Source organism: Argentina silus, assembly GCF_951799395.1.
Source record: "Argentina silus genome assembly, chromosome: 18".
In the NCBI taxonomy this organism is placed as follows: Eukaryota; Metazoa; Chordata; class Actinopteri; order Argentiniformes; family Argentinidae; genus Argentina; species Argentina silus.
The window spans coordinates 4,053,419-4,125,349 of record NC_139672.1 but is presented as its reverse complement, the minus strand read 5'-3'; the positions used below and the strand labels follow the sequence as shown (position 1 = coordinate 4,125,349).

Here is a 71,931-nt window from a genome sequence, read left to right as displayed (position 1 = left end):
AGACAATCAGACGATTTATCAGTAATAGTGTCACTCAATGCAGAGAAAGCATTTGACTGGGTAAAGTGGGAATATCTTTTCAAGGTTTTTGGAGTATATTTTTTTAGGCCCTAAATGTCATCGACTCCTTCAGCACCTTATCTGCTTGTAAAATGAACTGGTCAAAGACAAAGACTCCCCATTCCAAAGTCAAAATACCCTGCCCCAGGCACATTTTTTACCATTTCAGATCACATTGAGAATTAAATACCTGGGTATTGTGACAGATGGAAATCCAAATAATTTATATTAAACTAAATTACATACCCTTTTTGGAGAACATCAAAGCTGATTTATCAAAGTGCATTAGCTGCCTATTTCTCTCATAAGGAGAATTAATGTCGATGAATGTGCTACCAATTCCAATCCATACCAATGGGAGTCCTTTTTTGGTAATTACAATACACTGATTAGGAAATTCTTGTGGAATAATAAGCTTCAGAGAATTAAGAGGACCATTCTGAAGACTAAGTCTGCAGTATTTTCACACAAAAAAACAAAGCCCTTTTCATGTGAGTCACTGAACATTTTGTTTTTGAAGGCCGCTTTTTACTGGCTTTGCATTTTTAAAATGCAATCTGGAATCCCATTACAAATGTATGTGCATGTTTGTATCTGTGTGTGTGTGTGTGTGTGTGTGTGTGTGTGTGTGTGTGTTGTGCTCTGTATGAGTCAGCCAGTGTGTATGCAATTATGCACCATACTCTACATCACCATGTCCCTTGCAAGATCGGATAAGCAAAATCACTTCAGGAGGAAAAAATGCCACTGAATCTCACCGAGGACGTCTTTTATCACACGCTGATATGTAATAAAATTCTAAATACATTTCAGAGTGTGTTTCCTTGAATCAATAGCTACAAAATACGCTATCATCTCTATATGCCTTATAGTGTGATTATGTAAAACTGTGGTTTGTCCTTCACTTAGGCCCATGTAACCTTTTGAAAGCATACTCCTAAGGTGCTGTGTTTAGGTTTGAATGTACTTTAGCTTTAAGCCTAGTTCTGAGTGGCTTCAGTAAGTTGTGGTTTTGTGTTTTGTTGTGTGTAAGCAGCTCTGCGTCTGTTTCATTTCATGTTTTTTTTATCTCCCCCAATCAGGATGTACCGCCGCACCTCCAACATGGTGGGGCTGAGTTACCCTCCATCTGTTATAGGCGTGCTTAAGGTATTAGAACACACACACACACACACACACACACACACACACACACACACACACTTACAACAAATACTTTTGTTTAAGTAAGTGAATCATCTATCCATCAGTCTTCATAAGATAAAGTAATTAATGCTCAGACTAGGGGCCATAGGCAGTCACAATGCTAGAACACACACACACACACACATACACATACACACACACACACACACACACATCACAGATTACTTTCACAGAATATAATAAATATATTGCTATTTTCTCTTTCCTCACAGCACGCGGACAAGTGGTCGTTTGACGTGTTTGCTCTAAATGAAGCCAGCGGGGACCACGCTCTCAAGTTCATATTCTATGAGCTGCTCACAAGATATGATCTCATTAGCCGCTTCAAGGTAAACCACCGGGGAAGTAGGAGTCTCTGCTTCTGGTTTGTTACTCATCTCTGTGTCTCTAACCCCACACATAGAAAGACCTGGGAGTGTTGACTACTCATTCTCATTGGACAGGCCTCAATGCAAATACGTTGAATCATTACATTGCATTATAATAGTGCCAGGAGCATGTGGTGCTGTATTCGTCCCGGTGCGGCTATGAAGTTGATAGAACAAATTGCCTGCGAAGTGGTGAGGATATTGTGCTTTGGACAAAATCTCACTCAATGGATACTGATTCAGCTTGTTAGTCCCTATTGTTTTTGGTGGTTGAGGGTACTTCAGTGAAAAAGCATATGGGTACTGTAGGAAACTATTGAACAGCAAATGATTGGCGTATTGAAAATCCAAATGAATGCACAATCAGTCTACAGTAGCTTAGAAACCTTAGTTTATTTAACAAAAGCGGAAAAATGAGAAATTATAAATACTAATGCAATGATACATAATAGAAGAAAGCCTTAGCTAATAGCTTATTGGTTATTATTGATTAGTGCTTGTGTGGTGTCCTGTTCAGATCCCCATCTCAGCGGTGGTGTCATTCGTGGAGGCTCTGGAGGTCGGCTACAGCAAGCATAAAAACCCTTACCACAACCTAATGCACGCCGCCGATGTCACTCAGACTGTCCACTATCTGCTGCTGAAAACAGGGATGGTGGTGAGTAACACTTACATAAAACGTAAAACAAAATGACCTTGTACATAACAGTAATAGACCACAGCAATAGACGGGAGCAAAACTGACACACCCCGTAGTAAGGCTCTTACACTCTCCAGTCCAGAATATACTAACTTGAAATCCATGTTCTAAAATAGCACAGAAAAAGGCTCTCTATCAAAGAGCACTCATATACACTCATACACTCAAACAAATCCACTCAAGCAAACTCACGTACACACACTGTTCGGCATAAAAATACGCAACACATCTCAAAACGCACGCTCAGCCACTGAATAAGGACACAGGACCAAAAAACACGCATGTATATATATCACAGAGCCTTACATAAAATCTATATTTTCCGAGAAGGAAAGCTTTAGCTGGCAGGTCGTTGGCTTCAGAGGTGCTGTGAGAGTATCACGGCTGGAGCAGGCACATATGGTGATTATGTCCTTTTGAAATTCAGAAAATCTCTGAGTCATTTCTGATATGTCTGCCTAATTGCAGCTTTGACTGATGTGTGTGGCCTCTAAATTTGGCATACTTTCTCGGTGAATCCGACAGCAATCCTTTCAGGGAACGGCAGACTCCCAGGGAAAGAATACGCTGCGAGAGAGCTAGAGAGTATTCAATCAAAATGTATTATGAATATCTTAGCATATTCATTTTCAATATTCATACAGTACATTAAAAAATAAAATATTCCCTTTCAACAACAAATTGAAGACTTCATATCAATACTCCCACACTGAGCACATCACTTCTGTACTCTACTACTACTCCATATTTTATTTAGGTTGATCTACTTGCTTCTCTCTGTTTCCATCTGTTGAACCATATCTCATCTTCTCATGTCACTTTAGGGTATTTCTGTAGCAGAACACAACACACGGCCATCGTCTCCTGTAGTGTGTTGATTTAATCACCCTAATAACATTGGCGGGACAGCTGCCGTCACAATAGGTTTTCGTGGGCAGTGGCCTCTGAATAACAGCATTAGGGAACTGGCCTGGGGCTCCTTGGAGAGAGCCAGCATCAATCACGCACTTCCCTCCAGCCTCCATTAAATCAACAATCAACAGGTCATTCATAAAAAGGCCTCGGTCGGAAATCTAGGAGGAATGAACCCCTAGCTAGTCATCTTTTACCCTGCTCTTAATGAGTTCCTCCTCAGCTGATTAGTCACTGCAATTGATTGGGCTACCTGCTACAGTATCCCCCTGTGCATATACAGTAGAAGCACCTGCATGCACACATGGACACGCGCACACACACACACACACACACACGCACACACAAACGCACACGCACACACACACACACGCACACACACACACACACACATACACACAGGCTAACCTGACACACACATATGCATTATGCACTTGAGTTAGGATTCTGCCTCTGGTATATAACATACTGTGGTGATAATATTTTCTTTGATCAATAATGGAAGTATTGCTTGGTCTCGCTCTGGGTTGTGTAGTCACGACTCAGAAATCTTAGAAGGCACTTAGAATACCATCAGTATCTCCATAATAGGAAGCTATGGTTTGTGGGTACATTTTATTGGCGTATTAACCTCCAATATAAAATCCAAGGAGGTATAACTTCTGTATTTATGTGTGTGTTACCCCAGTCACGACATCGCTTGAGGTGTGTGTCTGGGTTTGTGTCTAGAGCTTGTGTCAAATCTAAACTTTTTCATTTGTACCCTCATTTCTCTTTCTCTTCTCTTTGCATCCTTTTATCCTCTGCCCTGTCTCTATTTCACTTCTCTACTCTCTCTATTTCCATGTTTCTCTCAATTGTTCTGATACGCGACTATTTCCTCCTCTCCACTTCTCTCTGCCTCTCTTCACTATTTCCGACACTCCCCCTCTCTCCTTTCATTAATTTTCCATCCTTTCTTCACTGACTCTCTGCCCATTATATTTCTTGTTTTATTCTTCTCCTCCTTTTCCTCTCCCTCGCTTCTCCTCTTGTCTGTTGAACATCAGCACTGGTTGACTGAGCTTGAGATCTTCGCCATGATCTTTGCTGCGGCGGTTCACGATTACGAACACACCGGGACCACAAACAACTTCCACATTCAGACGAGGTAATGGATCATGGAATCAAAAATGCAGGGGACCGAGTCATGAATCAATGTGTTCATTTACAGAGCCACTGTACAATCACGTCAGGATTGCCTGCAGTCATAACACTGGGGCAGGCGGAAAAATAAATTAAACTCACAAAACTTCCAGACCTCAAAGCAAGAAAAAGTCATATTATCATTACTTAGCAATAGCTAGGCCTTGACCTCAAAAGGATACCTTAAAGGGCAATATTTTCTGGCCAATTTTCTCCTTCCCCAGAGTCGGATGAACTCAAGGGTACCATGTGTATGTGTCTGTGTGCAGTTTGAAGTTAGTTGCTGAGCCGATGCCAAACTGAACAGCTAGCCAGCTCTTCTCAAAGCCAGAGGAAATAGACCATGTTACTACTCCAAAGCTGAGTGGTTGACCATTTATAGTCTCACAAAGCTGTACATGGTCTGTATATCAATATGTTATACATTTGTTCATTTTACTGACAATCATAAGAAACAAGATTCTATCAACTTGGGACTTGAGTGGTCACACACAGCCTATCCTTTGTCAAAATATCGCACTATCCCTTTAAAAGAAAGAAAAAAGACGAAAAAGAAAAACTTCAAAACGATGTGTCATGACGTTGCCAGTTTTATAGTAAAATACCATGGATGTATGTGTTCCATTTACCTTTTCCATTGTACGTGATTCCTCAGGTCAGACACAGCCATTCTGTACAATGACCGGTCGGTGCTGGAGAGTCACCATGTAAGCGCTGCGTATCGCCTCCTACAGGACGATGACGAGATGAACATCCTCTATAACCTGTCCAAGGATGACTGGAGGTGAGAGAGAGAGAGAGAGACAGAGAGTCGCCGAGGCTTGAATTATCTGTGTCTTGTCTTTCCACTTCATTTTGCACCCCATGCCCCCGCGGTTTGGTCATCCATGATGATGATTCAATGGGCTTTGACAGAATGTCATGTCATGATATACCAGGGGGGAGGCTGGTGGAGGTAGAAATCGGAGGAGGGCTCATTGTAACTAAATGAGCAATGGTATCAAACACAATTTCTACCTCCACCGGCCTCCACTGTATGGTACTGTATATTATGCATTGAGTATATTTCACTCATGTGATCAAGTAATAAGCATGTAATAAGGGTGCAATAATCATGTGATAACAGATCCAACGCCTCTCTCCTCCCCTCCCCAGAGAGCTGCGGGCCCTGGTGGTGGAGATGGTGCTGGCCACAGACATGTCCTGCCACTTCCAACAGGTCAAGGCCATGAAGAACTTCCTCCAGCAGCCTGAAGGGTGATTACCCAGAACTTATCTAATCAGACCTCACCTAATCAGACCTCACCCAACCAGACCCACACCCAGCCAGACCACACCTAACCAGACCTCACTTAACCATATCTCACCCAACCAGACCCACACCCACACCCAACCAGACCCACACCCAACCAAACCTCACTTAACCATACCTCACCCAACCAGACCCACACCAAACCAGACCCTCACTTAACCAGATCTCACTTAACCAGATCTCACCCAACCAAACACCCACTGTCAGTTGTGTTCAGTAGCCACCAAAACTTGAGAAAACCTTTAGAAATGGAGGAGATGCTATCTGAAAGCACTCATTTCCGTTATCTGTTTGAAAAGGTTATCTGGTGTCACGCTTACTGAACAGCAGCAAATCTTGTTTCCTGCTCTCCTCTCACCCGCCCTCACACTGGCCCTGGGGATGTCTGCTCTTTCTACCCACAATACCATTCTCATGTGTATACAAGACACATTATCCAGACAGCCTGACACCCAGAACACTTGAGATAATAGTCTATTTCATAGAAACTCCAGACAGAGCAGCTAAATGTGGCTACGTGAGTTTCTTTAACCTTGGGCAAGAAGCTATCAATCAAAGTATCAAATGACTGAAGGAATGGTGAATCACGAGTGCTGAGGTGGCTGTCACGACAACTAGAGCAGGGTGAGGAAAACAGACCGAGCGTATTCACCTTGAAGGCACCACGTTGTCTGTAGCCAACGCACCGCTTTTGCCTCAAAAAGCAATTATAAGACATTGAACCATCTATTCCTAGCCAGAATAGATGTGTTGGGTTCAAGGGTATGGTTTCATCCCCCCTATCTATGAATGTGTCAAAGAGACACGGTGGCGGAGTGCCAGTGAACAGGCTGCCCCGGGCAGGAGGCTGCAATGACACAAATAAATGTAGGAGCAGGCAGGGTAAAGAGGCACATACACACACAATCTCATCATCGTTAACTGGCTGTACTGCGGAGCCGAACACATTCATCAAGCTATGCACTCAGACGGAGACACATACACACACGCGCACACACACACACACACAGAGAGAGAGAAAAATAAAGAAATAAAGAAAATGATGCATAGTCAGCTCAAATCCGCAGAACGCAATTTACTCCAATGCCAAAAAAAGGTACCGGGCTAGCCTTGTTTAAAGCATAGATACTTTTTTAACCTTGTGTGTGTGTGTGTGTTTGTGTGTGTGAGGGGGGGGGGGGGGGGGGGGGGGGTAGTACAGTGGGTAAATGTATTTTTGCCGGATGTTTATGTCTCTCTCTCTCTCTCTCTCTCTGTCTCTCTCTGTCTCTCTCTCTCTCTCTCCCCCCCAGGGTTGACAAGCCCAAAGCACTGTCTCTCTTGCTCCACACTGCCGACATCAGCCATCCTGCCAAGAACTGGGACCTGCACCATCGCTGGACCGCCTCTCTGCTGGAGGAGTTCTTCAGACAGGTCAGTCCACTTGGAGAGACTACCTCACAAGCTACTGTAGCCTGGCAACCTAGGCTGTTATAACCAGCAGAGGTCAACAATTGAGCTTTGTTGCAATACAATTGAGTATTGCCAATGTCAGTGTCATTAATCTAAACTTTAGTGCCCCAGTATTACTACCTTCACTAACTTTCTATTCAAACAACTGTTCTGTAGTCCTCCATACAGTATTATTCAACAACATGGTAGGCACTCTACACTATGGGATTAAAACTGAGAACATTCTTGCCCCGTGGAAGAACCACAAACAACATTACTGTTGGCCGCTCTCATATTGCTGCATATTAATCGTTCACATTATCATTGTTTTTCATGGCTCCTCTGGGAAATGAGGCAAACACCTTGGCAGGTGAATTGTCAATAAATAGCTACCTTAGAGAACATTTCATCTCTGGCATCATCTTTCATCCTAAGCTGTTTGTGGCAAATCAGCCTGGAGAAAATGAAACACATTTGTGACCCAAATGGGCTCTCAGTGGGGTTTCCCTGAGAGCCTGTTGATTGTGTGGGGGCTGCAGCTCAGCAAGCAACAGCAGGAATGAGCAAATAGAATAGAATATACAGGCGCTGACTGGGGAATCAACAATGACAGATGAAGGATAAAAAAGCCAAAGAGAGGATCTAGTTTGCTGTCACAGACTAACAGCCCTCGAATTTTAGTGTTATTGTGTGTGTGTGTGTGTGTGTGTGTGTGTGTGTGTGTGTGTGTGTGTGTTTGTTTGTCTGTCTGTCTGTCTGTCTGTCTGTCTGTCTGTCTGTCTGTCTGTCTGTCTGTCTGTCTGTCTGTCTGTCTGTCTGTCTGTCTGTCTGTCTGTCTGTCTGTCTGTCTGTCTGTGTCTGTGTCTGTTTGAAGTAGAATGAAAACCCATGAACCAAGAGTTCATATACAGCAACTGTAAACTGTGCTTGCAACACCAACATGTCATTAGTGTGTGTTCCAGATATATTGTGGTTTCAGTAAGGTTGTTGATGTTGTTGATTGACGGATGTGAACTGTGTCCAGGGGGACAAGGAGGCCGAACTGGGTTTACCATTCTCACCACTGTGTGACCGCAAGTCCACCATGGTGGCCCAGTCACAAATTGGTGAGTAGTACCTTGTACACACAGACACACACACACACACTTTGGAGGCTCTCTTTGGAATCTGTATTTATGTAACATCCCCTCTGTCTCCAGGGTTTATTGATTTCATTGTGGTGCCCACATTCACCGTGCTGACAGACATGACGGAGTGCATTGTCACTCCACTCATTGATGAGGCCTCCCATTCCGGCCTCACTGGATTCCGACGCTCCAGGTGAGCCACGTCCAGCTACTTCCTGTTCCACTTCCTGTTTACATTTACCTCAAGTCCTCACCGTGTCATATAGAGTCACTTCCCGCAAACTATTACTGCTATTAACAAAATAATGACATAACAAAGCGTGCCACAAGTCTCTCAAATACTGTATGTACTAGGACTACACTATGAACTCTATTACCATTCCTGAAACAACAAGAAATAAAACTTACATCAGAGCCATGCACCAAAGTGTCTCAATCCCCAACCAGACAGTCAGTCCCAACCCCTCCCCACACCTCGACATCGGCCCTTTAGGAGATAATAGGGTAATTTGCAACTCCGTCTCAGATTGATGAGTCCAAGATAGCATTCGGTATTGGACCGGCATGCGTGACATTCTGAGTGATGCACGACTCGGCTTGTGTGCATGGCGAAACCGATTTTTGTTTGTACTCCGAGCACATACGAAAACAGGCCTAAAAAAAAATCTGCTTTCAGGAAGGTTTGTCAACGACGTGCCTCCCAGCATGCATATATCAAAAAGCCCCACGCTGAGATACAACTACTTTTATGTCTGTATTAAAATGTCAGTGACATTTGTTATCACGGCGTCTCCCAGTGCGTCTCATTGAGAAGAGCAAGTGCTTTGAGAGGCATCCTATGCATCTCCCACCGCACCTGCACATCAATATAAACTCCTTCCTCTCTGACAGGAGTCATTAACATTACTCAGCAAGGCTTCAGTCTACGAGTCAACCGACTGGAAATACTGATTGTGCAGCTCCCGCTTCTCCCTGTCAGCAGCCTGCACCTGCTGCATCTTTATGGGTTTTATATTTGGGGGCTCGATTCATTTATTGTTGTACTCAATCACTTGTCTATCTCTCTACTCTCTCTCTCTCTCTCTCTCTCTCTCTCTCTCTCTCTCTCTCTCTCTCTCTCTCTCTCTCTCTCCCCATCTCTTGTTTCTCTGGTCTTCCTGTGTGTGTAGTCTGAATAGCATTAGCTCGGAGGATGCTAAGCGGGGCAGTGTGAAGAGCACGGGGTCAGAGGGCAGCCCGTCGGGACACTGCTCCCTGCTGGCCGTGGACCTGAAGAACTTCAAGGCCCTCTGGAATGAGGAGGTGTACCAGAACCGAGAGAGGTGGAAGACCCAGGCTACTAAAGGTGGGGGGGGGGGGGGGGGTGTTGCGCTAGGTACCACTGGGGCTTGGGGCGACCTGATATACACTGTAGGTACCTGGGGAGGCTGGTGGAGGTAGAAATGGGAGGACGGGCTCATTGTAATGCATGGAACGGAATGAGGAATGGTATCAATGTGTTTGATATCATTCCTCATTCCATTCCATGTATTACAATGAGCCCGTTCTCCGATTTCTACCTCCACCAGCCTCCCCTGGTAGGTTCTAACTATTGGGACTAGCCATCCTGAAAATGATGGCTATCAACTTTTTTGGTGCCAGGAGTTGCTATGGGAACAGGGTGCTTTTGGAACAGGATGCTTTTGGAACTCTATCTTGTGTGTTTATGTCAAAGCACACACTTGTAGAGAACACCTACCCGAGGGACACTGGATATGTAGGCCACAGAGAATACACCACAGCAGCAGTCTGTGAATGAACACCTGCTCTTAACACCTCTCTGTGTGCATCCCTACAGAGACAGAGGAGAAGGCCAAGAGGGAGGCCGAGGAGAGAGCCCTGCAGGAGGTGGCTATGGAACCCCAGGAGGCCCAAAAAGAACCAGAGCAGGCTGAATCAGCGTCAAAGGGAGCTGAGGAGGATAATGAAGCACCTGTGTCAGAGGAGATCAACGGACCTCCAGACTGTGACGCAGAGGAGACCGGAGAGAGAAAACAGCCTGGGAGCGCAGCAGACAACAACCAGTCAATACCCAATGGTACGTATTATTACCTGAGCACCATTACAGTGTGGTAGGCTACATCTTGTTTGGACTACGTGACAGCCATTTCAGGTCTTATTACTTTGACGATGAGAGACTGTCAGAAGGGTGTCCTGTAGAACAGCTCACTGAATATGTGACTTCAAACCATGGGTCAGTGTTGGGTCATACAGTTAAACCAAAAAAAATGTCTGCCTCATGTTCCTCTAACATTGTGAATTGTTTCCAATGAATCCCGTAGGTGAGGTGTCTCCAGAGGGCGCAGAGTCTCCGGAGAGTGACGACAACAAGACTAAAGCACTTGATGGTAAGAAGCTCCCCTCACAATCCTCTCACACTCATGTAAACAGCAGCATGCATCTCATATCAGAACTAAAAACAAAATGTTCAAGCCTCTTTTGGTTTTCACAGAGATAGAGATGGACTAAAAGCATCCGGGACTCTGGTGGCCTATGACTTGCGATGTTGCTCAGCTGTAAATTTGCATACACACACCCCCCGCCCCTCCCCCCCCACTCCTCTCCGTGGGAGGACTCGCTTGCCAGACGAAAGGCCATTTCTGAGACTCTGCCACCCCCTAGAGGACACACAGAATATTGCATTTGATTGTCTTATTATTTTCTTTTGTCAGCTGTTTTTGTCGTTTTTTTTCCTTTTTTGTCTTTGTGTGGTGGGATTTATGCAGAGTTTGGATTTGCAAACCGTACCCAGATAGTTTCCTCCTCACTTAATGGAAGACACAACTCAGAAGAAGGACGCCTACTCTGTCAGAATGATGAGGATGATGAGGATGATGATGATGATGATGATGATGATGAAGATAATGATTATTTATATGTGCAACTATGATAATCTATATTTGATGTGGACAGGTGTAATCAATTTCAGCCCACCCTCTATCAGTGTACAGAATGTAAGGTTGTGAGCTATGGGACGCTGGCTGAGGTTATGGACTTCCCTTCTGTTTCCGCTCCTGTCCCCCTGGTAAGGGCTGGAGTCTTCCTGATGTATGCTTACTGTTCCACAGGATACCTACTGACTTGTTAGCTCTCTAGTTACTGCTTGCTTGCTTGCTGCAATACTGGGGAAGGATTACATTGAAGTCAGCAACCTGTGTTTCCTATTTGTTGTTCGATATTGTTTTTGTGTATAGTACATTTTGTCTCCTGTCTGCATTGCCAACTTCATAATCCACCGACACCCATGATTGGATGTAATGCAACATATTTTAGTAGTACATCCACTTGTAAGAGAATTAGACATTCATTTTAAACATATCACAAATGTGTGTTTTCTCTCTGGTAGATATATGCGTTTTTGTACTATATATGATAATCATATCCATTATGATTTTTGTAAAGCTCCTTTTTTTGGGTTACAACGTAAGACATTAATAATCCATTTGTTGTTTTTGATATATTCCTGTATGCCATTCAGAGCTTAGCTGTACTATATCAAACCAGTAACAGTCTCACTTTACCATTCATTCAAGAAAAATAGTTGTGTTCTCTATTCAATGCCTTTTGTCTGTACAGTAACTAAAGCTGTAGTAAGGAGTCCGTTATTGTGGCTAACACCATGCAGCCAGGTCTCCCTACAGCATACACTGGCTTCATCATCTCATAGGTTTGGTGTGACGTTTATTAGATGTGTTGTTTGATGTACAGCTCGGCAATGAATTCATCCTTCGTCTTTTGAGGTGAAACTGAACTGCGACCAAGGCTATGCCCATAACTGTAGCAGCTTCTCGGTTGTGTTTAACAGACTCTGAAGACTGTACGACTCACGTACGTTGTGTATAGAAGATGCAAATATTACATATTATAAATGACTGTGTATATGTATAATAATACCTAGAAAAACATAGATTCTGCTATGCTGTTTAAGCTTTTACTGTACATGTGAAAACAAGAGAAAAGCTTTTTGGCAGTATTTGTATTTATTGATTATACTGTATGTCTGTTTTCCCTTTGATTGTCCCCTTTGTTAATTTTAGTTTAGAAAAATGATGCTTTCCGTTTGCAAGTCAGACTGGGTCATCCCTTCTTTTCCAGATATCGATGAACAGTCTCTATATAACGGAAGAGTTCAAACCCCTAATTGAACTGCTCTCAAGATTTCACAGAGAGCTTATTCAAGATGATCTCCTTTTTTAACCATGCAAGATATTATTTCCAACTCCCCTATTTATTATTATCATTATTATAATAATTACTATTATTATTATTGTTATTATAATAATAATAATTATTATTATTATTATTATCATTTTTATTATTATTATAAATAGAATACACTATTAAGTTGTCATGCATTTGTTTATTACGTATGAATCGCATAATAGTTTCAACTGATACAGTCCATGGTTACCTGACCAAGTGATTGGATGTGTGTCTGCCTTTATGTGTTCTTTACTTAACTAGCCTACATCAGAGGAGAGGAGAAAACCTTATCACTGTGCATACACTTCACTGCCAATAGTCAATTAGAAGGTGGGGACATTATAGCACGCTTCATCATATAGTCAAGAATCACACAAATAAAACTCTCGCTTTCCATCCATTTGTAACGTTTCTGTGATCACACCACATTGTAGTCCCTTTCTGAAACTGTCATGAGCTGCCTTTGCATATTGTCAGCTTGTTCATCTTTCACCATGTCATTTTTGTGTGTATTTCATCTTAGGTTGAGCAATATTTACATGCTGCGTACACAGAGATTTGATCCGCATAACTCTGTATCAAGTTCAAAACAATATATATATATCAGAAACACCATCGTATTGATCTCTTGTTGCTTGTATAACAATAGATAACATGTAAAGATTTGATGCTATCATGAATACATCTTCCTGTCCCAGTTCCCTCTGTGTCTTGACTTATACATCCTATCTTACTTCTTAAATCTTTAAATGTAAACCGACACAACTCTAAGCAGATGCATTCATTTGTAAATATGTTTGGGTTATAAAACACCCTGAGGTATCGTTAGAGGAATCAGACAGCGGATGATGAAAGAGAGCACATTTCCAGGGACCCATGTGTTTACTATAGTCTGCCCGCTTTTAACTTTAGCTCTATCAATACAGTTGCTGTTGTAACACACGCAGAACAGGCCACTAATGAGGGTCCTGTATGGAACATCAATCAGAATATCTTAGTTAGTTGTATTTATTACTTGTACAGCAATGTTGTTTTATAAAGGTTATTACTTTGTTTACTGTAATTTTTTTTGTTTTCTTGTTTAGTCAGAACCATAATCTCTTTGGCCAACATGTTACTGTTGTAGTGACTGGTAGTGGCTGAATGTTGCTGTTGTAGGGACTGGTAGTGGCTGAATGTTGCTGTTGTAGTGACTGATAGTGGCTGAATGTTACTGTTGCAGTGACTGGTTGTGGGTGAATGTTACGCATGTGAAATTGCAGAGAAATACGATGTGCATTTCTATTCTCCACACTGTGACTTCCTTCTTGTGTGTGTGTGTGTGTGTGTGTGTGTGTGGGTCGGTGTGTGAGTGAGTGAGTGAGTGAGTGTGTGTGTGTGTGTGTGTGTGTGTGTGTGTGTGATCTTTTCCATGCCGGCCGAGCGGCCGTGTATGCCACCATGCTATGTGACTGCTCAGCCGTATCAATAAACCTGAACTCAAAGGGCTCAGATCACGCGTGCCTGTCTTCATTTCAGCAACACTGATGTACTGTATGGATGTCAAATGGGGGACTGATGAATACACAATAATTGGGTATTAGTTAGTTAGTGAAAATGTGAATGTCTGAGTATTTTCAATATCTATGAAAGGATTTTTAACAACACTGTATAGATTTTTCTAAATCTACATAGAGGAAATGTATGGTTGGAATTATTAGTATATTAGATGTTTGACTATATACAAGCTGCATTCCACATACAATGGTTACTGTAAACCACAATTATTTCCAAAAGATATTTCAATGCTTTTCACCACTGGGTGTCTCTGTTACACTTGGAATCATTTCAACATCAATACAGACTTGTTCAGTAATAACAGGTTTATAACAGTGAAAAAGACACACCTACGGTACTTAATTCATATCTTAGCATGATTTAAGCCAAATACATTTACATCCAGCAGTCCTCATATAGCTCTGTATAGACGAACATACATGTATTCAACACACTAAACCATGTTTATCATGCACATCAGCCTTGCATATTCATAGACATGCAGGTCTGATGGAATTTGCGGTGGTTGTGTGTCTATCCTCTAAACAGCGTGTGCCTAAGCAGCAGGCGAGTGTTAATTCAATTACAAGGCAGCTGTTACTCTGTGCCTATAGCCTCAGAGTTCTCCCCTAACAGAAATCTGCTGTTAAGTCGCTCTCCATAAAGTCTCTATAGCCTAGGCTGGTAGGGTTTGTCCGCCGGCAACCAAATGCAGTAAAAGGTATCTCAGAGTGTTTAAAAATATTTATTCGATTTTCAGTGAAAGTGTGGGATAGGTGGATTGGAGTGGCTATAATTTTTTTGTCGTTTCTGTTTTAGGTACCAGATGCCGGTTCCATTTCATCAGCATCATTAGGACATTCCATTAAGATATCCAAGCTGCTATTAGCTAGGAGATAAACACATAAATGAGGCTTTTACTGACATTTATGGTTGCTGGTCAAGGTTGGTTGCGCTGACATGGGTGTGGCCTTGGGGTTGTCATTTCCATACTCTACATCTTCAGGTGCAACATCTGCTGGAACACGGAACTCTAGTATTGACAGGGGAAACGTTCATACTCACAACACACTGTGGATTTGGAGGATATTGTAGAATTCCTTTCGGAGTCAGATCACATAGAAAAAAGCCAAATACTGCTTTGTTTGTGATGTTAATCTTTTTCACCTGCCAGCAATTGGTTGGCTGGTTATGCGTTGGTCCGCTGGTCCGCTGGTCCGTTGGTCCCTGTGTGTGTGTGTGTGTGTGTGTGTGTGCATGCATTCATGTGTGTGGTTAAACCCCCTCATCTCTAGTAGTGGGTCCGGGCAGAGCTCCAGAGCTCAGATGAACGTGTGAAGCCGTCCCCCGACCTGTCCCTTCATTACCTGTCTCCTAGAGCCCACTTCCACATAATTAAATCACAGGGCCACTGTGTGGAACTGCTCCTCTGATGTTGGGCTCCTAATTAGTTTGCTTTTCCCTATCAGAAAGAAAACCGCTACACCTGTGAGTGAACACAGAGCTAATTCTATACACACACACACGCGCACGCACGCACGCACACACACACACACACACACACACACACTCATACTCACACACATGCACACATATACACACACGCACAGACACACACACATACACACACACACACACACACACACACGCATACACACACACACATTTTACTGTATACTCACCATCCTCACCATACACCACACACATACTTACCTTCAGTAAAAAGTGATTACATCTTCAAATTCCCAGTGAAAGGAGAAGGTCCTATTAAAGCCAAGAAGTGGCCTGCACTAGGCCAACAGCTAGTGTGTCTGGGACATGGCCCAACTCGTAATGAGGCAAGATTCCCTCATCTTGACTGGGGACCGACCCCAAACAGGGTGAGCCATTTTCTGTTGGCTGTCTGTCGCTCTTTCCTGGAGCCCTGTCAGAAGGGGGCAGGGGCGGGGGCGCCTGCCAAATGTAGCCCCCTCTGTGGGTGGGGTGTGTGTGTGGGCGGGGGGGGGGGGTTGGGTGTGAGAGCTCCCACAGACTGACAGGGAACAGATGATCAGGGGCGTACAATGGAACAGGGCACAGAACTCTCCCCTGCAGACCCCCAGCTCCTCGACCTATTGGTGACTACCTCTACAGTCAGTGTGTGTTGTTGCACAGCAATGCTGTTAGAGTGTTACAGTGGCTTATCCCCGATAGTGAAGTCACAAGGGAATTCTAACTGTACAGTCAATTACAGTCAGTTATGTGTTGGTTTAGTTCCCTGCATTCATACTATGAATGCCACCTATGGTGAACAATGAGCGATAAGTTGTGAATGATGAAAGTAGTACTTGCAAGGATGTCAAGGTTTGTTACGTGCTTGAAATGATATACCATTGTCAAAGCATCTTATTCAGTTGCTTTGTTGCACTCAATCAACTACTGTGTTTATCATACAGTGTATACGTATAGTATTTTATTCAAGCAAAATCTGTGACTTTCATTACAGAGGATTAAATATAATCAGACACATTTTTAATTTATCTCTACAGTTCAGATAAAGCTAAATGTTGTCTTTTGGTTTACCATAACAGATTGTCACAGCCATTTAGGTGTTTGTGAACAGATCGTCTTTTGAAAACGAAATCTTGCCTCGAGCAACACGTCCGTTATCGCACATTTCTCTCCCCCTCTCCCCCGCTGAAAAAAAAGAAGCCGCTAACATATTTACATTATACATCTTTTAAAACATATCCATTATTCATATCTCCATATTTTAATATTATTAACACCTTGCTACCACCCACCTGCTTACCTATTTATTCTATCTAAAGGAACTCGGCAACTGCAGGCTTGATCAGTCAGTGTGAGTTGGCTCAGATTTGGGTTAAAACAATACAAATTCAGATAATGTTGCATGGTTTTCGGTGTCAAGGCAGAAGGTGATACTGTCACACTGTCCGTTGAATTGTTAAGACCAATACTATGAAATCAAGGATTGCAATCTATCGAATCACCTACAAGTCCACTGTTAGCAGCCATCACAACAATACAGCTTGTCTTCCCCCCTTAGAAGATGTTTGTATAAGGATGTTGATTGGCTACAATTGTACGCTGCCCCACACTTTGCCCCCCATCCATGCCTCCATCTTGGTGCCCACCTGTGCATAGAGAGAGAGATAGAGAGAGAGAGAGAGAGAAAGAGAGAGAGAGAGAGAGAGAGAGAGAGAGAGAGAGAGAGAGGCAGAGAGAGAGGCAGCATATGGGGATTCTAATTGGCTAGAACAGCACAGCTGGAGGACACAACTCCAAGACCTGGCCTTCTTGTTGTAATCAATCCCACAAACCACCGGGCCTCCGCAGCCTCTTGGAAGGCCGACCATGCCGCTGCTGTCTCAAAGCCCAGCATGGGGTGAAGCTGCTTACAGATACAGCGGTGCTGGGGACTGATGGTTTCAGTGAGCGAGGGAGGGAAGTCATGGACGGTGGGGAAAAGAGGAGTTAAAAAAGAGAGAGTCTTGATAACGAGCGAAATGATGATGGTAAACTTAACCAAACCATTCACACAGCAGGCAAGAGCAGAACTCCCAAATAGGATGTGTGTGATGAGTCCTGGATACCTCAGAGGTCCGTGACTGCTGCCCCTTGTGCTCTCAATTCCCCTTCGGCCATTGTTGCCACATTTAGCTGTCTAAAAACAACCACTCTCCTTCTCTCTGTCTCTGTCTCTGTCTCTGTCTCTGTCCCCCTCTATCCCCCCCCCTCTCTCTCGCTCTCTCTATCTCCCCCTCTATCCCCCCCCCCCTCTCTCTCGCTCTCTCTCTCTCCCCCTCTATCCCCCCCCCCTCTCTCTCGCTCTCTCTCTCTCCCCCTCTATCCCCCCCCCTCTCTCTCGCTCTCTCTCTCTCCCCCTCTATCCCCCCCCCCCCCTCTCTCTCTCCTATCCACCACTAACTAGTGGTGACATCAATGAGAATAGTTGCAACTCAGCATGAGAACGCCGGCACCTCCATTTGCAGTTCTTCTCCTCGCACCATGTTTAAAAGCTGGTAATGTGATAATTAAAAACACAGGCATGAACTGTCAGCACAATTCGGAATAAAATGAGACATGGCGACAAACCAACCTGTGATACAGTTTAGTTTGACTCTAATGTGCAACGCTCTCGATCCTACAGCCATGGCACACAAAAGAACAATTGAAATAATCAGCTAAATGAGGAATTCGCTCACCTTTTTTGTTTCCCATGTTGAGATCATTTGCTAATGAAAAGCTAATGAAAAGAGTTCAATTACAGAACCTCTTAGCCTTTAAAAAAAAAAAAAACGTTAGCAGTGTTAATGGTGAATGGTGAATGGCAATGAAAAGCATAGACTGCATCACCATCTCTACCCAGCAGGGGAACTCTGTCAGGGTTCTTTTACAAAGTTCAATTTTGTCAAAGTTAAATCTTAGACTTGTACATACTTCATTTTTTCATGCCGGAAAATACAATAGATCACCAATTTTCTCTCTCTCTCTCTCCTCTCTCTCTCTCTCTCTCTCTCAACCACACAATGATTTATTACCTGAAAAGACAAGAGAACTAATTAGTGGAGTAATTAATTAATATAAATTTGCATATTTGCATTTGCAATTAGTGCAGTCAACTGATTAGTCTGAGATGGGGAGTTTGACTCATCAGATGCTGGTGTGTGTGCTGGACCAGAACGCTCAGAACGCCAGCTGAGGCATTTTGGGGGGCAGGCAGCGATGAAGGAGTAGGCCTTTATGTGTGTGTGTGTGTGTGTGTGTGTGTGTGTGTGTGTGTGTGTGTGTGTGTGTGTGTGTGTGTGTGTGTGTGAGAGAGAGAGAGAGAGAGAGAGAGAGAGAGAGAGAGAGAGAGAGAGAGAGAGAGAGAGAGAGAGAGAGACAGAGAGACAGAGAGACAGAGAGAGAGAGAGAGAGAGAGAGACAGAATGTGGTTCAATGTCCTCATTTCAAGTCACAACTCATGCTGTCACACACACACACATTAAGTTAAACGAGTTCAGCTTCACCATTACACATGCTGTCATTCTCATTGGAAAGCCTGTAACACAACGTTAATGTTGTCTTTCTTCCTCTGAACTCAAACAGGGGGTGCAATCAACAGCTATTGTAATTAAAGTACCACAACACAAGTGACAGAAACATATTTCTGACAGAGGTCTTAACGGTATCCAAGAAAGGAGGGGTTGATATGCCCGGTATCATTGACTCTCCTTGCGACAAGGTCATTCACATGCATAACTCTGTGTTATACAGGCTGCCTCCATACTCACGGAGGAGTGCATATACCCATATCCACAACCAGCTGTGTCCCAGTGTGGATCTGGCCATGTGCCATTGGGCCTTCTCCATGGGGTGTATTTAATGTGTGTAGCAGAGGTGCCTACCAGGCACTATCAGAGCCTCTGAAGGTCCATGTATCCACCCTGCATACTGATGCCTATAGCTATGCCTATTTACAGCAGCTTGATGGGGTCTGACAATTGACCAAAAATGTTGTCTTTCCTTCTGGACAGCCTTTGAGGCCACAAATTTGTAGGTGGCTCCAGGTGTGATGAAATCAAACAGAAAATGACTGGCACTTTGTCAGACCTGGGATGGATGGGTGAGGCGAACAATTTCTCTGCATTACTGAGTTGTTTCATTTATTATCTTGACTACACATTCCTAATGTAATCTGGTTACATATTTTCTCAATTTGCTTTGGGAGACACTTGTTGCAAGCGCAAAAAAGGCTATATCCCCCTTTACAGGCCCCAAACACCAATTCATTTTTCTTGTATATGGAGAGAGGCTGGTATATCAGTTGTTATCCTTCTTCAGTCTGTGTTTTTGACGGTAAACGTGGGCCTCCCGGTGCCCATTACCAGAGATGCCAGATGATCAGTGCGGAATGGAAGTCCCTCGGGACCGCAACCACGTGACCAACCCTGCCACAAGACGTCAGCGGCAGATGGCATGGGTACCCGCTCTGGCAGTTGGCATGAGTGTCATTTCTCAGAGAGAGAGAGAGAGGAGAGAGAGAGAGAGAGAGAGAGAGAGAGAGAGAGAGAGAGAAAGAGAGAGAGAGAGAGAGAGAGAGAGAAAGAGAGAGAAAGACACCACCAGTACAGGAATTGTTAGTCATTTTGTTTGGAAGGAAGGAAAGCGTGGCGCACATACTGAAGGGATATTTGGAATTGGGAACATGCATGCAGCACGCTGACACAACATTCAGGTGAGTACCGGTAGGCTAGTCTTCGGGTTGTTTCACCTGTAACAGGCTATGCGTGTGTTTTTAATTGAGTGGTCTAGTTGTTGTCAATAGAAAGAATATGCCTTCATAAATATGAATATTTATTGTAGCTTCTTTGAGGCAGGAGGCTATGATGACATCGGCCTTCATTTTACCAATTAGTGCCTCACAGCGCATAATCTTTCCTCTTGGGAGGACCCTTTCACGCAACAATATTTGACACATTTGTAGCCCAGTGTCAGCGTTTTGTTCTCAATGTGTGTTCTCGTTTTGTGTTTTGTAGGAATTATGTTGACTTTACCATTCGAAGAAACAGATATGATGTGTGAGCCCCGGTTTGGTGCAAATTTTCCTCGCGAAAGCTTACCTGAAAATCTCGACCAAGACCCCACTCGACATAACCTCGAGGTGACATCCAACTCAGAGATGAGAGAGGGAGAGGACGACATCTCGGATAGGGAAGAGGACGAAAGAGAGGACGAGCAGGATGAAGACGGGCTTCCAAAAAAGAGAGGGCCGCGAAAAAAGAATACCAAAGGCAGGAATGAGAGGGTCAAAATGCGACGCCATGAAGCGAACGCGCGCGAGCGCAGCCGAATGCATGGGTTGAACGACGCGCTGGAGAGCCTTCGCAAGGTCGTGCCCTGCTACTCTAAAACCCAGAAGCTGTCCAAAATCGAGACTCTGAGACTGGCGAAGAATTACATCTGGGCCCTGTCAGAGACACTGAGCGCGGGAAAGAAACCGGACCTGCTCAACTTCGTACAGACCTTATGCAAAGGATTATCGCAGCCGACTACTAACTTGGTGGCTGGTTGTTTGCAGCTCAACGCCCGAAATTTCCTCACGGATCAGAACGGAGAGGTTACGTTCCCTAGCAGGCCTCCCTACGACGCCATGTATCCGTACCCAGGCTCCGAGATTAACACGCCCCCTGGCCACAGCACCAGCAGCACCCTAGACAGCGCCAGCAAGCCCTTTCGACACTACAACTACTGCGGGGCGTATGATCCATATTATGAGAACGCGTCCCCCGAGAGCGGCAGTCCACACTTCGATGGGCAACTCAGCCCCCCGATGAACTTTAACGGGATATTTTCCCTCAAACACGACGACCCAGCAGCAGAGTATGGTAAGAATAGCCACTACGGTATGCGCTACTCTGCTGTACCGGGCCGGGGGTCTCTTGGCCAGAGTCCCATGTACAGAGTGTCCCCTGAGGGTCGTTTCCCATATGACTTGCATTTACGCAGCCATCCCTACCAAGCACAGGGCGAAATGAATGGCTCTTTCCATAATTAATAGGAAAAGTTAAAGGTTGGCATTTCCCCCTGTAACGACTAATTAGTAAACGAATTTGCATCCACAACACAGATTTAGGAAGAGCACCATAGTGAAAGAATGTATTTCGTTTCCAATGCAAGTTTTGAACATTGTATTTATTGGTTATTTATTTAACTTATTTTCTGTTCATCTGTTAATTTATTGACCTCAATACTGTATACAGGCACAATCTGTCACAGGAAAATGGGTAATGGTTTGTATTTAAATACAACAGTTGTTTTAAAGATTATCATTAGGGTTTTAAGAATCAGAAAAGTAATGCATCATCAATTATTAAACTAAACATGTATCGAATTGTTATGTTATGGCAAGAAGCAACTTGAGGAAATAGGCTCGTGTAGATAAATCTGTAAATATGTCACGAGTAAGATAAGGGAGTTCATCTCATCAGGGAAGTTATTTGAGTTCTATTTCTATAGCCTTTTTGATTGGAGCCAAGACATTCGATCGTTTAGCAATAAAGGTAAATTGAGCTATGCAACGCAGCCCAATGCAATCTCACTTGGAACCTTGTAATAGCTACAGCTTCTCCGTTTCCTTGCACAGGGCGTGTGGACTGCCAAGATCCCATACCATTATCAATCTGAAAACGAGAAACAATGCCGAAAAAACATTCCAAACATGCAAGAAGAGATTCAAAAGCTTATCTTGTCCCACATGAAAACGGTATGAGCTTCACCATTGTTGATCAATAGGCCTTGCAGGCATGACTTTGGGCGAATGTTGAGGTTACGAAGTTGCTATGATGTCACCTGAGCTAAAACAGGAAGTTGGCAGTGAAGTGTGTGTTCAAGTGTATAATATTCAACGAAAAAAAAGCATTGTATTAAATTAAGTGAAGTAAGAAAAAGTGAATGTAATGGATTAATGTATATGAATGAACCATCTTTTATCTATTCGTTTTCTACAAGTCCGTATTTTTTCCGTGTCTTCTTGATAATATATTTGAAAGGGATTATGATAACATAAGAATGTAAATTCGAAATTGTTACCTTTCTGTGAAATTTCAAGCATTGTTGCAACTTTGACTGTTTATCTTGCATTCTTGTATATTTCCATTAATACACTGTTTATCATCCAACCAGATATGACAACACGGGAGGAAATGCTACTGTTTTGACTGAAGACAGAGCATACTATTGTATATGATCCATTGTCCATATGAGTTAAAAAACTACATTATATGCCTTAATTTGAAAGAGTTGGCAAGTAAAAGTTATGCAACGTCATTGTTTTCGATGGTGGCTTTGGGCTATGTACAGTAACAGTTTGTTTGTTCTTTTATGGAAGCTTGAAGACTTGAGGAAGGAAACCTGTAATGCACTAAACGTATTTCTGCACATTATTATTAACTGTATTTATTATTTATGTTGATCTGTTTTGTGATAAATTATGAACAATTACTGAAATGTCTATCCACATTGTTGTTTATGCTGATATTCAAAATCATCACACACACACACACACACACACACACACACACACACACACACACACACACACACACACACACACACCAGTGCCATTATCAACACATGAAAACTATTGTAATTATTATAATAATTATTATTAATATGTTCTATATTTTTTTTATTAATTTATGTTCGATATCAGTCCCTGAAAAACTTTGATTCAGAACGAATGAACGATGCATGATGGTGTGATCTCAAATGGTCTTCTGAAAACAATAAAAATGTGTTATAATTTGCACTGAAATAATGCACATTGTAGACTATAAAAACACACTAAATAAATAGTGGTAAAAACTAAATATAACACTAGGCTAGCCTATTAATTGAACATAACATTCAACATGTTTCATTTCGTTCGAAACAAATACGATTTGACTATTTTATTTGAAGTGGAGTAGGCGTATCACTTGAAAGGACATCTACAGCCAATTTTAATGAATCTTTTCCCTGTAACTTTGAATTTTCTATTATGTTTTAGCACGTTATAAATATTATTCCTCAGAATACTTAAATGAATATAACTAACTTTTAAATATTTCATATTAACTTGAGGCTATTCACTGTCAAAATGCACATCGTTCAGATTGATGCCATGATGACTTGCGGCAAAGACTGCCAACAAATACGATGAAAAATGAAACAGGTTACACATTACAAATAAGAAATAAATTAGATATGACATATTATGAGACATACATATGTCGAATAGTTTCATTCGATCAGATGGCAGGCTGGTGACATCAGACACGTGTGAAGCGCTATAGGGGGAGAGTTTGGATGTCAGCCAGCAGCGACAGACTGTCGGTCCCTCTCCCCCAGTCCTCCGACAGGGCAGAAAGTCGCCCGTTAATCCCCTTTGAATGAGAGATTCTTGTCGTTTTCAAGAATTAGGCTGGGAGCCGGCAGATTTTTCCACCTGACTGTAGGCTATAGGCCTATTCAGTTTTTATATCGCGGGGCATCTGTCCGTTATGTGTAACCCGATGAAGTGCCGGGGACCTCCATTCAATATTACAGGCCCCAAACTTCCAATTGCCAACCTCTGAGCGACCAATATATTAGCTGAAATATACTGATACTTATACTTATACTGAAATATTACTCCTAAACAACATTATTTCCTGCCATGAAAAATCCAGAAAGTTAACAAATTATAAATGTAATCTAGACATTCTGCACTTTTAATAGTGGGCAGCAGGAGTTTCAATACCCATTCATTTGTCTACACTTGGTAACTGAAAATTGAATTAGATGTTGGACAATCTTTAAAGCAGGTGTACTGGATGATCCAACTCAGATATTTTATCCTCATCAATCCATTAATATGTCTTAACCTCCTATTAAACTGCATGCTGTCTACAGCCTCTGAAACCGTCACATAAGGCCTGTCTCCAGCCGTGACAGAGTTGAGAGGGGAGACTTGGTCCCTCATAACTGATACAAAACAATCACTCAATTTAACACGCAGGGTTTGAATTTCTGGAAAGCTCCGTAGGATCATATTCCGTCCCGATATGGCTGTAGCAACAGTGAATCTGTGAGGGGGAGAGGGGGAGATTTCCCAATGACTAGAGCACAGATATGTGGGCTCTCATGCTCAGTGGCTGTCTGTTCTGGCCAGGCCTGTGTGATTCCTCATGCCAGGGGTAGAGGCCAGGGGACCCCCCCCGCGCCCCCATACACACCACTGCCACCCTCTCCTCTGTCTCATTCTATTACACCATCCCCTCATCTTATGAGTTTTGGAGGCCCACTGACTGACAAGAGGGATAAGGGTGGAGATGGCGGGGAGGGGGGTGTTGTTAGCTGGTGGGCGTTTAAGTCTTCGGGTGGAGGGGGGGTGGGGGGGGGGGTTGTGGCGGTGTGGGGTGGGGGGGGGGGTTGTTCACACCCACCGGGATGCCATGCAGCTGAGACGGTGCAGTTTAGCGCGAGGTCAAACATGTACACGTCCTCCCCCTCCCAACCAGCTCATTAGGCTGGGGGAAGAGTGTGAGGGAGCATATGGCCCAGTTGTGTGTAGGAGTGGGAGGTCAGGGAAGGAACGGAGGTGTGTGGGGAGGTAACCAGAACCTTCCATCCTGAGCAAGAGCTTTGTGGAAATATATCATTTTTTTTCTTCATTACTGCTGGGTGTTATTTTTCACAATTATTGTTATGAAGAAAACACTTAATGTGAAGAAAAATACTGAATTGGTATTGAAGTCATTGGATTGTGTAAACAAAGAGAAATATAAGGCCGTAAATCGAATATAGAAAAGAAAATGTGTCTCCCGTATTTTTAAAAAGGGATATTGATACAGAAGTACATATGAAGGATCATTCGATTTGATGAGTGAGGAATGCCTCAGACAAGTTGAGACCAGCGTGCCCCGTGATTAAATCATCTGTTACTATCAATATCCCAGTAATTAAAAGTGAAAAATGTAACACTTTTATAAATGGCGATTTAGCACAGACTGAAAAATGAATACTAGCGTGTGAGAAAAAGAAAAAAAATGCTTCCGGACATGTTGACACCCGTGCCCAAAATTCCCTGCCATTCCCAGGCCCCAGATGGTCTGGGATGGGAAACGCTCCCCATTAAATTCCTAATAATTATTTCTCCTGTGGAATGGGGAGAGAGTGTGGTGGAGGGGACGGGGGGGGGGGGGGGGGGGGGGGGGTGAAGCAGAGGGATTTGGTGTTTTAATTAGACGGATTTAAGGAGCTGAGCCCCCCTCTGAAGCCGTGCGTTGGGACCAGGAGGGATCCGGGTGCAGGTGATCCGCTGCAGAGTGTTGACACTTTTGCACGGGCCAGGATCTCATTAGCATGTCAGATTGCATGTCAGATTGGGTATCAGTCACTCTGGCAACAGGCCCGATCCTGGAGGGGCAAACTTTTCTATTTCTGAACTTGGCACTGAGAGGTGAGGAGAGAGGGATGGGGGAGGAGAGAGGGATGGAGGAGGAGAGAGGGATGGGAGAAGGAGGGAGGGGGGGGGCATCTTGGCCTGAAGGAGGATGAGGGCGGGAGGAATTAATTATAGTGTTTGGTCAGACTAAATAAATATTGGTAAATGACTGTGTTTAGAGGGACTCCATTCTTACAGTATAAATGTGTTATTATTGACACACGTGCACAAAGTAAACAATGTTAAGCGGAAAGGTTTGACTTCAAGGACAATGAGTGAAGTAAGGCAAACACGATGTTCTGTTTAGTATAATAAAACATTGTAAGTGGGATGAGGTTTCATGAAAGATAAATGACAAAAGTGGCTCTCCGACTGACTTTTTGTTTTCAATTTAACACCCCACATGAAATGTCTTTCTGCAGACACTATCTTTGGGAGACATATGCTAAATATGTGAGCACAGCATCTGTCACTCCATCACCTTGGTGTCTTGCTCTCTTTGTTCTATGTGTGTGTGTGTGTGTGTGTGTGTGTGAGTATGAGTGTGAGTGTGTGTGTGTGTGAGAGACAGTGAGACACAGGGAGAGACGGAGAGTGTATGCTGTGTGAACGGTATAGGGTGTGATCCTCTGACACCCCAGCAACATGCTATTCCTAGGCAGACAGACACATGTATGTAAGTTGGCACAGATCTTCATGCCGTCCTTTGACATGACACTGCGCCACCTCTGTCTCGAAGCTTCTGTCAGCTCAAAGAAATGTGTGTGTGTGTGTGTGTGTGTGAGTGTGTGTGTGTGAGTGTGTGTGTGTGTGTGAGTGTGTGTGTGTGTGTGTGTGTGTGTGTGTGTGAGTGTGTGTGTGTGTGTGTGTGTGTGAGAGTGTGTGTGTGTGTGTGAGTTGAGTGTGTGTGTGAGTGTGTGTATGTACGCACAACTACAGTATAACCATGTCTTCATGATAGCGATCTGTGATTTTTTGCAACATCCATTATCCGAAGCCAATTTTGGGAATAAGAAATAGCCCAGATTAAACATGTATGAACTTTTCCCTATCGAGACTAATCACTGTGCTGCTTAGGTCATTAGAGACATACTTAACATCGACCAATGCAGAATGAGAATCCATTTGTAATCTCTACCAAAACTGACAAGAGGCTGTAGTCTGTCTCTAATCTTCAGAATTCCTTATACAGAAAAATATTGAATTCCCAAATCAGGCCTTATACTCAATTGTAATGTTGTAGCCAAAAAACAAGAGATATTGAACCGGCCTTGCATCCATATTATGCAGATTTTTGCCTCTATTTTCTCCAACAGATTTTCACACCGCACCTCTTAACATTCTATCCCATGCTGCACCATCACCAATCTGTCCCATACTGCATCTCAGCCCATTTCCTGTGGGAGTGAGCGTGCTGGTCTCAGGGCCTCCCCCGCCCCCCCTCTCACTGCAGTGATTGGAGGGAAGTGAGCTGTCTGCGGAGGGGAGAATCTTGGTGCCCATCCAAAAATGTGTCACTCGGGACACGCATGGCCTGCTGGAGGCAGGAATTCTGCTGCTAATGGGCCCCGCAGCCGTCGGCACCACCTGGGGATTTGGGAGAAGGGGGGCCAGGCCGCAGTGGTGGTGCTGGTGCACAATGTGCTCCCCGGTAGCAACACAGGAGTGTGTGTGGAGAGCGGTGTGTGTGTGTGTGTGTGTGTGTGTGTGTGTGTCGAGTCGCTCAAGACCCATGAGTTTGGTGATTTGGGGTATCTATCTATCTATCTATCTATCTATCTATCTATCTATCTGTGAGGGGAGACAGATTTCTCATCTGTCATTTATTATATTCTTATCATCAATATGGCCATCTATTTCAATCAGTATGACCATGTCATGATGATTATATTGTTTTCATTGTTCTGATTCTGTTATGATCAGTATTATAGTCATTTATGATTTTATGTAACCCTGAGTTCTATCTGTTGGTGGGGACGCGCTGAGTTAGGTGCAAGGCCACTCTGACCTAAAGGGCAGCCTCTTGTTATCTACCTATCTACCTATCTATCTTTCTATCTATCTTTCTTCCTTTCTATCTATCTATCTATCTATCTATCTATCTATCTATCTATCTATCTATCAAGGGTCGAAAACATTTTCTGGAGAATCGTAGCCTATCGAAAGTTTAAATTCTGTTCCACAAATGATTAAAACTTTTTTTTTAGTTCAAAACATACTTTGAAAATTAGAAACATTTCCCATGTTATGAAAGGCTGGTTATAAAAAGTGGCAGCGTAAACAGCTAGGGCAGGTGTTGACGATGCAAATGAAAGGCATGGCAGATGGTGAGCCTCGCCATCGCTCACCGCGCAGATAATGGATGGAGGTAATCAAATTCCTCTGAGGCTTTTGGGACTTTCTTCAGAACTTTCCCATCAATTGCACCATCAAACGTTGCGACGCCACATGCACCCCTCTGCAGAAGAAGTCACACACACACACACACACACACACACACACACACACAGACAGACAGACAGACAGACAGACAGACAGACAGACAGACAGACAGACACACACACACACACACACACAGAGACAGACAGACACACATGCACACACACACACACACACACACACACACACACACACACACACACACACACACACACACACAAACACACGGAAGCACACACACATTGTACTTCTGACAGATTTCACATACTTTTCACTCACATTTTTCACAGATATGGTGGACAAAATGTTTCATATGAGTTAAAAAGAATTGGAGCTGCCATTCAAATCCAATTGATTATAAGTCAACCAATTGTCTCTATAGGCAACCTGTTATTCAAGTGTTGTCCGATTTATATTTTACATCTAACTGACACTGGTCTTTGTATTGTAATGCACTCTGCCTCTCTATGTTAAAAGAGTGTGTGTTGGAGTAGCCTAGGGTCAGAGACTAATGAGCAGTAGAACACACGCTGGTCCAGCCTAACAACAATCACACACACACACAAACAAACAAACAAACAAACAAACCGGCAACCAATGAAGACCTGGGGGAAGAGTCCTGTGTTGCTTGCATGCCTAAAGAGAAACCCTCTCATGTTGTATACAGTACAATCACCTTGCAGCATACAGTATAGCTTAGCCTCAGAGCTTTAAGTACCAGCTCAATCTCAGCTGTGGTAAACATTTTGTTGTCTGTTGCTGCATCAAAGGTCATGCTGAAGGGGTCAGGAAGTGTCTCATCTAGATTTAGATGCGACATATTTTGATAAGAAGAAAAAAGCCATGTTTTAAAAGCCAGTATATGACAGTTGTTGTTTGATTTTGACACAGGCCTCTTTGAAGGTCAGTTTAATGGCCCAGTGCATTTGCTGTTTAGCGTTGGTCTTGCTTCAGTGGCAGTGTGGAAGTGAATGTGTGAACAGAGGATTAGAAAAACACCAAGTGATCTATCACTTTAGAAATGTTCATGTGGAAAGTTTTAATGAGCGCTATAGATGTATTTACACACTTCAAATAATCGCCATTATCACCAATGTGTACCAATTGCCTCCCAAGCACGTTCATTAGTCGTTACAGGTATGCTGCCAAGGAGAAAGTCTAACTAGTGACTATCAGAATTGACTTGAAAAGCCAATTGAATCTTTCAATAGCAACTTCCTGTCAAAACAAGAATAACAGCAACAATTCACTTTCACACCTTTAGCTATGAAGTGTAACTGCAAGTGTCACACATATGCCTGCAATAAAAAAAAATGCGTAGGAGAATGGCGCATAAGAAGCAAAGAAAAAAAAGTATGTTAATATCATAAGTTGTATGTGTCAGGTGAAATATTTTTCCTAGCATCTGTTTTTTATCCTGAACATAGGCTGATCAATGTGATAATTGCGTTTCACGAAATCTTGGGGCAACACACCATATTGGATACAGAAGGTGTAAAACCATTTCGCTTAGTTTTGCTTTGTTGTGGTAGTTGGGAGTTTATGTTGCTGGAGCAGCTTTTTTTCAGACAGGTTGGTAAGAAGGATGTGTTTGTTGGTAAGAATGATCAGGGCTTCCAAACTAGTCGAAACATTTGGCGATAAGGAGAGAATTGTTGTTAAGGCAAACTGAGAAACATTTTCACAATGTCTACCCTGAAGAGAGAGTCTTCTCAACTTTTCTGAGGTACAATATAACACAATCTCACAGTGGCCAACTGACACGATGCAGAGGACAGGAGGTTTCAACAAAGTGACATTTACGACCGTTGTGATGTGAGCAGGCTCTTCACTGCAACATCACATGAAGAACTGCCTATTACTTATAGAATGGCAGTTATAGAATGCCCGGATAGTTCTAGAAATGCCAGCTCCTTCAGCTTTGAAATATTTGAACATTCTGCATGATATTCCGGTAGGTTGTAATGAATTCCTTTGTCTTAGGTTGGCATAGTGGAGGGTGGCATACACACACACACACGTATGAGAGTATTAGTGGGCCCATGTGATGGTGCCCGTTCATGGCTGACAGAGTGCTGGTATCCTCGGGCATGGTTGCCAAGCTGCCAGTCTGTGCCGTCACACCTTGCTGCCTTTAAAGATTGCCCTGCAGAGAGAGGGAGGGGGGTGTGTGGGGGGTGGGGGGTGGGGGTGGGGGTGTGGGGGGGGAGAGGGGGGGTTACACTGCGCAGTCTGGCAACCCGGGAGAGTTACGAGTCAGGAACGATGCCAAGAAATGCCCACAAGAGAGAGAAAGAGAAAGAGAGAGAGAGAGAGAGAGAGAGGGAGAGAGAGAGAGAGGGAGAGAGAGAGAGAGAGAGAGAGAGAGAGAGAGAGAGAGAGAGAGAGAGAGGGAGGGGGAGAGACAGAGGGGTGGGGGGGGAGGGTGATGTGATGGGAGATATGGGCGTCACACAGGCATCTCACACACGCACCGTCCCTATCCCGGTCACATTCACGGGAGATGGTTGGGTGGGTGTGAGTGTGTGTGTGTGAGGGTGGTGTATGTCACAGTGTGTGTGTGTGTGTGTGTGTGTGTGTGGGGGGAGGAGGGGTGTTAGGCAGCTGGGCCCGATTTTAGGGTGTACACCACCGCGCATACCTGCATGTCAAATCAATTCATCAGGCTTCCAGTGTGACATGTTCGGGGGGACGGGAGATAGGGGGAGAAAGCACACACATGTACATGTACTCCCCCCCCCCCCCCCCCCCCCCCCCACTCCGATCTCTTCTCTCTTTTTGTAATCCACACAAATGGCAGTAGATGGCAGAATGTAAATGAGCTGGTTATTACACAGCAACGTTCATCAAGCTGGGCTGGAAAGACTTCAATGGCCCTGATGAATATGCATGCAAATTTGTTAATTAAGTTAATTATTCTGCTGAAAATTCATTTGTCTTCCCAAGGACATTTCTGCAATGATTTTAACATGTTTCCACCATTAGTCATGCACTGTGCTATTTAAAATCACTTAGGTCCACTTTTTGGAAAGTTTTGCCTGAGAGGGGAGATAGGGGAGAGACATAAAAAAGGAGGGGAAGAAGATGAGACAGATGGAGGGACACATTGACATTTATGTTACCTGCAATAATACTGGGATGGGTACTCAACAACTGGGATGGGGTACAATGTGGTTTCGGGGATGGTCTACGTTGAGATTGATTCATTGGCCAAAGGGAGGTGTTTGTACATGGATGGAAAGACACACACAAGATTGAAATAGATGGACACACAGGGAGGCTGGTGGAGGTAGAAATCAGAGGACGGCCTCATTGTAATGCATGGAATGCAATGACATAACACGTGTCTTTGATGCCATTCCTTACTCCATTCCAAGCATTACAATGAGCTCGTCCTCCAATTTCTACCTCCACCAGCCTCCACTAAACCTAGAAGTTATGACGCGAGGAAAGTTGAGAGAAGAAAAACAATAGGACATATGGAGAAATAGAGATATATACATGTGGACATACTGGTGGATTACTGGCTCTCCTTATGAGGCAGGTAGGACTGTGCTCTTTAAATAAACAGATGTGTGATTGGTTTAATCAAGACTCATGTCTACGTCTGTTAACTGCTGTGTTTCTACCCGGCAACAGCAGGCAAGCAGAGAATAGTGACCCAACATTCTGTACGTTTGGAGCTTCACCAACTTCTGTAATGTTGAGGCAGCTTTTTCCATCTCTGAACCATAGGCCTGCTGTTTGCCTGTTCAATGTACATGAGGACTTTATGTGTGGGGGAAAAATGAAAAGAAGACATTATTGAAAATGTGTGACTCATTCACAAACAATCAATTTAAAAATATATATATTTTTGACAAATTCAAATATGTTCAGATTCAATTGTATGTTCTAAGGCTCCCTTTGACACTTGAACCTTTCTGTTGTCAGTCAGTCAGTCAGTCAGTCAGTCAGTCAGTCTCCTCATTCACTTAGTCAGGTCCTCATTCAACTACTTGGGTTTACATAATTCCAATACATCTGTCCCCTCTAGTGGAGACATGCGATATGACAGCTGTCAGACCACTGAGTGAAGAATAACTGCATGTCAAGAGAATAGATTAATTGAACAAAGGCAACAATGTGTTATTCTCTGTTGTTGATGTTAAACTGGGATTTATTTTTCATATGGATTTGTGTGTGTATGTGTGTGTTTGTGTGTTTGTGTGTGTGTGTGTGTGTGTGTGTGTTTGTGTGTGTGTGTGTGCGTGTGCGTGGCTCGCGTGTGTGTCTTGGGGATGTATGTGTGTGTGTCTTGAGGGGGGGGGGGGTATCTTGAATAATTGACAGCGAATCTCCACACCTAATTTGATTAGACCCACCTATGAAATGTCAACTAAGCCAACGCATGCAGTCACATGTTGTTCACACTCTCCAACGGCGCAGTGGATTAAGTCATGTCTATCTCTAAACTGACACACGTGTGTTATCTATAATGACGTGGGTGACATGCTTAATTGATTTGCACGCATTTCAGTTGCATTTGAGATTCACATCACAACACAATAACAATTTGTTAGCCACTGTACGTAGGGTAGACGTACACTTTCAATGAGATCTATTCGACTCACATATGGTTTAGAGTAATTATCGTTACTGATAATTGGAATTAAGGACATACATAAATGTGAGAAGAGGAGAAGGGGAGTGAATGTTAGGGGCAGAAAAGGCGGGCAGAAGAGGCATTAGAGTAGAAAACAACAGCTGTTTGGCTCCTGGCTAAAACAGGACAGAATAACAACACATTTGCCAAGAAACAATCAAGACAGAGAGAGAAAGGAGAGGATGTTACAACTGGAAGGTAGGTAATGGATACATGGTGGAGGTTTCGTTTATCTCGTCCCTCTCCGGGCACTACAGAAGAAGAAAGGAAGGCGCTGGAATAAACAATACAGTTCTCTTCACGGACGAGAAAGCAACTCTTCCAGACCTGAGAGCAAAGAACAGGGACTGAGGAGGGAGAGTCCCTTTTTCATCTTGACACACAAAACATCCTCCTTTGTCTTTAGGCCTACTTCTTTTCGTACGGTAGAAATCAGAGGACGGGCTCATTGTAATGCATGGAATGGAATTAGGAATGGTATTAAACACGTTCCATGCAACACAATGAGCCTGTCCTCTGATTTTTGCCTCCACCAGCCACCACTGGCCCTAATTTCCGCTCTCTCCAATCCTTTGATGTGGGTTGTGGTAGATGAACACGCAGAGAAGAATCTAGAACCTCACATGTTAGAGACTGCAGGTTCTCAGTCTTTCTCTGCCCCATACTCTGATGTCTCATATCATGCTTCATACTCTGATGTCTCATATAATGCTTCATGAAGTTCTGAATATGTTCTGAATGTTCATTACTTGTGTATGAGAAAAGTAACATTATTTAGTCATTCATTTGCAGTAGCTTTCAAATACGGCTTTATAGGAGTGACCTCATAACAGAGCCTTCATACACGCCTGCAACCATGTTCACAGCTAGGGAGTCTGGTGGAGGTAGAAATCGGAGGACGGGCTCATTGCAATGTATGGAACACGTGTTTGATACCAGTCCTCATTCCATTCCATGCGTTGCAATGAGCCCGTGCTCCGATTTCTACCGCCCCCCAGCCTCCCCTGGCCTCCAACTATGTTCACAGTGCCTTGCAGCGGATGGGGATGCTCTCTTCCCTGTGACTGCTCTGCCCTTGACGTGCATCCAGGCGTGTTGGATGGTTTAGTTAATTAAGCATAATCTGCCCCATGAGAGGGAAGTGAGTGGTGCCAGCGGTCCTGCGTGCCGTCCCTCTCCTCTTCCCCTCTGTCCCTCTCTGAACAACCATACAGCCGTTATACAGCCGCATTAACACCCATGTGACCATGTTTCAGTCAACAGTCATAATAAAAAAGGATATATATATATACATTGTAGATTAAACTTGAAGACATCAAAACTATGAAGGAACACATATGGAATTATGTAGTAAACTAAAAAGTGTTCAACAAACCAGAATATGTTTTATATTTTAGATTCTTCAAAGGAGCCACCTTTTGCTTTGATGACAGCTTTGCACACTCTTGGCAAGGTGTGTCCAAACTTTTGACTGGTACTGTATATATATATATATATATATATATATATATATATATATATATATATATATATATATATATATATATATATATATATATATAACTGAGCCACAGAGGACCACAATATATATATATATATATATATATATATATATATATATATATATATATATATATATATATAGTGGTCCTCTGCTAAGGTTGTGGGTTTGATTCCCACTGGGACCATGTGTACTGAAAAATGTATGCACTCACTGTAATGTAAGTCGCTTTGGATAAAAGTGTCAGCTAAATGGCATATACATTTATATACGCCCTATCCCACAATTACATCATCTATGCTAGCATTTCAAAGGTATGTAAGTTGGATGATTGTGTGTAATAGTAATATTGTACATACAATGTGTATTTTTCTATGGTTCTCGCCGTTTTTTTATGAGTTGCACGAAAACATTTTCTAACAACCAGTAGAAACAGTAGAAGTGAAAGATGTACATGTTTTTTATTTTTTTTATTTGCAGATATCGCTGATATCGTGGAAAAACATTTAACGTTCCTCTCTCATAGAGGTTAACACTGTCATCAGCGCATTTTGGCAAAGAGTGTGAAATAGTGTGCAGCGTGCAGCAGTCTGTACAGTAACTTCTCGTTAGCTTCCTTTTGGCCTTTGTTCCTTTTTGAATTTTTTGGTGGACAAACTTTTAACAGTCACAGAAATCTGGTCTGGAGATAATACAATTTAAAATAAAAAATAAAAATGACAGTACGTTTTGTAAGGGCTATGAGAAAAGAGTGGAAAGAGCAACCTTTATACATCTACAAGGTGTACACAACCTTGTCATGTGCTTCTTCCTCATTCTTTGTAAATGTTATTGGTGACATTTCTATAACATTATGCATTTTCTATTGTCCAATTGTTGTATTTAGAATTCCTCTTTGAGTCATATTAGAGTGTCATGTTTGTCTCTCACTTCCAAGCATGTAAAGAGCCCCTCACAGTCATTTCCAAAGCATCTCAAATCTGCTACCTTACAAACACCATTCCAGTCAGCACACTGGTAACAATAGCCTTGTAGTCTGTCTCTTCTCTCTGCCCCCATGTGGGTACAGCCATATAAATACTTCTAGAATTTACTCTATGTTTACAGGAAGGTCTGGTAGGAGACTGAGGACTGTCGCTGGGTGTTTCCCTGATAGCTGAATGTCTTCAGTCCTCCCTCTCCCTGAGGACGAAGTGCCACCACAGAACAAGGGAAGATACCTCCTAAACCTCTCCCCTCCAAACACATGGAACAGGGGGTTCAGACAGCAGTGGCAGTAGGCCAGGGTGTGAGAGATATAGTACGCATACTGGAACGCTTCACCCCCATCAGCTGTGGCCAGAAAATCTACTTTAAGCAATTGTATAGAGTGAAGGAAGACTAGGATGTTATAGGGCGCCCAGCAGACGAAGAACCCCACCATGATGCCGAAGATCAGCCTGATGGCCTGGTGGCGTCCCCTGAGCCTGCAGTGCCGAATGGTGACCCAGATACGGACGTAGCAGAAGGTGATGACGGCGAAGGGAAGCAGGAAGAAGAGGCCTATCTGGATGTAGAAGCCAAGGAGCTCCATGGACAACGACGGCGGTGCTTCAACACAGAGTACACCACCGTCACCACCATCCACGGTCTTAGCGAACAACACATCCATGAGGCTGGCAGCACCACATACCAGCCACAGTCCAGCGCTGCACAGGTGGACACACAGCCACCGTCTGATCTGCACGGACACCGACACAGCATGGACCACCGCCACGTAGCGGTCCACCGTCAGAGCTGTGATGAAGGACATGTAGCTGTAGAGGCCCAGGAAGAAGGCTCCGCTCAGAAGCCTACAGGCCCACTCCCCGAAGACCCACCCGTGGAGGTGGTAGACGGCCCAGAAAGGCAGGGAGAGGGTGAAGAGGAGGTCGGAGGCGGTGAGGTGGAGGAGGAGGAGGTCGGAGGCCAACCCCAGGTCCCCCCACCTCAGCAGAGCCCAGAAGAGATAGCTGTTCGCTGGCAGACTGAGGGAGAAGATGAGGCTGTAGCACACAGCGGAGAACAGCCCACCAAACTGGTCTGCATCCTCCAGGGGCACGAGGCTGCTGTAGGTGTCATCATTGTAATTGCTGGTGGAATTCTCCATCCTACACTCTTGGGTAGCGTTGTATCCACCGGTTCTGAATTCTTGTCAGGAAACAATTATATTGATATTTTGATGATTATGATGATGAACATAAGGATGTGTGAAAGATCAGGATTTTACATGATGAAAGAATAAACGTAACGAGTATCCCTAACTAATACAGTACCAATGCATTTAATCAACCATTTCTGATACAGTTATCGTGAAATTTAATACAATTGTAAATACAATATACTGTATAAAATGAATTCAGCAGTCTATGATCTGGACCTTACCCTATGTATATCTCCCTATTCAATCCATGTTGACTTTAGCAAGGGCACCAGCTTTTTAAATGACACTGTACAGGAGTTCTATAAAATCAACAAATTCACGTCTTATACACTCCTTGTGTTCAAATGATTATCAATATACTGCTCAGATATTACGGTACAATTTATATTTTTCTATGCATTTCGAACACATCAAACCACAAATTTAACTATGACTTCTAAAAAATAATAATTTAATAAATAATACATTTAATAAAATAGAAATTGTATTCAAACAGCAACCTACCATATGTGAAGGATCACACAAGATGCTTTGGTTGTGTTTGCAGTAAACGAATACTCTTGCAATTATTTGTGACAAAGACGTTAACCACTCTCGTGTTTGTGGATGATGCAACAATATGTTCTTCCTCATTTTTAGTCAGAAAAGATAAGTGCAGCTCGCCCTCTCACAAGTATGCCATTAAATTAGCATTTGTCCTTGGTTTCTATGAAGTTTAGACTGATTTAATTGCTACTGTACCTCAACCCAAAGTGAAATTAGCTCTGTATCATTTAAAAAAAATCTAAAAGTTGAAAGATGATGTGTGGTGGGGTTGCAAATAAGACAGAGGGGTATTTGTACTTCAACTCAACACAAGTGGTCACATGACCAACTAATACAAGTTAACATTACGTTATATCTGACTCCAAAAGATATTTCATGATTAATAATGATTGATAATGCTTTGCTCATCTCTGTGTGACAGACAATCGATCTCTAACCCAAATGCAATTTAAGGCAAAGGCGAACATAAAGGTTTTTAGCCTATTTTTGAAAATAGCCAGAGTTGGGGCTGATATAAGATTTTCCGGAACTTTATTCCAGCGATGTGCAGCATAATAACTGTTTTGTTTTAATCTGAGGAACAGTTAGTAGATCAGTTGATGACCTAAGAAGTCTAGAGGGTTCATAGAGCAATGTATTTTGGCCCTGAACTTATTAATTGATTTATAGACAAGTAATAGTATTTTGAAGTCAATTCTATAAGATACTGGTAGCCAATGTAGAGACCTGAGAACTGGTGTCATATGTTCAGCTTTCTTAGTCCTTGTTAGAACTCTAGTAGCAGCATTCTGGGTGAGCTGTAACTGCCTAAGTGCTTTTTTGGGAAGGCCTGAGAAAAGACTATCTAACCTGCTGGAAATGAAAGCGTGAATTTTCTAGGTCTTGTTTGGACATGTATCCTCTAATTCTCGCTATATTTTTAAGGTCATCATAGGCTGATTTTGTTATCAATTTGATGTAAGTGTTAAAATTCGCCAAGCAGCTGTAAACATTTTTAAGGAAGCTCGTTGGCAGGGTGTCAAGGCAGCATGTTGATGGCTTAAGATGTTGTACAGTTTCCTCAAGAGTTTTGTAGTCAATGGCATTAAACATGTTCATCAAGTTACTTTTATGTGAATGTAGTGGTAACACATGTTTGTCTTATGTTTTGAATTTTATCCCTAAAGAAAGAAGCAAACTCAATGCATTTATCAGTGGATAGGAGTTCAGCGGTTACTTGTGCTGGTGGGTTAATCAGCCTATCAACAGTGGCAAATAAAGTGTGTGCATTATTAATGTTTTTGTTGATGTCAGAGAAGAAAGATTGTCTGGCGCTTTTCTATTCCAGATTGTAGGAATGAAGTCTCTCTTTACAGATGTCATAATGAATGTGGAGCTTAGTTTTTTGCCATTTACGCTCAGCTTTCCGGCACTCTTTTTTGGGGGGATTTTTACAGATGCAGCTTTTCTCCGTGGTGCTTTTTGCTTACCAGAAGTTGATTTCACCCTAACAGGTGCAATGACATCAATAACATTCATAATTTTAGAATTGAAATTATCTAAAAGATCATTAACAGAGGCTAAAAAAGTTTGGTAAAAGTTGGTGACAGGGAAATAGCCTCCATAAATAGTGCACTAGTATTCTCATTGATATATCGGTTTTTAACAGTTTCCGATCTAATATGAATGTCAGGAGTAATAGACATTTCAAGGAAAATGCAAAGATGATCAGACAGAGCGACATCAATAGCCTTAACAAATGATGACTTAAAACCCCTTGTGATAAATACATCTAAGGTATGGTCCGGAAGTTGAGACAGTCCAAAGGTGTCAAGTAAGTTATTAAGTTCTTTAGCATTGTTATCATTGGGGTTGTCAATATGAATGTTAATCTCCTGATATAGATAGACAGTCATATTCCATGGAGATTAAGGACAGTAGTTCAGCAAATTCATCAAAGAAACTACTAGAATATTTTGGCGGTCTGTATATAATCAGGAGTAAAACACGAGAAGAGCATTTCGGTACAGCAGCAGGATATTCAAACGATGAGAAGTCTCCAAATGACACCTCCCTGCATTAAAACACCTCCCTGCATTAAAACACGTCTGAAAAGATAACAGCTACTCCTCCCCCTTTTTTGTCAACTCTGGGTGCATCAATGAAGTTAACATTTGGGGGTGCTGATTCAGTGAGAACAGCTGCTCTGTTAGTCAAATCAAGCCAATTTTCAGTAAGGAACATGAGGTCTAATGACTAATGACTAATAATCAGATCACTGATTAGGAGAGACTTATTTGATAATGATCTTACATTAAGCAGTGCAGCTTATATGGTTTTAGTGACAGGGTGTAGGGGCACCATGGACCTTTGGGGAACAGCTATTAGGTTTACAGAGCATGTTGAGAACTAACTGTTTAGTCTAATAGTAATCAAAACAGGAATCACAGAGTTCACACTTAGAACAGTTATACACATTGAAATTAAGGCTGGCGCCACCAAAATCCGTCCACAATGGTAATTTGGGGTTCTTTCTAGGTTTTTAGGGTTTCTTAAATAGAACATGAGGTTCTCGACATAGCTCAATTTCTATTAATTATCATATGTATGATGCTATATACTGTATGGTCAGTCTTCTGCTTCTCAGACTTAACTGAACAACAGAAAATTAATAGTTCTTCTGGAGACTTGTCACTGCATCTTTAGTTGGTCAGAGTCATGTACACACTGTAATGGAATGTTCCACTGTAATGGAATGTTCCACTGTAATGGAAAAAAACTGCATCAATAGTTTGCTATTAGTTCAGCTAAGGTATTGAAGCAGGTCAGTTAGTGATATGACTGTAGAGAATTAGAAAAGGATATGTATAGGTTCACTTGACCTCTGTGTCCATACCTTCACCAGAATGCATCAAGTCCAGCACAGTGCATTGCTCCGTCATTGGCAGGGAGTTTGTCAGGACCAAGAGAAATTGAGAAATTGGTTCAATTTGTAGTGAGGCCTGATCAACACATTGTGTTAGCAAGTGCTACATGACTGCTTAGCAATTGGGAAGGACCCCTTTAATCATGCTATAATGAAATAAACATGATGCAGGTTATAGCAATATTTGAGACTAGTTCAGTACAGTGTGGGTTACGTATGCCAGAAGTGTGCAATCATTTCTGATTGAACAATGCCCTTTATTAACATGAATAACTCCTGCAATTAACCATTTGTTAGTGCCTTTAAAGCATGAACAAGGCTTTGTGAATGTATTAAGTCACGTTTAATAATGTATCCTTATTGTAAAGTGTTACCCAAACAATATGTTTTTCCTCATTTTCCTTAGTTTCACATTTAGTCAAAAAGGGTAAGCCCAGCTCTGCCTCTGTCAAGTACGCCCTTAAATGACCATTTATCCTTGGTTTTAAGGAAGTTTAGGCTGATTTCATTGCTACACATCGTGCCCCGGCCAAGGACAGAGATAGGGAGGTTGGCGGTTGGAGTATACCGTGTCAATAACAGGTGCCACAAGTACTGTTTCTCACAGTCTACTTCCAAACTTCCTAACCCTAACCCTAACCCTAACCCTAACTCAACCCTAGAGTTGAGAACCCTAGAGTTGAGAAAGGATCTAAAAAAGATCGGACCCTCAATAGGCGTGGGCAGTGCTGCTCTCACACTCCTGTGGACGTCGCTCAAAACCTTTGACAAGTTTGCACAGTATGTTTATATTGTATCATTTGCATATTCAGTGGTTTACATGTGCCCTAATCCTGTGTTCATTGGTTGGCCTGTCAAAATCTCATGGGGCGAGAGACCAGTCTTAGGCCTAGGCCTTCCCCCCATGGCTGTGAGTATCAGGGGAAGGGCTTTTACCAGGTTCACTTCCGTTTCTTCACACATTTTTGACAGTTTCATTTTGATTGTTCCATTGTCTCTTTCTACTACTTTCTATTTTAACTCTATGAAATCCATCATAACATGGGCCATCGGGGGGAGGATGGCTTGATTGGGGGACCGCTTATTCCTGCCCTACGTTATGTCGTAAGCACACAAGGCATTTTAAAAACACAAAAACAAATTGTGAGTATATTGAGAAGCCTTGTGTGTACCAGTACCTACTTACAATATCCGTCATCCCCCATTTTGACACATGATCTTTCCCACGTGACAACACAGCATAAGAATAAAACAAACATTTTGGTAATATGTATCAATTGACTATGTTGTATTTGAGTTCCTGGTGACATAAACCCTCTCATTTTCCACAATGTTCCAAAATCATGCACAACCCCAAATGCATATCGACTGTCTGTGTAAATTGTTACTCCTTTCCCCTCCCCTAATATGCAAGCCGTGTTAATGCAAAGAGTTGAAACAGTCTATGCTCCTCTACTGTGTCATGATCAGTCACAATTGCATAACCCACATTATTCGGAGAGGATATTAAGCATTTTGATGCAGACCCATCTACATAATAAACCACAGCGCTGTATTCTAATGGTTCATCTGATAAATCTAGCCTAGGTGTACATTGTTGGTTTATTTCAGCTAAACAGTCATGGGGCTCCCCACCCTCTTCTGTGGGGTGAAATGTAGCTGGATTGAGGGCTGTGCATCTTACAACAGTAATATTTGGGAGAGATAGCAGAGCATTGTGGTAGTGAAGGAACCTTGCCCCTGACAGATGGCTTGTCTTGTGATGGCTGATACAACACAAGCGGCTGTAACCGCAACACTGCTTCTGCTGCAGCTGCTACTGCTTTTTAGACAATGGAGAAGTCCCTGAGCTACAGCATCAAGTTTGTAAGAGAAGTATGCTACGGGGCATAATCTATCACCATGGTTATGCATCAGTACAGAGGACATAAGACCATCTTTCTCATATACAGCCCTGATGAATTTCTTATTTGGGTCAGGCAATCCTAAGGTCGGGGCCCTTGTTAACTGTTTATTGAAACAATCTTCCCCTTCTGTTGTCCATGTAACCTTATCTGCAGAGGCTAATTTTTGGCCATGTGCCATGGTGTGGAACGGTTGTACTAATTTAACATATTCGGGGACCCATTGTCTACAGAAACCTGTCATGCCAAGAAAAGACATGAGGTGATTTTTCATCACTGGTTTAGGTATTTTGGTTTACGGCCCCCACCCTGTCTCCGTTGAGATTTTTTCCCTTTTTATGTAATAAAATTGTACAATTATTTATGGTTTATAAAATATACTACCCAAACAAGACTAAATTATTATTTCATGTCATGCACAACAATATTATCATGTTAAAATATTTTTGCTGTATTCAGTGATGTTGAATTTTAACAGGATTTTTATTATGTGCTTCCTGTTTTTATATATTATTCAAAATGCGTATCTTTCTCTTTTGCAAACTGTAGTTTCTGTTGTCCTGCTAAGTACTTCAAGAGAGTCACTGTGTCTTTCTTTATCAGGCGAGCAAATTAAAAGGTCATCAATGCATCGTAATTAGAGTGCTCCCTCCATCTAATTTGAATCCTTCCAAATTAACCCTAAGAGCTGCAGCAAATGGGGGACCGTGTCCACGGGTACAGTTGGCCAGATAATTCAAAGGCGAACCAATATTGGGAATCCTTGTGCACAGGAATACTAAAGAATGCATTAGCTAGGTCCACCACTGAGAAAAATGCACTGTTACCAGGTACCTGTGTCATAATTGTATATGGGTCGGGGACTATGGGTGCACGCACGTGAACTGCTTCATTAACCCTCTTAAGATCCTTCACATAGTGCCACGCCTGTGTTTGGCCCTTCTGTTTGGCCTTTTTTACTGTGAAGATGGGAGTGTGGCATGTACTGTTAGGGCATGGAACAATTGTCCCTTTCCCTAACAATGCTTCAAACACTGGAGCAATTTCCTCTGAAGCTTACTGACAGGGCACAAAATCCAGTCCTACTCCAGTAAAGTCTGTGTTCTGACAGTAAGTCACTTTCCTCTCTAAACCAAACTTTCTCGAACTTCTCCTGACTTTCTGTTACTCTTGCTGTACAGTGCAATTCATCTTCATTCATGAGCACACCTTTCACTTCCTGCCTTGCTTTATTCAACAGATCCTGTGATAGTGATCTCGGCCCGGTGCATAAATACCATGCATAATAATATTTTAGCTGACCTCTAATCATATTTATAAATCATAACTTAAAAATGTTGAATAAGAGATACAGTACTCATTTACAAAACCAGTTCCCATGTATACACATTCTTGCCAGTTGTTCTTGTCAAAAGTGAAACCCCTGTTCATTCCTGAAGAGATTTTAATTCCAAACATGTTACAACACTGGCATCACTGACATCCTGATGCATCACAATAGCTTTCCCGAGGTCGTTGGAGGAGGTCTGAACAGTGGTCTGACCAGTGGTTATCCCTCTCTCCCTGACCTGCCTCTGCACAGTTGAACAGTGGAAGAGATTAAATAGATGCCTCCTGAACTTCTGTGAGAGCATATACAGTATCGGGTTCATACAGCAGTGAGAAAAAGCCAATATGCGACAGATATGAAACGCAACGATTAGATGCTCAAGGGCTTCATCGTCTGCGGGTTTGTACACTAACTCCAGAAATATCAATACATTAAAGGGTGCCCAGCACACAATGAATGACACAACAATACACAACGCAATCCAACAATTCCTGTGGTTCTTCCTGGTCGCTTTTAGCAGGATGGTCCTGAGAATACAGCAGTAACAGCAGACAATGATGACCAGAGGGAGTAGGAACAGCAGGGTCACCTGAAGGTAGTACCACACCACTGACTCTATGATATAAGGGTCGACATACTCCTCCTCACAGATGAAGGTGCCACTCTCCTTATCCTCCTCCACCTTAGAGGATATGGTGTTGTTCAGGGACGCTGCAATGCTAATTACCCAGGCTCCCCCACAAGCAGCCCACGCACACCTTCGCCTTCGCTGAGCGTTGGAGTGCCACTTCTGCATGACTATGACAGCAAAGCGGTCTACTGTCATGGCAGTGAGGAGTATCATGCTACTGTTGAGACCCATATGGAAGGCCTGGGTCACAAACTTGCATGCCACATCACCAAAGACCCAGTGGGTGAGGCAGTAGGCCCCCCAGAAGGGGAGGGTGAGGGTGAACAAGAGGTCGGAGATCGCTAGGTTCAGTACAAGCAGGTTGGTGACATTCTTCATGTCCTCGTAACGTGTGAGAACAACCAGGAGCAAACCATTGCCAGTAACACTCACAAAGAAGATGATGAAAAAGCATATGGCAGTGACGTGGTTCAAAACTAGGTCTTCATAACCATAGTCCTCCTCAGGGTCATTTGTCATGGCGGAGAATGAAGTCTCATTTATTATGCTTTTGTCCATTGCTGCATTTCTAGAAATCATATTAAAGAGAAATGCATGAAAGAGTGAGAAGATGACAGAGGATTTTGAAAGATCTATTGAGCACAGAGCCTGGGACTATACAGTAGTTTACAGCTGGGACACAGAATTTAAAAATTACACTGTACAGTTAGCCTACTGTACACATGTTCTATAAAATCTACAACTACAGAGTCTTTGTGTTTAATTTCAAACCACATATTTAACTAAATTTTTCTATTAAATATCATACAAATTTGATTAAAACAACAACCTACCATGCATAAGACTTGAGATGTTTTTGTGGTGAATACGAAAAATGAAACTTGAGTTGCTATTAATCGGCCAGTTATAGTTCCCATGAAGTGAGAAAAAATGTTTCTTCCGTATTTTCACGACCACCTTAACAGTTCCACTTTTAGTCAAAGATGAAAGCGATCTCGGTCTCTATCGTGTATGCTAATCAGTTTAGGTGACTGATTTCATTGCTACCTCAACCAACAATTAAATTAGTTCTGATATCATTGCGACTACAATTCAACCATTTGAATGATGTCGGGTTGGATCAACCCATAAAACAGAGGGGTAATTGTACTTCATTCAATATTTAAAATGTAAGTAATGAAAGATTAATTATATTGAATTGGATCTCTTTAATTCATATGTATTGGTATCTACACAAAGGTTACATATTGTTTGCCTGAAAATGTACAAAACATCTATATTTTATTTATTAAGACATTGTATAGAGACATCAAACATGGACCTCTGGAATATGTTTAGCACATGTTAAAAACAAAGAACATGATTGACATATTACTTTACTCTTTCAACTGAATATGAACAACAACTGCAGTTCACAGAGCAGTGTCAAATATCAGGGATCAGTTCCTCAAAGATTTGGTATTAGATTTACAGTGAGAACATGGAACAGGAGCAGTGCATAGTTGCTCTTATGTACAAAATATGTTTAAGCAGGAAACTTCCTATGGCCCCTGGTCTGAGCATTGATTACTTTATCTCATGATGACTGATGGGTAGATGATTCACTTACTTAAACAAATGTATTTGTTGTAAGTCCCTTTGGATAAAGGCTTGCTAAATGCCATAAATGTAAATGTAAATGTAAAGACCCTGACATCTTTCATGCCGTATACATATTTATATGCAGGTCACTTTCTATGCCAGTCCCTTGAAACGGTAGTCCCATTTCTCTCTCAAAATGTGTCTAGTTCAATAACTCCTCACCACTAGACTGGGATGTCAGCCTACTGTTCCTAAAATGGGGATTGTGGCATAATGATCAACTGTGATAGCAGTGAGCAGTAGCATGCTACTGTAGAGACACACAAAGTGGGCCCATATCTGAAGCTTGCAGGCCACGTCACCAAAGACCCAGTGGATAAAGAGGTCGTAGGCCCCCAGAAGGGGAGGTTGAGGGTGTATAGGAGGTCAGAGGTCGTCAGGTTCAGTACAAACAGGTTGGTGACACTCCTCGGGTCCTCGTAGAAGACGAGAACGACCAGGAGCAGGTCATTGCCAGTTATACTCACGAAGAAGATGAGGAGAAAGCATGTCTAGCGAGCATTGATGTGGTCAATCAAATGGTCTTCATCACCATAGGACTTTCATTTGAGTCATTTGTCATTTAAAAATATATATTTAACTACAATTTCTTACAAAATATCATACAAATTTGATTAAAACAGGAACCTTCCATGTGTACTGTCTCAAGATGCTATTGTGGTGGTTATACTGTGGTGAACAGATACCAACTTGATAGAGTTGTTAACCACACATTTGGGTGGAGTTAGTGGCAAAATATGTTCTTCCTCATTTTTTTTCACATTTAGTCAAAAAGGGTAAGTCGAGCTCTGCCTTTATCAAGCATGCCCTAAAATGTATCCTTGCTTTTTAAGAAAGATTAGACTGCTTTCATTGTTACCTCAACCTGGCCATAAGACATTATTTTTATATATTTTTTATATATTTGTACTTCATTCAGTATTTAAAATGTAAGTAATAAAAAAGACATTTTTAGGGATTTGTTTTTATTTGTTTGTATTAGTACAGAGACATTGTTTAAAAGCATCAGACATTGGAACAATATGTACATAACTCAAAGAGCTCTGGCCTCTTTACCAGAATAAAAAAAAACCCATGATTTTAGGTATTACTTCACTGTTTAATTTTTAATATGGAAAATGCAACAATCAACAATTTCAATGATCAGTGGAGAGTAGCTGGGATCAGTGTTCAACAATTTGGCAAAATAGAATAGAATTAAAAACATGAAAAAATGGGTAGATTTACAGTGAGTGGACCCCTCACACCAGGTTTGCATTCTGTAGGTGGTGGCAGAGCAGAAGCAGTGCATCGTTTTCAGTCATGTACAAAACACTTTCAAGCAGAAACTGACATCTTTCAAATACATTTTCATAAATTCCACTTGGTATGCCAGTAGCTTGAGACAGTCAGTAACACTTCAAATTAGTGCATACACAAGTGCATACACAAGTGCATTATAAGACTTAATAAGCATGTGTGATTGCATTATACTATCATCTCATAATGATCCTAAGATCAGTTAAAAAAAAATCTTATACACAGACAAACATATGATATATTATGAAGACATCATAAGGCATGTATAATGACTCATGGTGACTTCATAATATATCATATGTTTGTCTGTGATACTGGGTGTGTGTCTCATAGAAAGTCTTACCAAACTGTCTTTGGCCCCTCTAAATATGTCTAGTGAAATGACTCCTCACAACTAGACTGGGATATCTTACTGTTCCTATAATGGATATTGTTGCCATGTTGAAACAAGCTCTGTAACATTCTCTTCAGGTGGTTCTTGAATTTAACCCCAACAAAGACATAGAAGACAGGGTTAAGGCAACAGTGTGAGAAGGCAACAAGTCTACAGACATAAAAGGCAAAGTCCAAGTTATTTTTGGCTTCACATAATTCAGAAGGTTTGCGTGAGTCAGTAACATTTGGCTTGAAATGAGACTTCACAAACATGACCACATTGTACGGCGCCCATCCCACAAAGAAAACAATCACAAGAATACAGATCAGTTTCACTGTCCTTTGCCGTCTGCGAGATGTGGGTCGCAATAGCCTCACTATTATCTGAACATAACAAAAACCGAACACCAAAAGTGTCACTACAAAGAGGATGTTTTGCTGATAAATCCCCCACAATTGCCACTTGACATCGGCATCTCTATACTCTGTACAATATTCCTGTTGGAGGTTATGGGGGTTAGACAGGACGGTGCTAAAGATGAGAGATGGGGTTGCTGCGAAGATACTCGCAGTCCAGATGACCACAGAGATTAAGATACCGTAGCGGCCCTTGGTGGAGACAATGTCGGACAATGGATGCATCACGGCCAGGTAACGATGAACGGTCATCATTATCAGGAAGATCCCACTGCTGTAATAACCAGTATAGAATACAAAGCTAACTGCTTTACAGGTGGTCTCCCCTAAAGTCCAGCTATTAAGGTGGTGGTAATAGGCCCAGAATGGTAAGCCCAGAGTGAAGATCAGATCAGACACAGCCAGGTTCATGATGAAAGCGTTGGTGAGAGATTTGAGATTTTCATACTTGGCCAGAATGACCAGGACCAGTATGTTGCCAAACAAGCTGAGCACCGTTATCAGTGAGAACAATACTGGTGTTAAGGTTGCTCCAAACTGGATCACATCTGTCCCGTCACAGCTTTCATCTTCATAATCGTCGTCGTAGTCAACCGTTGTGGTCATGAGCCCTTCTTTTTCACCTGTAGACATGTCCCTGGAGAACTGAAAAAGTGTCAGTTTGTGTGAGATTCGAGATTCAAGAATAGGTCAAATAACTTTAACTTAGCTTTAACACAGTAGCCTACAGTAGAGGCTTCATAAGATACCAGAACTGGGTAAAATATTCAAATATGTATTTTGTCCAGGTGGTCAAGTGAAAAGTAATTTAAATTATCATAAGATCATTCCTACCTGCATGATGACCCTGTTTACCATGAATCTACCCCTCTGACATTAATTTAGAAGTTGAGTAACAGAGATGCCTGCCCTGGGACAGTGTTACCGAAGAATGGGAGCTGTGTGGACCTAACACCTGATAATATACCATACAGCATGCCAGTATCTGTTCCACATAGACAAATTTTTTCCCCCAAACACAACTGACGCAGGTAAGAGGTAACAGGAATAAGGTTTTGGTCAACATATACAATACCTCATCTTTGTTCCTCTATCATGAGGTGTGTGTTTTGTTTTTTTTGCTTTGTTTTTAAAATCAGTGACAGTGGCTATTTTTGGCCCTTTATTTTGGAAGTCTAAAAGAATGATAATGTTAATGGTTTAACTATTAGGCCATTAATGGAAATGCACTTGTAGTTGTAGTTCTTGATACAAACAATATAGGAGATAAACAATACATTCGACTAGTATGCACAATAAAGATGTGCTTATGGTACTGTAATAACAGTTGATGATAAATAGCCTGCAATAACAGCTGACATGTCATATGATTTAAATGGCCCCCACCAGAAATGCCCCTATCTTCTTAATACTCTGCAACCAAACTATGGTGCTTTTGCAGTCGCAGAACGTGGCTATTTAGCCATTGAGGTGTCAATCAGTAATAATCCCCGCCTCCTTGGTAACAAGTTTGTCTGTATCTGTAAACTAACTGGACTGTTTTGGAGTATTCTGTAGCTTACAAGTACGTTTCTATCTATTTCCATTATTAAATAGACACTGGGTAGTCGTTAATTGCAACCGATGGGTTGGGTTTGAATTACCGATAGGCCAATTCGTATTACTTGTTTATCGATTGCTTGTAATCTGCTCCGAGTAGCAGGTGCATGTTGCCATCGCTTATTCTCGTGAATGCGAAAATAATGTACGATCATGAGTGAAATGCTGTAACATTAATATTAGAGTTTAGAAATTCAAATTATTGACCGATACTTTTAAAAACAAGGTGGTATGTGTCAACAAGTTATTACGTCAGTGGGAAATCCCATGCCAATGATATTGGGCAATAGACGAGTCCACTACTGGATACGGTGCACACCGTATCCGATGTATTTCGTCGGTAGATTAGGCATGCAGCATGCATGCTTATGGTAGGCCTACCATTAAAGTACAATACACTTTAGATAGGTGAAGTAATAGGAACGTAAAGGAATAATGTGTCATCCACGATATAACAAAAAAACCTAATACCGCCATAATATGTGAATCGATCTTCATTCCTAGCCTATTTACAAGAGGAAAGACAAATCCTCAGGCTTGAATTAGATCATTAGATGCAATGAAATAGTCAATATAGTGAAAGGAAATAGTGGAACACGATCCATGCTGAGTATATGGCTCTGGAGATAAGCTAGTTTACATGGGGGCAAATAAGGACAGGGCTACTGTTTCCTACTATAGCCACAGACAGGCTTACCTATAGTATACTTTCATGTAGGCTTCTGTCTGTCTGGCACCACTAAACTGCCACTCCCATTTCACTCTTCTCCAAAATGATTCCACAGAATTGTTGCTGGCAATGTTCCTTATTTTAACTTTCACCTATGAAGGGGGGGTGGGAGGGGGAATCTTTAAATTGGATCATAGGACGCTGTTTTTTTTCTATATTTTGCCTCCACAGACAGTCTCTGGGACCCCTGACCCCACTCCCCCCCACCCACCCCACCCCACCCCACCATGGCCTCTGCATCTGTTGGGGAGAATCAGCTCCAGAGGATCATCAGAGATCTGCGTGGTACATACATCAAAGTCATATCTCCAGTACAGTGTAGTTCTAGACCTAGTATTTGTATGTATGTGTTTATACAGTACAGTGCTGTTGTATTATATGTTGATAGATGTGTGTGTATTCTTTGTTTGTATCTGTCTTCAGTCCGTCTGAACTGATGGTCATTTTCTTGTTTAGATGCAGTGGCTGAGCTGAGTAAGGAACACAGAGAGTTGGGGGAACCCATAACAGATGACAGCTCCAACCTGCACAAGCTATCGTACAAAATAGAGTACCTACTACAGGTATCATACTGTTATACACACACCTGCAAATGTAGAATGGTGATTACCGCAAACCGCTGTTGACTTTGCAAATGTAAGTTCTTCAACAGTAGTTTGGGTGTTTGTGTGTGTTTCTACCAGTTTGACCAGAAAGAGAAGACAACCTTTCTTGGCAACAGGAAGGACTACTGGGATTATTTCTGTGACTGCCTGGCCAAGATCAAAGGAGCTAACGATGGGATCCGCTTTGTTAAGTCCATCCCTGAGGTAAGGTAATCCTGAGCATATGGAAACACACACACACACACACACACACACACACACACACACACACACACACACACACACACACACACACACACACTCACCCACCCACCCACTCACTCACTCACATAATGCACAGTCACACTGTGTCTGCGTAATCAAGCATTATGCACATGTAGGCCAGGTAGGATTCAGGGCGTCAGTCGTGCTAACGTTGGCTTGTTGTTTTGCTCATGTCCCTGCTCCCTTGTTTCTCTGCCTCCTCTCGTGGGACTTTGAAGTGGTGAGTAACAGAGGACAACAAAGGCTACTGTACGATCTAGGGCGTATTCTGGGCTGCTCTCTGAAACATCGACATGAATTAAATTGTCTCTTCTTCTGTAAGGACTTGTAACTGAGTTTTTACTGTGGTTCAGTAGAAAGGTTATTTATATCTACTGACCAACACATTGTTTGTGTCTGTACTGCTAAGTGTTGAGACCTGGGATAGATTCTAAGAGGACATGTCTGAAGGCTCCTAGATGTTTTCTACTTGGTTTATCCAATCAGGTCGTTTTTTTTTTTAGGTTTCAGTTTGTTCAGAGAGGAAGACCCAGTTATAGCAAACTGAAGATAGATGTCCCTGTATATAAATAGTTAATAGTGCTACTGTGCTATGTTCTAGCTAGTAGCTATAAACATTGCCTTTTTATATGCACTGTTTAGTATAATTTTACCTATGGTATATACTTTTAGTCTAAACAGGTATTCCACATTATAAACAGGTTAGTGAGGTATGCTCCTGTCCAGTGTCCTTTCTGGTCTTTGATGTTGGCCACTTCGAGTAATCCTTTCCAGCTGCCATCTTAACCTGAGGAAGAGTCTCTTTTTATAGAGCAGGGGTACACTGTTTTGGGGGTTTGGTAACTGTTAGATGATGATCTTTGAACTGTGAGAGAGTTGAATACAGTATGTTGGTCACTCCACATCTATACAGCATCCACCCACCAGTTTGATGTTACTTTTTGGACGTGGTTAATTTCAGTATTTTGATCATGGGACAAATACAAGTATTGTCATGTATTACTGTAGATATGTTCATGTTACTGTACTGTTATCCGAGGGCAGATTGAAATGACATTGGTCTATTTTGTCAGTACCCATGTGGGTCGTCAAACTGGTTTGGTGTGGCAACAGAAGCTGAGTCATGTTGGTGTGGTCATGAGTTTGTGTGACCTGTGTGTTCCAGTTGAAAACGTCACTGGGGAAAGGCAGGGCCTTCATCCGTTACTCCCTGGTTCACCAGCGCCTGGCTGACACTCTGCAGCAGTGTCTCATCAACAAGAAGGTCACCAGGTAAACACACACACACACACACACAAATACACACACACACACACTCATGTCAGAATGAGCACAATCTGAAGTGCAGTAATAGCAATAGTGTCTATTTGTCATGCCATGCCATTCTGTCTGGTTCTTTTGACCAACTGGGAAAAAAACACCCTACAGATGTTTCATATACAGTTTTATTTAACTCAACTGCAACAACTGTGTCTCCATTCCCTGATCTCTGTTCCTTCATTTAGTTTTACTTCTTTAATGTTAGAGTCTACCGTGGTGCCCCTCTCATTTCCTCTCCCAGATCCTTAATCAAATGTCAGTGACTGTTTGAGTTGGTTTTAAAAGTGTGTGTGTGTGTGTGTGTGTGTGTGTGCCTGCGTGTGTGTGCGTGCGTGCGTGCGTGTGTGTTGCTTTCCACTCTCTCTGCAGTGACTGGTACTACGCTCGCAGTCCCTTCGTCAAGTCACACCTGACCTCTGACATCATCAACCACCTGTATGAGCTCAACGAGATCCAATTTGACGTGGCAGCAAGAGGTCACGACCTAGATGCAGACTGGCCTACCTTTGCCAGGTAACCAATCACCTCCCAACACATCACCTGACAGTTGTGCGCCTCTGTTGAATCATTCTGTTGTGAGAGTCTGAGTAGAGATCTACTGTTTTGTAAGGGGTCCCTAATGTAATAGATTAGGAGAAGTAATCATGAATATCAATTTGTTAGGATTTATATCATAAAATTCGATAATGGCACACTCATTAGGAAACCGAAAATGCTTTCTAAAATCCAATTATACTACATTGGCTTGTGTAAGGCCAGACTGAGCACTGTGCAAAGTCCTACAGTGTTGGTGCTTTCACCAGCAGTGGTTGTGATGATCTGAAAAAACTGCGATTCACAGCAGAAGTGGTTAGATTTTGTACGTCAGCATCTTCTCATGGTTTTTCCCTCCGCTTCTTCAGACCCACAGGGTTGTGACTTCCGTTGTTTTCCCCCCGAAATAAAATGTACTCCTATTTCTCAGAATACGACTATGGAGGAAAAAAACTAGTGGATTGAGCTGACTTGACCTTAATATTCAGGGTTTGACTTGATGCTGAAGTTGACGTTGACCTCGAAGTTGTGTTGTTTCTGAGAACATTTTACATGGTGTACAGTATAGTTATTTCTGTACATAACTTATTACGTGTTCACTCTGTGGGTAGGAGGACCTTGGGAGCTAACTCTCTCTCCCACCTGTGGAAACCTCCCAGCCGCTGCTCCAGCATCAACAGCCTGGTCAGCAGCTACTCACAGGTATGACTACTACCGCACGCACGCACGCACGCACGCACGCACACACACACACACACACACACACACACACACACACACACACGCAGGTGTATTGACTTTACTTTACATACTCTCACAGTCTCTTTATACCATAGCTCACAGATTTGTGTGCGCATTCTGTATATTCTGTGAAGCTATTCAGAAGTACATGAAGCTACTGCCTCTGATGTGACCAGATGTGTGTTTCTCCATTTTGTTAGCAGGCACCAGAGTTCCTCCCCATCCCAGACTTTGGCCACAGTCTCCTGGGTGACCTGGGAGAGCTTGGGGAGCCGTCCCCTTGCAGCATTGCAGATGACCTCCGCATCGAGCTTGACCAATCCGAGTTGAGACAACAGGAGCTGTTGGTGCGTGTGCGTGAGCTGGGCAACGAGGCGGCGGAACTAAGAGGCGTGGTGAAGGACCTTCAGGGACAGCTGCTTGCTGCCCAGAGCGCCCCCCAGAGGCAGGAGGAGTTGAGCACAGCCCAACCCTCATCCTCACAGAGGAAGCAGGAACCTGAAAAAGCCAAGCAGGATTGGGTGGAGCACTTGCAAGCGAGCAGAGAGGCGTCAGAGAGCCACCTGCAGGCCAGACTGAACATCGCAGAGAACAAGAACATGGAGCTGCTCTCCAAGCTGGACGGGGCTCTGAGTGAGAAGGGCCAGCAGACAGCCAGCTACTGCGACTCTGCCTGGAAGATCCAGGAGCTGCTCGACAAGCTGAAGGCCGCCGAGGGGGAGAGGCTGGAGGCCCGGCGGGAGAGTGAGGACCGGGCCCTGCAGGCCGAGCGGCTGGCCCAGGAACTGAAGCTCCAGGAGGACGCGGTCAGGGAGAGCCAGGAGAAGCTGGCCGAGCTAAAGGCCTCGGCCCAGGAGGAGCGTGACACAGCGCTAAAGCAGGCGGAGGAGCTCCAGGCCTCCTTCAGCAGACTCCAGGGAGCGCTTTCCCTGAAGGAGAAGGAGTCGGGGAACCTCAGGGCTCAGCTTCGAGACCTGCAGAGTTCCATGGAGGCACGCGAGGGGCAGGCGGAGGAGCTGAAGAGAAGGCTTCAGGAGGAGAGGGAGGAGGTACAGCGGAGGAGCAGCGAGCAGAGGGAGGCGCTGGAGAGCCAGCTCCAAGATCTTAGAGAGCAGCTTGGGGCCAGGGGCAAGGAGCTGGCAGTGAGCTCAGACAGAGTCAAGCAGCTGGAGGAGCAGACAGAGAGGCTGGCTGGAGAGAGGCAGGGTCTGGCCACCGGGGTGGCGGGAGTAGAAGGTATGGCCCAGGACCAGGTCAGGAGGATAGAGGAGTATAGAGCCCAGTGCGGAAGCCTGATGGAACTCAATGGCAAGCTGCTCCAGACCGTGAAGAGGAGTGAGGAGAGCACCAGAGAGATGGCCGAGAGCAGGGCAGCTGTGGAGGAGCAGCTCGCCGCCCTTAGGGCCTCAGAGAAGCATTTGAAAGGTAGAGTGGAGGCCGCCAAGCTGGGTGTGGAGGAGAGGGAGAGAATGCTTCTGGAGGACAACCAGCGTCTGGAGGACATCGTTCAGAAGGCTCTGATTCAGAAAGAGGCCTCAGAGGCTGCGCTGCAGAGGCTGGAGCAGCAGAACAGGGAAATGATGGAAGTCCAGGCAGCTGTGAAGAACCAGCTAGCATCAGCCCTGGAAGAGCTGGGCTCAGTCACAACCAGGGCTTCTGAGCTGGAGAAGAACCTCGTGGCTGCCCAGATGGGCCAGGCTGAGCTCCAGGCCCGGCTAAGGGGAACAGAAGTTCATCTCCAGGACAAGGCCCAGAGGTGTGAGGCTCTACAGGCCAGGGCTGAGGGGCTAAAGGGCAGGACTGGGGAGCTGGATAAGGAGAAGGGATCTACAGAGAGCACTGACACTGAGAAGCTGTCGATGGAAAAGATCCCAATCCAGCAGCAGCATTTCTCCTCCTCCTCCTCGTCTGAGGCCCAGGAAGCAGTCTCCAGGCTGGTGCTAGCCGAGGCCCAGCGGGACCTGAACCACAGGGAGGTGCTCAGGCTCCAGGTGGCGGTGGTGGAGCTGAGGGCCCAGCTCCTGGTGGGGGCAGAGGAGAGCATGAAGACCCAGGCCATGCAGGAGGTGACGGAGGCCTCGCGGGAAGACCTCCGCACCTTGTCAGAGCAGCTGAAGGCCCAGGTGGAAGAGATGAACCGACGGCATGTTGAAGAGCTGCTGCACTCCAGGGAGAGGGAGGAGGCCCTGGGCTGCGAGCGCAACGCCGAGGCCCAGGCTCGGGCGGGCCTAGCCACGGAGGTGACAGCAGCCAAAGAGGAGCTCCACACCCTGAAGAGACGCTACGAGGCCATGGCGATGGAGAATGGGGAGTCCAGGGAGGCCCTCCACCGGGCCAACACGGAGACGGCCGAGCTGGGAGTGCACGTGTGCCAACTGACAGCGGAGAACGAGGAGGCGCGCATGCGCTGGGAGGGCCTGTCCACCAGGCTGCAGGAGCTGGAGGAGGAGGCAGCACAGGAGGCGGACAGGCTGAACGTCAGCATGATGGAGCTGCGCCAGGAGAACCACAGCCTCCTGGAGCAGCTCCACCATGGAGAGGGCCTGCCCACGGCCATGCTGGACCAGAGGGGGAGGCTGGCCAAGGCCCAGGAGGAGGCTAAGGGACTGGTGGAGGCCAGCCAGGAAGAGATCCAGGCTGTCCGGTTCCAGCTCAGCAGCCAGGCCATGAACCACCAGAACCAGCTCCAGGTCAGTCAGAGGCTAATACATAGAAATAGAATATCTAGAGTACATACAATAGATAACATAGATAGTAGACAGATAGATCCTATATGTTTCTCTGTGATCCAGTCTGCCCGTCTGCTCCCGACCACAATCAGCTCTTGGTTATTCACTACCAGCACTTCATTTCTGGCCATGAATGCCATGTAGCATGACATAATCATTGACGCATTTCTGACTAGTACATTATATTTAGATCAGCCTTGAGATCCCTTTTGTGACCGTGAAAAGACGACAGTCATTAACAGTCTTGGCCCGAAGTTAATAGTTGACTCCCCCTCTAACAGTATGTGACACTGTTTAAGCGGGTAAACCGTGTGATGAAGTGGTGTTTTTGCATCTGCACCCAGGGTGTGAACGAGGAGCTGCAGTGTGTGAGATCACAGCTGGGGATGGAGCTGGAAAAGGTGTCCCTCCTGGAGAGCACCCTCAAACAGCTGGAGGTGAGAGAGAGACAGTGCCACCAAAATTACAGTGTTATTGTGTGGTCTGGGACGGTGCTCACATTGGCTCACATTGCCTGTGTAAACACATCTACTCTGATTTTCCCTGCAACGTAGTTCCATTCAAACACAGAGATACTTTGTATTTGACCAGACTGACCAGTAGTACAATTTGTGTACTTTTTTTGTTTCCATTGCAGACTGAAAACCAGGGCTATGCTAAGGCGATAGAGGATAAAGACGCCCAGATAGCCACGTCGGAGAGTGTGATTCACCAGAGTGAAGAGGAAGTGAGACATCTGAGAGGCAGCCTAACTAGGTGAGACTTCTATTCTGCATCAAACAGTGAAGATAATATCAAACTACAGCAATCATGCCTTAGCTGTATGACGTTTGAAAAGCTTTACTGTACACAGATAAATTGTAACTGTGGTTCCTTGGAAAATATTCAGTTACACAAGTTGTCACATCTTGCTGGCTTAGAGCCGATGATTTGTATGCATTTAATTCAGATTGGTTAACTAATCCTGTCAGGTCAGAGGAGGGCCTGGCCGTGGCTCAGAGGGCGTGTCAGGAGCTGAGTGACAGTCTGAGGAAAGCCGGCGTGGAGAAGCAGAGCGTCGACCTGAGGACATCTGCGGAGCTGGATGACCTCTACCGCACCAAGATCAACCTGGAGGAGAGGCTCATAGAACTCATCAGGTCTGCACTCTACTGTATTCCACTGTACTCTACTGCACTCTACTGTACTGCACTCTACTGCAGCCCTCAAAAACTGATCTAGAACCAGCTGTCTCCATGGCTTCACCGTGACCAAAATAACTAAACAGTCCTTGGAACAGTTTGTTAAGAAAATAAATGAACCGAGATGCCGTGTTTCTGTTTGGTTTTGGCTGCTGAACATGTCAGAGCCTTACATTTGTGTTGTGGCGCCCCCTGCAGGGAGAAGGATGCTCTGTGGCAGAAGTCTGACGCTCTGGAGTTTGAGCAGAAGCTGCGGGACGAGGAGCAGACGGAGAAGGAGATCAACCACTGTCTGGGCTGCCACAGCCAGTTCAGCTGGTGGCTCCGCAAGCATAACTGCAGGTCAGTCACAGACAGTCACTCCTAGTGACATGGGAACCTCTGGAAGAGTCAGTCATCTACCACATAGTATCATATGTTACTACTACTACCACAACTACTACTACTACTACTATTTCCATTTACCACTACTTTTACCACCCCCTCTATTGACACAGCTATAACTCCTACTAGCATCAGTTATGATGAAGTATACCCTTGTCTTTCTCTAGGCTGTGTGGGCGTCCCTTCTGCTACTACTGCTGTAGCAACACCGTAAGCACCCAGCAGGGCGGCAGCAGAGAGCGCTGCTGCAGGGACTGCTACACCCAGCACAGTGCTGTGGTAGAGCGCCACCCGCAGGAGGAGCTGGCCAATGCTCCAGACACACCCTTCAGCCCACTGCCCCAGCCTTCCAGGGCTATGCCCAGTATCTCAGGTGAGAAGTCATACTCACAGGTATATATATATATATATATATATATATATATATATATACAGTCATGAGAAAAAGTTAGGACACCCCCCAAAATATTAAGTTATTCTCTTAAAAATATGGACATATCAATATGTTATCTTCTTTCTAACAATGTCTATAGATAAAGGGGATGTAATTGAACAAAAAACTATGAAAATGTAACTTTGTAATCATTTATTTAACGAAAAATTAACAATAATGCCAATTCCTACTGAGGAAAAAGTTAGGACACCCTATGCCCTAATAGCTAGTATTGCCCCCCTTGGCTGAAATAACCTCAATTAGACGTTTCTTATAACTGTCTACAGGTCTCTGACATCAATTGGGAGAAAGTTTTTCCCACTCCTCCTTGCAGAATTCTTTCAGCTGTGTGATGTTCGAGGGGTGTCTTGCATGCACAGCCAGTTTCAAATCAATCCACAGCATCTCAATAAGATTAAGATCCGGGCTTTGACTTGACCATTCCAGAACTCTCAATTTATTTTTCTTGAGCCATTCCTTGGTAGATTTACTGGAATGTTTTGGGTCATTGTCATGTTGCATGGTCCACATCTGCTTCAGCTTCAACTTTCGAACAGATGGTCTCACATTTTCCTCAAGCACCCTCTGATACAATACAAAATTCATAGTGGATTCTATGATGGTGAGCTGACCAGGCCCTGCTGCAGAAAAGCAGCCCCAAACCATGACATTTCCACCCCCATGCTTCACAGTTGGTATGAGGTTCTTGTTCTCAAATGCTGTCTTGGTTTTGTGCCAAACATGTCTACTCTTACTGTGCCCAAATAGTTCAACTTTGGATTCATCTGTCCAAAGCACATTGTTCCAGAAGTTCTGGTCTTTCTCTAGGTGTTCTCTGGCAAACTTTAGTCTTGCCCTGATGTTTTTTTTTTACAGCAGGGGTTTCCTCCTTGCACACCTCCCATGTAATGCAAACTTGTTCAGTCTCTTTCTTATGGTGGATGCATGTACTTTGACATCAATTGTGGCAAGAGATACCTGTAGGTCTCGTGATGACATTCTGGGATTGTTGGAGACTTCTTTAAGCATCTTTCGGTCAGCTCTTAGGCTGAACTTGCTTGGGCGGCCTGACCTGGCCATGTTGGTGGTGGTTTTAAATGTTCTCCACTTGTAAATTATTTTCCGGACAGTGGAATGGCCAATTTCGAATAGTTTGGAGATCTTTTTATATCCCTTCCCAGACTCATATGCATCTACAATTTTTCTTCTGAAGGCCTCAGAGAGCTCTTTTGATCTCGCCATGGTGATGCAACTCACTTCAACAATCAAGAGCAAACCAAACTAAATATCTGAGGCTTAAATAGGACAGGCTCCTCCAAAATCCTCTGTAACGATGTTCTAATCATTTGCACCTGATGTGGTGCTCTTTATTATAATTTTAGGCATTTTAAGTGGAACTAAATGTGGGGGTGTCCTAACTTTTTCCTCACAAGAAGATTGCATTTCTATTAATTACATTTTACCAATCATTTTTTAAATAATTTGTTTCAGTTGTATTTGTTTAGTTATATTACCTCAATTTTTCAATATTGTTCAAATGAATATCAAATGTCCATATGTTTGAATATGTTGAAGAAGACAAAGGTTTTCATAGGGTGTCCTAATTTTTTCTCATGACTGTATATATATATATATACATACACACCAGGGGAGGCCGGTGGAGGTAGAAATCAGAGGATGGGCTCATTGTATTTCTCACATTGTATTGTATATCCACACATTTATGTTTATGTGTACCTGTGTGATGGATCACACGCACTTCTGCCATAGATTGAAGACAAATCTCTTCAGGCTACATCTTAACTGTCCCTCCTAAAGACCTCTTCATCCCCACTACCCCTCTGTACAAGTTTCTCTCCTGTAAAAAAACCTAAAAAAAAAAACCTTTTTCTTATGATGACTGATGGATAGATGATTCACTTACTTAAACAAATGTATTTGTTGTAAGTCGTTTCGGATAAAGGCGTCTGCTAAATGCCATAAATGTAAAGTGTAAATAAAGCCTCCACTTTCTTACACTCATGCATTTGTATACAATGTCCCGTCTTATCACAAACTGATATTGACTGTGTCAATATTATCAATGTAAAAAGGTGATGAATTCCTCCTGATAGACTGTCTGTGTGTTTACCTGTTTATCCGGAGCAGACCAGAGTCCAAAGCCCGATGACGGGGTGTTTGACATCATCACAGAGGAGGAGGTGAACGGCGTCTACGACAGTGACTCACTGTCCTTCACTACCGCCTACACTCCCAACAGGAGCCAGCAGGGGGAACCAGAACTGTGAGTAGCTCGAAACAGAGACCAAAAACCAGACAGACAGACAGACAAACCGGACACTCAGGGAATAAAGAGGTCACAGACTCACACACAACATACCAAGATCATGCAAACATGACACACAGACAGACTCTGACACACAAGCCGTGCCACATTTTCACACAGTCTGTTTTAATAAAAAAAGGCTGAACGGATCTTTCTGAAAACTGGCCTCTATTTAGTCTGTCACCACTCGAGTGGACGAGCCAAATCGCCTTGAGAAATATTCAGTAACGGCGGAGAAACTTATGACAGGAAAACCAGCCTTTTTTCCATTGCAATGTCCAAGCAACTCGGAAGCATATAACAACCATCCGGAGATTGCACAATGCTCTGACGTTTCCCAATCACAGATCGCACAGAAACTGGAAATGAAGCTAAGGCAGCTCTCTAAGCCAACACACACACACACACACACACACTGTTCGCAGAGCCCTAATGCGACTGTTGTTGTTGCTGACCTCAACAGAAACAACAGTGCCAGTGCGGGAGACGGTACGTCTGAAGACACTGACGACATCAGTGCCTCGGTTCAGGATGCGGAGATCTGCCTTCTCAAGTCTGGAGAGCTCACGTGAGTTTGACCGTCACTGACCGAGAGACACAAAGTCTTTTTACTGGTCGAAATGTGTTTAGTTGGGTCTGCTCGGCAAATGTCTGTTCTGCCCACTGATTGTGTCGGTTGGTTGTGACGTGACTTTTGGCCTCTGTGCTCTCCCGTAGGCTGTCTGTCCCTCTCACTGTGGATGACATCACTGAGTTTTGCGACGACACCTCCAGAGAACTCTTCATCAAGTCCAGCTGTTACAGTACCATCCCCATCGCCGTGGGTTACCCCGGCCCCACCATAAGCTGGGTGTTTACCTCGGAGCCCAAGAGCATCTCCTTCAGCGTGCTGTACAGGGAAAACGCAGAGACCCCGCTGGAGCAGGCCAAGGTGAGACACGCACATGCACGCACACACACGCACGCACACACGCACACATGCACACACACGCACACACACACATGCACACACAGGCATGCAAACACACAAACGTACACACACTCACACACACAGAACGTTCCCCTTCCCAACACACACACACACACACACACACACACACACACACACACACACACTTGCTGTCAGGTGGTACTTTGCTGTTCCCTTCTAAACGTGCATGTCTCTCTGTCCTGTATGTCTGCAGGTTCTCATTCCCCTGACACGTTGTAACTCTCACAAGGAGACCATCCAGGGGGAGCTGAAGGTCCGGAATGCTGGAGAATACACACTCGTGTTCGACAACTCCTTCTCCAGGTCTGACTCCCTTATGTCCAATCAATCAGTCAATCAATCAATCAAATGTGTTTGTATTGCGCTTTTTACATAGACAGAAGTCACAAAGTGCTTTATAACAAGAACATTCTAAACAATAAATACAATACAAACAATATGAACTAACAATACAGTACAATACCAATACAGATATCTGATCTTGTACTGATCAACAGCCTACTCCCTATCTACCTCAATAAGGGGAGGCGGGTGGAGGTAGAAATCAGAGGAAGGGCTCATTATAATACATGGAATGGAATGAGGAATGGTACAATGATTTCTACCTCCACTGAGTGTGTCTAGACTTTGCCATTGTTTCTGTTCCTTAACCATGTTTTTTTTCTATATTGACCTGCTGCACTTATTTGGTTCTGTTTTATTCGTTGAATCTGTTCCCTCTTGTTCTGTCCATCCCGCGTCTGTCTAACCAGGTTCATCTCCAAGAAAGTGCTCTACCGCCTGAGTGTGAACAAGCCTGTCGTCTACGATGGGAGCGACTGACCGCGACACTGGAGTGGATTCTTCACAGGTCTTCACTCTGCTGCCTACAAGTCCTCTCTCCCCCCGGTGTCCCCTAGCTGTGTGAAACGTGTGGTTTGTTAGACTAGAGGCCAAGTCCTACTGTTCACTCACGGTACTCATGTTCATTAATACAGTACAGCCCCTAATGTCAAGGGGGAACTCTGGCTGTGATTCAGCGGGCACGGTCTGAGACGACTTAATACAAGGCCTTGACATTTGGAAACATCTCCCTTAGCTGCTCTTTCATGAGGTGTTTGTCCACTATGCATGAATCCTGATTCAAGGGAGAACTGTGTTGAGTTTGGTAGTACGAGAGAAAAGGACATGTGTGAAGTCAAAACACTAGTACATGTTCATTCAATGAAAGCATGCACTACCTATTGTAAACGGTTGGCTGTACGAACTTTATATGTACTGTACAGTGGCCTCTGCATAGAGAATGTGAGTATAATCATTGCATTGGCTAATACAGACTTCTGTTAGATGCGTTATCAATACGGGTTTGTGACAAGCCTATATTGTTAGGTTATTATAAGGGCTTTAATATTCAGACTATGCATGGTGTCAAAAGATATTGCTATCGAGGACTTGCCTCACTTGAGTGATTGTGTTTCTACTGTACATGAGCAAGATGATGATGACTGTCACTTTTTTTTTTTTTTAAGCATTTAAGATGATAAAGAAAAATTTGATATCATAATGTTAGTTTTCACATGTCTGCAGTGCTTAGACTAGCTAGCTACAACCGTGAGCCCATTGTAAGTGAACACTGATGTAATAGCATATGGATTAGGGCAGTTTATCCATATGTTTCACATATCCAAAGCTAATGCTAACATGGAAATTGGCCTTCAACTTGCCTCAGGTCTTGTAACTTGATCCTGTGGTAAAAGTTAACTGTGGGTTTTGAATGGTGGCCTCCACAGAATTAGAATATGTAACTATGGTGGCCTCTCTGTGTCAGCCCTGGTTATGAGGTTTCATGACCTTACTGACAAAATGGCTGACAGGAGGTAGAAATTGGAGGACGGGCTCATTGTAATGCATGGAATGGAATAAGGAATGGTATCAAACACGTGTGTTTGATACTATTCCTGAATGGAATGGAATGACATCTAACACGCTTGTTTGAAACCTTCTTCATTCCATTCCATGCATTACAATGAGCTTCTACTCCTCCTCCAGCAGCCTCCCCTGGCTGACACACAGGCCCACTGCACTACACAAGGAAAACACGTCTTCCAGGGTTTGTCAAAGAGTTTGTGACTGACGTTTGGATTCATATTTATCTGGATTCATATTTATTTGATACAAATTATGAAATAAAATAAAAAAAATATATAGAAATTATGAAATGAACTGCAGGCATTTTTACATTATCCAAATGAGAGAAATATTTTTCTGAATATTGTATTGCCAAAAAATAAATGTCTATTTTACTGTCTGTACAAAATGGGAAATTATATTTCAGAGCATATCAACATCTCCAATGTAAACAATGCACTTTTCAAGGGCTATTTTAAACTTTATACCAGTTTTGCAGTGTGATTATGTATTGTAGAAGACTATTGCTGAGTTTGTCAGAAGGGAACAAACGCCCTCTGGCTTCTCTGTAAATAACTGTCTACAGAAATTACATAGATGATGAATGATTGTGAATAAATAAATTAGTATTGTGTGATTCCTAATAAATGTGTCTGTTGTTTTTACTCGATCGTCAAGTCAACAATCTGAGGCAATTTTGTACGCATCTTCTTGTCCTTATAGGTCGAAAGTATCCTTTTAACCCCACCCCTTAACACACACACACACACACACACACACACACACACACACACACACACACACACACACACACACACACAGGGTTAGTGACTAAGGTAATGTAGATTCACATCACTGGCATGCCTCTTTCATTCTCCCAGGGCAGGGCAGTGACAGCCTGTGCGTGTGTGTGTGTGTGTGTGTGTGTGTGTGTGTGTGTGTGTGTGTGTGTGTGTGACTGGTGTTTAGACTGAGGTGTCCATCTGAGAGACAGTGTGTTTATGGTGCAGAGGCCAGGCTGTTTCTCAAGGTTAATGATCTCATTGTAAATCATGTCACATCCTTCTGCTCTGCTCCTCTCCTCACGCTTGCCTGCCTGCCTCCACTGATCTGTGATTTACACTCACACAGGCGGGGAGGGGGGTGGGGAGGGGGGAGCAGCTTGTGTGGGTGTGTGTGTGTGTGTGTGTGTGTGTGTGTGTGTGTGTGTGTGTGTGTGCATGCTGAATGCCAATGTGGACTGGAGATGGAAAATGCACACACATCTCAGACATTTACACACCCAAACACAACACATGCATATAAACAGATAGACACACATACATACACACACACACACACACACACAAATACACACAGTGCTGTCTTTCAAGTAGCATAGGTAAACTGTACACACACAATCATTTTTTAGACCAATTTACACTGCAAGACACACCACCAGTTCAGATGTTTCATCATAATGGAAGCAAATCAGCTGCTTGGTGACCCCCATGGGAATAGGGAGCCCAGCATTTCTGCCATAGCTGGGGTTTAGCTTGTTAGTGTTAGCGTGTTCATGGAGAGAGAGGGGGAGAGAGAGAGAGTAAAAAGGTTGTGTGATTGTCAGCATCCGCCACCTTGAGCAGTAATAATATCATTTTCTTGTCTACCAAGCTGTTCAAATCTGGAGTGGCTGACACACACATGCACTTGTACATAATTACTGTGACCAAGGGGATCGCTATACAGTAGCTCTCCCCTCCTCTCATCCTCCCCTCCTTTCCCCCCTTGATCCATCCTCATCTCTATGCAGCTTTATGGTAAACACTCTGAGAGAGGGCAGGAGAGGTGTTTTTTGTTTTAAAACCTGATAAAGAATTGGGCAGGGTCCAACCTTCATCCCATAAAACAAAGGGAAACATTGTTTTTTTATTGCTGGAGCTGTGCCGATTGTCAACCTCCCCCCCCCCCCGCCATCCATCATTCACCACTAAGGGCATTAGTCACTTTGGAAAGCACTAGGAGTATTAGATCTTATTCTCTGGGCTTAGTCTTAGGCAGAGAGAGAGGGAGAGAGAGAGAATGAGAGGTAGTAGGCAGCCATCTTGGATGTGTTATGACCAGAAATGTGACATAATAAATCATGTACCTAATGGCTTCCTGTCCCTCAACTCTCCTCTCCTCTCCTCCTGAGTTCAATGCCAGAACCACTCCGCCAGATGAATATGTGACCATGTCAACATCAAAGAGGGATGTATTGAAATTATTATAATCATGCTTGTTAAGTAGGGCATGTATTCAGAAATTCTGCGATACAGAGACGTTTATTTAACACAGAATAGGCTGATTTAGACTGTGAATCTGTCTGAAATCCGTCTGTGTGGATATTTCCATTGCTAGCACATGCTGGCTTTTGCATTGGAGAATATGCTTTTAGGCTGATAAAGCGGTCAGGTGGTGTGTTGTAATATGATGCCAAGGTGTTGGATTTGTGCCTGTAGTTATTACTTCCTACCCTGAGCGTCCACTAGGGGGCAGTGTCACCTATCACACACTATCACAATGTCGCATGACAATTATTGTTTGCCTTCAGTAATAAACTGAACCAATGTATGCACAATTTGGTCGTTTTCAAAATTTGATTTCCATTGGAAATGAATTTCTTGGTCAAAATTCTAACTAATTTGACAGAGACCCAGTTTATGTTATGTCTACTGTACACTATACCATAAGCCACAGAGTCAGATACATTTTCTTTTCATTATAAGTGGCCAAACTAACTGGCACACTCTACCTCAGATCTTTCATACACCTTTCCTATGGTGCCTCTCAAACCAGCTTATCATAATAGTCTGTATTATACTGTATTACCATAACTGAATAAATATGTGTCATAATCAGTGTGCTGGCTGTCTGTGTGTAGAGGACAGTGTTGATGCTGACCCTGCCACTGCATCCCAGGGCAGATCTGTCCAGGCTGTCAACGCTATGCTGGGCAGTGTGTGTGTGTGTGTGTGTGTGTGTGTGTGTGTGTGTGTGTGTGTATGTGTATGTCTGTGGCCTGGCCTCTACCTCTCTCCCCATGCCTCTAAGCCCCCCTGCAGAGGTAATAGATGCAGTGATGCCCCCCTCTCTGACTGTTTGCTCATGTCAAACACAATTTCACCTTACCGTTTCCCCCCTCTGCTCCGCTGGGACGCTCCATCACAAACTACAGGCCTGTCAGAGAGACCGCTGCTTCCCCTCTCTCTCTCCCTCTCTCTCTCTCTCTCTCTCTCTCTCTCTCTCTTTCTCTCTCTCTATCTCTATCTCTCTCTCTCTGTCTCTCTCTCTCTGTCTCTCTCTCTATCTCTCTCTCTCTCTCTCTCTCTCTCTCTTTCTCTCTCTCTGTCTCTATCTCTCTCTATCTCTATCTCTCTCTCTGTCTCTCTCTTTCTCTCTCTCTCTCTCTCTCTCTCTCTCTCTCTCTCTTTCTCTCTCTCTCTATCTATCTCTATCTATCTCTCTCTCTCTTTTTTTCTCTCAAGTCATCCTGCCTTTGTGAGAGTAATGTGGATCTGTTAAAGGGCCGATCTGTAGTTGACTTGGACTGGACTTTCAAATTAATGATATAGCCACTGATTCTTGAAGAATATGACTTAAGAACTCAAAATATAAGCTTGTTTTACTAACTGTTTGTTAGCAATGTAATTATAAACAAACACTGTTTAGGTTCAAAACATGGTTAAAACTATCATTTGTATCTCATGGATGGTCAGTCCTAGCTCTGTCTTTGGAATTGAGAGTGGTTACATTTCTCCAGCACTATCCCTCAGCAGGGAGCCAGCTTTGTTGTTGTTTGATTACAGATTGTGCCTTTAAGGGAAGGGAAACATTTGTAGGAGAGCTATACCATCCATGTATGCTAGTCTTCCCTAGTTCAGCTTCACACAAATAATAATATATGCCATTTAGCTGACGCTTTTATCCAAATCGACTTACATTACAGTGAGTGCATACATTTTTCAGTATATATGGTCCCAATGGAATCAAACCCACAACCTAAGCATTGTTAGCGCCATGCTCTACCAACTGAGCCACAGTGGACCACATACATTTGAAAGTTTTCTTTATATGGTAATAACAGTGTTGGTTGACACATACTGTGCATGTGGATGAACCGTAAAACTGCCGTCTTGAATCAAGAACGGTGATCCGAGCGGCGACGTCGGTCGTGTTGTTCAGACATCTCCCTCCAACCCCGCAGCGGTTTGGGGGTATTTCCGTGATGTTATTGTCACCTTGTGGTCTATGTCATCCATCATGTCAGGTCCGTTGTCTCTCCTGGTTCCAGCCTGCAGCCTCTCAGACAGCCTCCCCCAGCACCCCGGCCGTGTGGGTATGATGAATGGCAGGGAGCTGGGGGAGAGGGCAGGAGAGAGGTGCAGGAGAGAGATCATTAACTCACCCTGGTCCATGAGGAGGAGGGCACTGTAGACACATCACAGAGGCCTCCATCTGTAGCTCCTCTCACAGATGGTTCAGTTTCTATTTGCTGTGTTGACTGCTGGCTTCAGGCTGAGAATAACAGCGACTGGTTAAATACTGCACACGGGATTTAGTGACATCACGATCGCACACTTTTGAGTGGCATCATTAGAGCATAATCACTGGAACCATCCAAATACATTTTGTTATCTAGCACATTCACAAATTAGCAATTACCCTAATAAAAGCACAATTTATAATTGTTTAGTCTGTGTGTGTGTGTGTGTGTGTTTGTGTGTTTGTGTTTGTGTGTGTGTCTGTGTGTGCAGTGTGTGCGTGCGTGCATGTGAGCGTGCGTGTGTATGTGCAGCGTGTGCATGTGTGTGTGTGTGTGTGTGCGCAGTTTGACGTGTACTGTGTTTGTGTGTGTGTGTGTGTGTGTTTCTGTGTCTTGACGTGCAGCTTTACACTTTGTGAGTGCCAGTATTTGAATCAAGCAATTACCAGGCTGTTCTCGTAAAAGCACAAGACCCCAGAGAAAACTGAAGCAGCACGCTCGCAGGTATTTCGTGCCCTTTCATCATCCCTCCATTTTTACGCCAGTGAACGTCTTATGACTGCCATTAGATTCTGCATTCATTTTCTCTCTGTCAGTGAGGTTTATGATGCCCATATATTTCTACTTCTACTTCTTTGATATTGATTGCCCACCCCCATCCTACACCCTACTGAGGTCAGAGAGAGCGAGAGAGACAGAGAGAGAGAGAGAGAGAGAGAGAGAGAGAGAGAGAGAGAGAGAGAGAGAGAGAGAGAGAGAGAGAGAGGGAGTGGGGGGGGGGGGCGATCCGAAACCATTGTACTTGTTCATTTAGCTTTCTATTTAACGGTAGGTTGTGATACCCGCTGTTTCCATGGCAACCCGTGTTAGGAAATAAACCTGTGCTGTTACATCTCAGAAACACACCAGCGATGTTTCCAAGGCGGGCCCATTCAGGACCGACCGACGCTTAGACACAAAAAACGCCAAAAAACGCATTTTGCAAACAAAGCAACAACAACAACAACAACAACAACCAACCTTAAAAACAGAACCATAGAAAACCATTGTCGTCCGACAGGAAGAGCAAAAAAAATGACCGTGGTTCTCTGGTTCTGACTGCCAAAGGCTTTTCAGAAGGAAGATCTAATTCACTTCCTACAAGACAGTGATTTTGTCGGTGAAGTGGCGGGTGTGAGGCCGCGGCATCTGCTCCTTTGTTGTGGGACCGTGATAGGAGCCGTCTCTGAGAACGACAGCCAACGGAGCCGCTACCAAAGCACCGCAATTCACCAGCTATAATGAAGTCATTTAAGGACTGCAGAAGAAGAGAGAGGGGGGAGGGGGGAGGGGGGAGAAAAGCGGAAGAGAAAGAGAGACAGAGAAGAGACACTTGGTTTTGTGACATGACAAATAAAGACACAATGACACACACACACACACACACACACACACACACACACACACACACACACACTCTCTCTCAAATCAAGTCTCTTTCCAAATGGCTGTTTAGCCAATGAAGGCTCTCCCTCTTTTGATGTGCTTGATATTTTTAATGCAGGATGAAATGATGTGAACGCTGTGATCTTCATGTGGCCTTGACCTGTTGTAATGGAGGCGGGGCTCAGATGACGTTATTAACATGAATAAGGCTGAATGAACATGACACGACTGGACCACATGAAAAAAGAAATTGAAAACCAACCAAACAATCTTCCTCCGTCATCCCTCTCTCTCTCTCTCTCTCTCACTCTCATCCAAGGACAGGAGGATGAGAGACAGAGGGATAGAAAAAAATAAAAAGGAGGATGAGAGGATCCCTCTGCTCCTTCTTCTGGATGCTCCTGCCTCCTCCTCCTCCACCTCCTCCTCCTCCTCCCACCTCCTCCTCTTCCTCCCACCTCCTCCACCTCCTCCCACCTCCTTCCCAGACCCTGTGGTTCCTCTGCGGAGGGAGTGGAGGGAGTGGAGGGAGCAGAGGGAGCGGAGAGAGCTACAAACGGCCGTGTAATTCCAATGTACCGCTCCAGGCTCTCCGATGGACACGCTCGCCAGAATGGGTTTCCATGGAGACTCAATTTGTTCTCAAGCCCCTACAGCTCATGTCATTGACTTCAATTAGCGAGGAGGGCCGTCTCTACTAAGCACATACTTACAGAGAGAGAGAGAGAGAGAGAGAGAGAAAGGGAGAAAGGGTGGCTGAGAGGGCTGGAGAGGAGGTCTGTAACTCCTCTATATCATTTGAGTCTCCTTGTCTCTACCTTGGTTGTGGAGGAGCCTGCTAGATGGCTCCGTTGACAGCCTGGACCGTGGGACTGCGGAGAGGAGAGGGTTTTACACTCTCTGGGTAGCGTGAGGGGAGACAGTAGGCTTTAGGGGGGTGTTTAGAAATATAAGCTACATAAAGAAAAAAAAAATAGATCATAAAAGATCATTATTACACATAATGATATATGCCATTTAGCTGACGCTTTTATCCAAAGCGATTTACATTGCAGTGAGTGCATACATTTCAGTATATATGGTCCCATCAAACCCACAACCTAAGCATTGTTAGCACCATGCTCTACCAACTGAGCCACAGAGGACCACTAGCATTATCCACAGGTCGAGTACATTATTAGCTTTGAGTTTACAGATTTGATACCATTTTACATAGACGACCTACATCATGTGTGAGTTATACTATCATTTCTCCAGGCAAAAGGGGAAAGGAAACGATTCTAATTGAACGGAACCAGTTGCCCAATGACACATGTTTGGTTTTACTGTCTCTAGAATATTCCGCCCTCAATCTTCTTTACACGCAACAGTGTTTGAAATCACTCCAGCAGAGAACATCCAATAAGCGACGAGTCCTCCCTCCAGCTCGTCATTTCCCAGCAGAGAGCCTGTGACACACAGCAACAGCAACAGTAAGTGGTTTAGTGTGTTTTTAAAGTGATCCAACCTTGACTGTCCCAACTCATTATCCCCCCCCCCCCGGCTCCGTCCTTCATGACGGGAACAGGTGCATCACTCAGCCCCTCTGTCACAATGGAGTTAAAGATTTAATTGAGAGATATTAACCCCGACTAATTGCGACACTGTGAACCTCCTAGAAAAAACAACGATGGAACACGTCAGCCTGCCGCGGGGGGTGGTGGTGGTGGTGGTGGGGGGGTGGGGGGGGTGGGCACTTTAGAGAGAAAACACACATTTACTTTCTCCTTTTTCTAGACAGAGAGTAGAGGAGAGAGAGAGACAGGTGGGGACAAAATGGTGTTTACACAGAAGACACTTCCACTGTCGTTGCAAGGCGCTCTTGAAGAATGATTGCTTTTTTTGTGTGATGAATGACTCTCCTGTGGATGGATGACTCCACACACATACGCACACACACATGCGCACACAGGCACACACGCGCGCGCGCACACACACACACACGCACGCACGCACACACACACACGTTCATGTGCCTCCGAATCTCACTCATCCTTTTTTTTTTCTTCTCAAAGTTGTTCTTAGTTTGACCGAAAGACGGGGTGAAAGTGTGTGATCTTTTATTCATCCAACCTCCTCCATGTTTCCTCACTCCTCTCCTCCGCACTGGGGAGCACAGCATCTGACATCCCTCACACTGTACCCACCAGCTGGTGTGGCAAAGGCAGTGAGAGGAGAGGAGAGCAGGAGAAGAGGGGAGGTGGAGGAGGGCACAGAGGAGAGACAGGAGAAGGCCGAGAGGGACAGGAGACAGACAGAGAGGGAGACACAGAGGGACAGATAGGGTCAGAGAGAAGGCCTGGGTGGGGAGGGCAGGAGAGGGGAGGAGGAGGGCACGGAGGAGAGAGACAGAGAGAGAGGGAGACAAAGCCGTGAGGGACAGGAGACGGAC

General features: G+C 43.7%; 6 protein-coding genes across 7 annotated transcripts in view; 3 read left to right on the top strand and 3 right to left on the bottom strand.

Annotated features, from left to right (window-relative positions):
* Positions 1–15,512, top strand: part of pde1cb (phosphodiesterase 1C, calmodulin-dependent b) — a gene marked incomplete at both ends in the record, with an annotated part of 61,142 nt that extends 45,630 nt beyond the window's left edge. The window contains 13 exons of the mRNA XM_083690433.1: positions 1,143–1,209; positions 1,479–1,595; positions 2,152–2,292; positions 4,296–4,396; positions 5,087–5,215; positions 5,587–5,688; positions 7,036–7,156; positions 8,199–8,280; positions 8,374–8,494; positions 9,471–9,646; positions 10,139–10,378; positions 10,623–10,723; positions 15,378–15,512. Of these exons, the coding sequence (XP_083546559.1) occupies positions 1,143–1,209; positions 1,479–1,595; positions 2,152–2,292; positions 4,296–4,396; positions 5,087–5,215; positions 5,587–5,688; positions 7,036–7,156; positions 8,199–8,280; positions 8,374–8,494; positions 9,471–9,646; positions 10,139–10,378; positions 10,623–10,723; positions 15,378–15,512 (1,633 nt within the window). The remainder of the gene's footprint in view (positions 1–1,142; positions 1,210–1,478; positions 1,596–2,151; positions 2,293–4,295; positions 4,397–5,086; positions 5,216–5,586; positions 5,689–7,035; positions 7,157–8,198; positions 8,281–8,373; positions 8,495–9,470; positions 9,647–10,138; positions 10,379–10,622; positions 10,724–15,377) is intronic.
* Positions 15,513–20,608: 5,096 nt separating this feature from the next.
* Positions 20,609–21,622, top strand: neurod6b (neuronal differentiation 6b; the record flags this gene model as incomplete). The annotated part of the gene is made up of 1 exon (XM_083690285.1): positions 20,609–21,622. One exon carries the CDS (start codon positions 20,609–20,611, stop codon positions 21,620–21,622), a length of 1,014 nt encoding a protein of 337 aa, XP_083546411.1.
* Positions 21,623–35,121: 13,499 nt separating this feature from the next.
* xcr1b.3 (chemokine (C motif) receptor 1b, duplicate 3) lies at positions 35,122–36,745 on the bottom strand (the record flags this gene model as incomplete). The annotated part of the gene is made up of 1 exon (XM_083690432.1): positions 35,122–36,745. One exon carries the CDS (start codon positions 36,743–36,745, stop codon positions 35,708–35,710), a length of 1,038 nt encoding a protein of 345 aa, XP_083546558.1. The 3' UTR covers positions 35,122–35,707.
* Positions 36,746–43,309: 6,564 nt separating this feature from the next.
* On the bottom strand, positions 43,310–44,634 carry xcr1b.2 (chemokine (C motif) receptor 1b, duplicate 2; the record flags this gene model as incomplete). Its single annotated transcript, XM_083690431.1, has 1 exon — positions 43,310–44,634. The coding sequence occupies one exon, from the start codon at positions 44,632–44,634 to the stop codon at positions 43,582–43,584; it is 1,053 nt and encodes a 350-aa protein (XP_083546557.1). The 3' UTR covers positions 43,310–43,581.
* A 2,741-nt stretch (positions 44,635–47,375) lies between these two features.
* xcr1b.1 (chemokine (C motif) receptor 1b, duplicate 1) lies at positions 47,376–48,768 on the bottom strand. 2 transcript variants are annotated; one of them, XM_083689598.1, is made up of 2 exons: positions 48,682–48,768; positions 47,376–48,492 (listed from the first exon to the last, which is right to left on the bottom strand). In XM_083689598.1, the coding sequence occupies exons 1-2, from the start codon at positions 48,703–48,705 to the stop codon at positions 47,428–47,430; spliced, it is 1,089 nt and encodes a 362-aa protein (XP_083545724.1). In that variant the 5' UTR covers positions 48,706–48,768; the 3' UTR covers positions 47,376–47,427. The 2 variants fall into 2 exon arrangements, with proteins under 2 accessions (XP_083545724.1, XP_083545725.1); XM_083689599.1 differs by having other exon boundaries at positions 47,376–48,484; positions 48,682–48,762.
* Positions 48,769–50,403: 1,635 nt separating this feature from the next.
* fyco1b (FYVE and coiled-coil domain autophagy adaptor 1b) lies at positions 50,404–64,206 on the top strand (the record flags this gene model as incomplete). The annotated part of the gene is made up of 17 exons (XM_083690006.1): positions 50,404–50,461; positions 50,633–50,739; positions 50,860–50,985; positions 52,211–52,317; positions 52,735–52,878; positions 53,511–53,601; positions 53,841–56,330; positions 56,714–56,806; positions 57,007–57,125; positions 57,341–57,508; positions 57,749–57,892; positions 58,102–58,307; positions 60,516–60,651; positions 61,157–61,261; positions 61,411–61,624; positions 61,878–61,987; positions 62,437–64,206. 17 exons carry the CDS (start codon positions 50,404–50,406, stop codon positions 62,504–62,506), a joined length of 4,488 nt encoding a protein of 1,495 aa, XP_083546132.1. The 3' UTR covers positions 62,507–64,206.
* Positions 64,207–71,931: the final 7,725 nt, after the last annotated feature.

Excerpts from the sequence above, each read along its gene's own strand:
- xcr1b.1 (XM_083689598.1), bottom strand. The coding sequence starts at position 48,705 with ATGGTAAACAGGGTCATCATGCAG. Across the intron at positions 48,493-48,681 it reads TAAACAGGGTCATCATGCAG|TTCTCCAGGGACATGTCTAC; the intron begins GTAGGAATGATC and ends ACACTTTTTCAG.